This window comes from Solanum pennellii, chromosome 3, assembly GCF_001406875.1.
Source record: "Solanum pennellii chromosome 3, SPENNV200".
Lineage (NCBI taxonomy): Eukaryota > Viridiplantae > Streptophyta > Magnoliopsida > Solanales > Solanaceae > Solanum > Solanum pennellii.
Genome location: NC_028639.1, coordinates 980,476 through 1,051,092, shown reverse-complemented (window position 1 = coordinate 1,051,092; position 70,617 = coordinate 980,476). Strand labels below are relative to the sequence as shown.

The following is a 70,617-nucleotide window of genomic DNA, read 5'->3' as shown; positions in this document are numbered from 1 at the left end:
ATATATATATATATATATATATATATATATATATATATATATTCAAACTTGATTTTTCCTCCAAATTATCAATTATTTTACTGCAAATTGAACAAAAAAATCGTGGAAAGTACATTTTAAAAACAAAATTAGGACACATGATAAAAATAATAAATCCATTTGACTTTTAAAGAAAACATCATTTAAATATGAAAAAAGTTGAGAAATTGGCTGAATCATTTAACTTTTAATAATTTGTTTAACAATAGGGGACAAATGTAGGTTTAGACGAGAGAGTCATTGTTTTGGACTTTTTTTCGCGTGTTTAATTAAAATTTTGATTATAAAAGTGAAAAATTAATATTAATATCATATCTTGACATTTGATAATAAAATTGATTTCGTTCCAACTTGAAATTAAACTTAAATTTGATATTATAAGTCCAAATTTTATTATTTTATTTCCATCTCTAGAGGCGTTAACTTCCAAACTTATCATCATTATATTTTATATATATATAGAAAAATTAATAAAATCTTCTTAATTTCTTTTAATAAAAATAATCGGTGCTTAGGTAACAAATTACAGTTTACCCATTTATTAAAGTTGATTTCATGTTGTCATGTTTTAATTTTTATGCTTAACAAAGAGGGAAAATTCATTTGAATAAGTCGAGAGCAAATCTATGTAAATAAAATTTGAATCATAAATTAGGAATGTAAGATCCACCAAATAAATAATAATATATTTCAACCTTAAAAAATTAAATGAGAAGTAGACACATGATAGAATATTAAATATGAACTCATAAAGTTTTCACATTCTAATATATATATTCAAATATGAACTCATAAAGTTTTCACATTCTCTATATATATTATATTACTTTTATTGCTAATTTGATTTCAATTTTTGTGCAATTTTATTTAGTTTAATGTATAATAGTATTATTGACTCATTAAGTTTGAATCTAAATCACATAAGATCCATTATAAGAGGAATCGTAATCTCTCCTTAAAAAAAATCTATTTTAAACACTCAAATTTTTTTAGAAAAAATAAAAATTGATCTCATCTATTCATTTTATACGATTTGTATTTAGCCTAAAATCAATATATATTGCTAAAAAATAATAATAAAATTTTTATAAAGAAATAATACAAAGTACATAATAATCATATGAATATTTTTTATTTTTTATTTGATTTCTGATAATTTTATAGAGCAAGATCAATTTAAACTTCGTATCAATATTTTTTTCATACGGTGAATTTAATACCAAAATCTTCCGTTACAAAAAAAACATAATTCAAAGTACCATATCCATCGACTTAATATTCCTTATCCGTACTAATTAATCATACTTTTAATCACATTTATTTCTACATAAAAACAAAGTTAAAAATAAAATAAAAAAATATCTCAATCTTCCTTAAAATCATACGTAATTTAATAATTCTCAGATTGTGACAGCAATATGCTTCCCACCTAATTTTTTTTTTCCTTTTTTTCAACTTTTTTTGTCTTTTCTTCAACTTATTCACAGGATTCTTGGAAAAAATTGTTGATCAATAAAATATTTAAAATTCGTTTCAACTTTTTGAATAATCTTTTCACAAAAATCCAGAAAGGATATAATGCCGTAGTTTTGACGTTGTCTTTTTTTTTAAATTTTTTTTTATTAAAGATATACAATAGTCATTTAATTGTTGATTAAGACTATACAATATTAATTAGTATTAATTAATATATGAACAATTCTTTTTTAACTAGTAATAACCAGATGATGCATAAGTGATGAGTATCTAATGGTAAATTCCGAATTTTTTATTAAAACATTCCAAATATATATATAAAAAAACATATAAATTAATGAAATTTAACATCGTTATATCTATAAAAAAAATTATTTTAATTTTACACTTACAACATAATTTTTCGATAATAGAGTTTGGATAAATTCCACAAACTCTATCCTTTTTTTAAAAGAAAAACTATATGTAGCATTGTTTAATTACACACATAATGAATAAAAGAAGAAATTAAACTTCTAAATTCATAATATATCTTTCTTTTTTGGATAAATTTAAACGTAAAGTCTATCAATAGATTAAGACAAAACGGCATAATTCAAGGTAACTAATATGTATCTTTATTTTTATTTTATCTTTTAATCCTAATGAATTAACTTCATTTAACTAATTACGATTATGATTGACTAATAAATATTTCATTATTTATAATTAAAGCTCGAATTTAAATTTCTTTGATACGAAGTCATTTTTATTAAAAATCATTTTACCTTTTAATACAAGACTTTTCAATGTAAATTTTAATTTAATCAAACTTTAATATATATCGATACTCCCACCTCTCTCCTTCAGTCATGCAGCAAAACCGGGTCCATATCGAAAACTTCAAAGGTACTGAAACGTACTTTTTTGTTTTTTAATTTATTTATGTGTGAAAACAAAGACTATTAGAATATGGAATTTTAGTCATAAATGGATTTTGATTTGAATTATTCTCCTCTCTCATTAAATTATCTCAATGACTCAAAGAATATTACATATCATTAAAGAGAGGAGAATTAGAATTCATATCAAAAATGGATTCATTATAACAAATTCCTTTTTTATATTGTGAAAGATTTGTTCTTTTGATTCTTGAATCTCATTTTGCGAAAAGGGTATGCTTATTTTTTCAATTTAAGATAATAGTTGTCTTTTTATATTTTTGAATTTATGATTATGATTTTATATCTGGGGTTTAATGGGGTTTGTTAATATTGATATTTCTTTGTTTTAATTGCCAAGTGAATGTGCTTTTCATCCCCATTTTGTTTGTTAGTTAAGATTGTTTAGCTTTCTTAGTTTAATAAAAATGGAATCTTTATAGAAAATCCTTTTTTTTAATGTGAAAGATTTTTCATTTTGGTACTTGAATGTAATTCTGTAAAAAGGGTATGTTTGTTTTTTCAATTTAAGATAATGGTTGTCTTTTTATTTGGATTTATGATTGTGATTTTGTATTTGGGGTTTAATGGGGTTTGTAAAGATTGATTTTTTTTTGTTGGTTTGATAGCTAAATTAGTGTGCTTTTATCCCTTTGTTGTTTGTTTTATTGTTTATCAAAGGTGGAATCTTTATAGAAAATCCTTTTTATGTTGTTATAACATTTTATCATTTTGGTACTTGAATTTGATTTTGCAAAAAGTGTGTGTTTAGGTTTTTTGATTTGAGATAATGTGTGTTTCTCTTTTTTGTTTGGGTTTATGATTATGTTTTGTGTTGGGGGGTTTAATGGGGTTGGTTAATATTGATGTTTTTTTGTTTTAATAGCTAAATTAGTGTGCTTTTCATCCTTTTGTTGTTTCTCAAGATTGTTTAGCTTTCTTAGTTTAACAAAAATGGAGTCTTTATAGAAAATCCTCTTTTTTTTTATATATATATTGTGAAAGTTTTGCCCTTTTCGTAGTTAGAATCTGATTTTGCGGAAAGGGTATGTTCATTATTTCGATTCAAGATAATGTGTGTGTCTCTTTTTGTTTGGATTCATGATTGTGATTTGTGTTGGGGGTTTAATGGGATTTGTTAATATTGATATTCAGATTAGCATGTTTTCACCCTTCATTGTTTGTTATTGTTTAGGTTTCTTGTATTATTAACCTTTTGCTTCTTTTTTGTTGATTTTTTGTTTTGGGATTTTCTAGGACTTGAAGGAAGGTTGTTTGATTTTTTAGCTGAAGAGGGTTTCTTCTGCTGTTTAAGGTAATAGTCGTTTTCTATCTAATTTGAATGAGTGTTGTGAAAAGGTGATAAAGATTTGGTTTTTCCTATACCTGCTTACTTTTTTTGAAGAAGAAAGAAAAAGAAAAAGATATATTTCGTTTAATTCGTGGTTTAACTTGTTCTTGAAGGAGGCATTTTTGAAGGGTGTCTATTGTGGCTGTCATTGATCGTTTATGTTGTGTGTTTGCACATAAGATTGAAGGTTGAGTTGATTCTTGATTGATGGGTATGAACAAATCGTTTTTTGAAAACATAGCGAAACTGATAGGACAATTTGAGTGGATTGTCGAATTGGAACCTCCTCCTGAACTGAAGAAGGAAAAGGAGAAGAAATTTGGTACTAGTTACCAGGTTTCTTAGCCTGATTGCGGAAAAACAATGGACGAGGAAGCTAATTCTTGGATTAGGAGAACGAAATTTTCTCATACCATTTGTCATAGGTTGGATGCAGCTAGATTGTCCAGTACCCCTGTCAGTTTTCAGCCTAGAAGTATTACAGGTGCCAAAACTAGACCTGGAACGACTTCTCTCAATTCAAGACCTGATCCAACTGTTAAGCAAATTCAGCAAAACCTGAGTACAAAGAAGCAGAGGGCTTTATCCCCTCTTCCAAAAACCAAACTTCCCGATACCTTTAAGGAAGCTCGATCTAATCAGAGGAGATTTTCGACTCCACATCCTCAAAGGAAGGGACATGAGAAGGGTATTGTGGGTAAGTTGTTCCTCAAAGATTCTCATGAAAAGAAAATAGCTAGTTCTGGTTCTGCTATTTCAAAGTCAGCAGCGAAGTTCAATGACAAATCAAAGAGCCGGAACCGGAAAGATTCTGCGTGGACAAAGTACTTCGATCAAAATGGGCGCAGGGTTACGGCTGTAGAAACAACTGATGAATATACTGTTGATCTTTCCAAGCTATTTCTTGGGCTTCGATTTGCTCATGGTGCGCATAGTCAGCTTTACCATGGAATATACAGAGATGAACCTGTTGCTGTGAAAATGATAAAACTACCTGATGATGACGAAAATGGAGCTTTAGCAACTCGGTTGGAGAATCAGTTTACCAGAGAAGTTACTCTCTTGTCTCAACTCCACCATCAAAATGTCGTAAAGGTTGTTAATGATGATCAATTTTTTTGTTTGATGCATTCAGTTTGAGCATATTGCGTTCTGCATATACATTCCTTACTGTATTTGATGGTCTTGCTAAGAATTTTTAAATGGAAGTTCTTCCATGGCCTCATTTGGTTTTTGTTTTTCCTAAGTTTGTTTTCCTTTTTCTTTTATTATCTCGGCAGCTCGCATTTTTTATGTTTTAAATTGGTAAAACACAACTTTGGCAACTTATTTTTGTTTTCAAAATCATCTCTGATCTAGTTTTTGATGACCTCTCAATGCAGTTTGTAGGAGCATGCAGAAAGACACCAGTTTTTTGTGTTGTCACTGAGTATCTATCTGAGGGTTCTTTGAGAGCATACCTTCACAAGCTTGAGGACAAGTCCCTAACCTTGCAAAAACTGATTGCACTGGCCTTGGATATTGCTCATGGGATGCAATATATTCACTCACAAGGCATTATTCATAGGGATCTCAAACCGGAAAATATACTTATCGATGAGAACTTCCACCTTAAAATTGCAGATTTTGGAATTGCTTGTGAGGAAGCATATTGTGATCTTTTGGCTGATGATCCAGGTACTTACCGATGGATGGCACCTGAGATGATTAAACGAAAATCATATGGACGGAAGGTGGATGTGTATAGTTTTGGACTCATTTTATGGGAAATGGTGGCTGGAACCGTTCCTTATGAAGACATGACACCAGTACAGGCTGCTTTTGCTGTTGTGAACAAGGTATTGAATTTTTTTTCTTATTCATCTAGTCTAGGTATTGAAGTTAACGTATCATGAACTTTATGTTTAGTTGTCATAGTGCACAAAAGTATCATTGGTTCATCTGTTATCTTTTTTCCAAATAATTTGTGACCGCTGATGCATCTGAAAGAATGTCTCTGGAACCTTTCAGAATATGAGACCACCTATTCCTGGGGACTGCCCTCTTGCCATGAGAACGTTGATCGAACAGTGTTGGTCTTTGCAACCAGAAAAGAGGCCTGAGTTTTGGCAGATCGTGAAGGTACTGGAGCAGTTTGAATCTTCAGTTGCGCATGATGGGACTCTGAATCTAGTACAAAATTCAATGTTTCATCACAAGAAGGGGTTCCTTCATTGGATCCAAAAACTTGGATCCGCACATCAAAATGCTTCATCAAAGTCCAAGTCTTTCTCATGAGTTCCTCGATCATCTAGCTTTGATAGCTTTACCAAGTCCCGCTATAATTAAAGAGGTTTATGTTCCGTTCTGCTATGTTTTTTCTGCCTCACCATTATACTAATGCGCGATTAGGTTGTAGATGTGCGCTGAGGTGAATGCTTCGCTAATTTTACATGATAGATAACATGGAACATGATTTCCAGATTTTTGTGTGTGACTGAAAATTGCCTCTCTATGTCAAGGAGTAACATGACTGAAATAAAGCTCTCTTCACCCTTTACTAATATTGTATTTGATGTCTTATTTCAATGATTTCTTTTCTTTGAGAAATTAGCTTTTGAATTCTGTTGTGATCAGCTAATTAGTGTAACTTGTGAAGCATACTTTTCCTTGCCAATGAGCTACAACGCGCTAAACAGTTGATATATGTCTTTATCGTAATCTTTTTTTCAATTTCTTCGTTAACATGTTTGCATTCATGCTTATAATTATTAGTGTTGGACTAAATATATATAATTGCATTTTTCTCTCTCTTTGCATCGCTTTTCATTACCACCCTCAATTTATTTGTGCTTAAATCTCCAAGGACCTTAGCTTTTTTGTGCCTTTTGCTTTTGATAAAAACGTGTTTGTATTCGATTTCGAAATACATGGGCATATCTGCATCTAATTACTGGATGTCTTTCTTATTTGGCCTGAAACATGTTAGGGTTTTGCCCTAATTTTCTTTTCTTATTTGAAGCTTGTCTAATATATTTTGACAGTCTTGGAGAAGATGATTATCAGAATTGCTAGTATAAAGTTTGGTATTGGTAAATATTGTAGTGACTTAAAGGATTTTAAGATGTATACATGGGATTCATACAGTCGATTTTAACTAGTTTTGTATATTTTAGCTTCGTTGATTGATTGCAATAAAGAATTCTGATATAGCTGTTATTGAGCGTTGGAATTAAAGTTTTTTCGAGTCTTCCGCTTTATTGTATCCTCAAATGTATTAGACGATTTTGAAATAACTATCTGAAAATTCAGATGCTTTATGTAAGCGTTTTCACTAAGTGTCAGTTTTAAATTTATATAATTTAAATTCATTATAATAAGTATCGATAATGTTGTTTTCACTCTTGCTTTTTTTTTAAAAAAAAAAGAAAAAGATTCACATTGTTATCTTTTATCAATCAGTACACTTACATTTTAAAAAAAAAAAAAAATTGATCTTTTTAAAAAAAGAACTATTTGAATTTTACTGACTAATTCATAAGATGAAGAGCAAGTTCACTGAGATTCTAGTTATATCAAGAATACTTATTTTTCTAATTTTTAATATATTAAATCTTAATGTTTACAAAAAAAAAACAGTTTGTTTATGAGGATTTTATAATTTCAATCTGAAAGATATCTTGGTGATGCTAGTATAAAATAGGTGCAAAAAATAAATGGTGCAATTTATCAGTATTATTTAAAAATGTTAAGGATTTGTACAAATTAATTTGTTAATATCTGTAGAATTGATTGTATATATTTTATTGGTTTAAGTGAGGTCATTTAATGAATATTTCTTCTTTTCTTTTGGTGCAAAAATATATTTTTTCTTTTGTCAACTAAATTTATACTCATTTATTGCAATATTCCTCTTTAATTGTACGAATTTACTGTTCTTTTATTTAATTTTGTCTACAAAATAAATCTATATTGCATCAAGTCAAGCAATTGTTACGTTGAAAAAAAAAAATTAACAAGTTTTGTCACTAATTTTTGTTAGATAGTAACATATAGCTTATGTGATTATTACTAATTCGTCATTAAATAAGATCAATAATGAATATTTGTTGTTCAAAAAATATGTATTGTTAATTCCGGTAAAATTTGTATAGTCTCTTTACAATATTTTAAATTTCATAATTTCTTTTACTTATAAATTCTTCGTATTTCCTAAACGATCATCTATGTCTAAGTAGATTAAAATACTCTCAATAAACTACGAGTAAATGTATTGATATAATTAAACTTCAGTCACCTTTTTATCAATCGAATTCTATTTATTTTTAAATTTTCATAAATTTAGATAAGTTATTGGTCTTTCAATTTGACTATATTTTATGTTTTACAATTCACCTTATTTGTACTGACATTTTCAAATTATCAATATTTTTTGAATTCACCATTTAAATAATTAATTCTCCCTTATCTAAGTCAAGAAAATTATAAAAGATCTAGAAATAAAATTGAAGTATCTCACTAGCAAAATTCTATAATTGTTTTGAAATCCTCAAATGTCTTTAGGAATTAGAGGCATAAAAATAATATAAATTATTTCCACATTGTACAAAAAGTATAAAATGAAAATTCTTAAAGAGAGAAAAAAAAAGGTGTAATTTGAATTAGTTGATTAATAAATGAAGTTCTTTAATTTTAAAGAAAATTTAGTAGTAATTTTGACTTTTTTTTTAATCACTATTTTCAAGTCAACTTCATTTTTTTTGTGTGTGTTTTCACACCCATTTGAGTTTTACATGTTATTAACCTCTTCACAAATTATTTTCACTTTTTATATTTCCTCTTTTTTCATTGTTATTTCATTTTAATCTCTTCTTCTTCTCTATGCTCTAAAAAAACTTCCTTTAGTCTTTAAGGATCATGGAGTCATGGAATCCCCAAATAATGTGAGTTTCTAAATAAAAAGTTGTTTTCTAATTAGTTTTTTTAATGTTGTTTTCTCTTTTAGCATTTTGAATGATTTATCTAATCAAAGAAATTTATGTAAAAAAAATATTTAGTCTTGAATAATAATTTTTATGGAATTTTTGAATTGTGTTCTGATAATTTTTTAATGTTGTAAAAATAGGAGAAGAAATACAAGTCTTTATTGAAAACGAGTGATATAGAATAAACGTAGAACAAAATAAAATGATTTTCACTAGGAGTTTTAAGAATTTTTTTTGACTACATTTGAACGGATTGAATCAGATCGAATTAATAACTGGACTGGATCAAAACATGTCCAATTTTTGCGGATGAATTGATTTTTAAGGTCATTTACATTTTTATTTTTTAAAATTTGATGTTCTTTTTACGCTTAAAAGGTTTTAAAGATCATTTTATTTTATTTTATTTTATTTAGTGATCAAGTAATTTCAATTTCTTAATTTTTGGCTAGGCGCAAATAATATGTCATAAATTAAGCGATCGAACTCATAATTATTATTCACCTCTTTATTTGTTAGTTTATTTCGTTTATTATGAAATTGAAGTATTTAATACTTTTTTATTCATTTATCATGACAAATCAAATTAATGTGTGTTTTTATTAAAAAAAAAAAGTAGAGATACCTTTTTATAAGTTAGTTTGGCTTACAAACATAATTCAATTCTAGACAAATTAGATGAATTTTTATATTAATAAAGTGTGAAAAAAAAATCATTTTCCCTTATATAATCCTCAAAACTTTTCCTCTAATTAAAAATTCAATTTAATCCAATTTCAGGTATTATTAAAATTAATTTACTTTATTTGAGACAATGATTTATTAAAATTAATTCTCTCACTTTACAACATAGAGATACATATTACAGATCTACTCATAAAATTATATTGAATATTAAATTTTAGTAAAAAAATTTAAAAGAGTAAATATAAGTACCTCTTTTTTCTCAAATAATTTTAACACTTAAAACACCATTTATTCACACAAAAACTCAATTAATAATTGGAGTAAATAAGACACAATTCATTAATTCTAAAACCTTGAATAAACACAAAAGTCTAATTAAGGTTACAATTAACCAATTTAAATAGCAGAGAGGCAAATTCGTCTTTTCATATTCAGGTCGAAATTTCAAAAATTTAAATTATATATTTTAAATTGTGTTACATATATAAATTGTGTTTTATGACTCAATTTTGGAAAAAAATTCAGGCTGGACAAATACCTCTACAACTACTTGGTTAAAAAGGGGCTGCATGTGACTGCTGAAATATTCGCCATTGAAGCTAATGTTGTGAATCCCGATACCGTTGGTAAGTTTTTCTCTTAAATTTATGGTTAATTTGAACTGATTATTTGCTTTAATTACGATTATTATTGTTAAAAGTTGTTTTCATATGATTTATAATTCATGGGCGGTCATGAAATTAGTTACCCGTGCTTATTGATGTTTGGGTTAGGGTAGATTGTCTATGTCAGTTCGTGTGAATGCAGGATGCTTCTTCACTTGGGTAAAAGAATTTGTCTATCACCTTTTTGGGGTTTTATACCCTAACTATGCATCGTTTTCTTTTTCTATCTGAACTATTATCATGGTTTAAATGGGAAAAGGAAATAGTTGAATTTTTTGGGTGATTCAGTGGTTTGAGTTTGAGGCTTTTATGTTTGGATGTTTTTGAAACCCTTTGCCGGTGAAAGCAAGGGTTTGCCTTCTGGGTCGAGCTCGTTGCCTAGTGCGGGTTATCTCTCCTATGTTGTTTGTGAGCTATTGCATAGGAGCGGGGTTTTTACCTGCACGCATCCAAAAGATAGCGACTGTGGGTTTTGCTTGTCATTAAAAAAAAGAAAAGGAATAGTTGATATGTGTTTAAATTTATAAATGATGATAATTTTTAGATAGAAAAAAGAATAACGGATAGTTAGGGCATGAAGCTCGTGCAAAAGATGTAGTTTAAGTGTTTTTTTTTTGTCATTTAGCTCTTTTAATTGTTATATGCTGTTTGATTGACTGGACATATATATAGAATTTTGTTAATTTTTTTTTAAAACGGTTTATAAAGAGAAAGACTTGTTAATTTTGATCATTTTATATTTGTGGTGATGTGCTTATGTAGTATTATTTAATTTATGTGATTTATTTTAGCTATTGAATCCCCGGAGGGATTGCTAATGGAATGGTGGGATGTGTTCTATGAGAAGTTCAGCTCTAATCAGGCCAAGCGTGCCCAAGAGCCATATTCTGAGGTATTCTGTGAACTTTTCTAAATTAAATTCGTCGTTTTTTTTGTGAGAAGGTAACATTTGTGTATATTGACAAATCAGTAGTTGAGTTGCACTGAAATCATATTTAAAAGCGGACTCGCAGTCCTAACAATATCATATGATGTATTTAATCGAGTCGGTATCCTCTAAGTATATTTGTTTGCACTAGAAACAAAAAGTCTAATGCAATTTAGTTTCATCATATGTAGATCATGGTTTTTGCTCTCAAAACATTTTGAATTCCTTTTCTTCCATCTTATCCACCAAATGCAAGTTGAGACAATTCTCCATTTGTCTCTGTTGCAGCTTCTACTCCTGCTTCCTCACAACTATATAACAAGTGAGTTATTTTGTTAGGCATGACACTAACTAATGCTCCTAAGGCTAACAAAAATCCTCCACAACTGTTTAGTTATCCTGCATTGCAAAATAGATGACCAACTATCTCAACCTTTTCACCACAAAGGTAACATCTGGGACATAAAGAGAATTTTCTCTTCTTGAGGTTCTCTTGTGTCAAAACAGCCTCTCTTGCTAATAACCAAGTAAAACAGACAACTTTGAAGGGAATTTTGGTCTTCCATTTATGCTTCCATGACCAATGTTGTGTCTGTTGGTTTCCTCAGTTCAATAACTTGTAAGCAGAGTTCACCTTGAATATGCCATTGCTATCTAATTTCTGCCAAAGTCTGCTTCTTCACTTGTAGCTCTAAACTCCTCCAACATTCTGAAGAACTCAATGACAGAATCCCAGTCATTGAAGTTCTTCCTGAATTCATTGTCCCATCCTTGTTGTGTCCACATGTCAGGTACACTCACATTCTGTTGTACTGCAATACCAGCTAATTCAGGGAACAAACCCTTTAAACTATGTGACCTATCCTCCCAAAAGGAGATCTTGCAACCATTTCCTACTTTAATATTGGTGTGGTTCTTCATAAAAGGCCAGAGTACTTTAATTGATTTTCACACAGTTAACCCCATATGGAGTAATTACTTCCGTTGTCATCCTTCTATCCCCCTCACCGTATTTGATTTTGATAACCTTACTCTAGCACGCATGAGGTTCTTGTGTAAATATCAGAGTCATTTCAATATGAGATTAAATTTATCTTTTTTTTGAGACTATTATAATCTAAATGCATGATACTTTTTTAATTCTCAGGCTGCACAGGCTATTGACAATGTGGAGTATCCTATCCCATTTGCTTCGCCAACATCTTTTCCTCATTCTGCTAGACCAGTTAGCTCTCGTAACATGCAGCCGTTTCAATTTAATTTTATAGATTACAATATCTCCTTAGTGATGTCACTTTTTTTACTAACTATAGGCGCACAATATATCTCCTCTGGTTCCGGCCTTCCACCTGAGGGCACCTGAGGACGAAGCACTGTTTGATTTAAGGTTTCCTGAGATGGATCATCCGAGTCCGAGTCAAAGTCAGAGGGTTCCAATTGTAACTGATTCTAGGTAACATGTTACATTTATTGCTATTGCGGACCAATATTTCTGCGCTTGATGTATTTTATAGTGTTCCCCTTGTTCGCTTAACTTCATGTTATACCAATGCTGCTTTGTTCTTGAACAAAAACACGTTTCCATTGGGTTTTGTGCAATGCAATTGAATTTATCCAATTCTCTGTGTTATCTTTCTGGATAATTAGTTATTGCTTAGATATTGCATAGCGAAAGCATCAATTTGGTTGTTGAAAGTCGTGAATCAGAACATTGTTAACTTTTTTGGATGTTCATGTGTCATACAGCCACCTGATGGAGTAGATTTCAAATAACGCCTCAACAGTGGGAGGCCAAAGTAAGTTTGTATTTCCGAATAATAACTTTTTTTTTTTTGAAGTTGTGACATAACTTACACAAGGTTTTATTCCTTCCAGGATGAGGGAGAGGGAAAGTAAAAGAGGAAGAGGATCAGTGAGTTGATAAAGGGGAAAACGAATGTTAAATGTCAGTTCAATTACTTTTGAATTCCGTAAGATTTGTGTTGTTAATTATTGGAAATTGACCCATCACATTTCCTCATTGGAGAAGACCAAAAGTTCTTTCTCGCAAAGAGAAAATGATGAACTCCACTTAAAGAGGAGAACTTTGGTTGTTTTCTAGCTCCATGCGCTTTGAGCATGAAGCCTTCCATATGAAAACACAGCTTGATTGGCTCACTTTCATAATTGTTGATGTAGTGATCAAATTGTTAGGCAAACCTATACCATGATGCTCCAATACTTTGAAAGACGAAAAACACAACAAGATCTATGAGCTTGAAGCAAAAAGCGAGAATGGAAGTGCACCTTTATTTGAAGTAAAGCCCATAAAAAGCAATAAGAATTATGGGCTTGAAGCAAAAAGCGAGAACTGAAGTGCATGCTTCTTTAAAGTAAAGCGCACAAGTTATGGAAATAAAAAAATACCAAACATGTTTGAATTTAATGCCATAATAAAGCTAATATTAGTCCAACTCCTCATAGTTAAGCCAAAAATTGTCCGCTTATCATTAGGATTATTTTTGTGTCATCATTTGAAGCACGCACGTCTCTGAAGCTTCCTCGCGTTGCTTGAAGTGATAACTCCTTGCTTGGCTTGCTCTATTGCTTTAAGCGACAAAAACAATGGCCCTTAAAAATACTATGAAGTTGAACTTATCGTGCCATCATAACATGTCTGAAAGTCTGTCTTTCCTTACTTTGATTGCCTCTACAAGTAACTTGCTATAAAGAAAACATATTTTAAACTACTCTTGTCTTTGCAAGTAGTCTAAAACCTTTTGTCTAGGTCATTCCAGTTTCAGGAAGCTGTTACTAGTGCGGTCCGACCTGGTATAAGAAGTGTAGGAGAATGTTATAAACTAAATATAAATAGTCCATTTGTGACTTCCTTTCTCTTTCCCTAATAATTGTTATAAGATAGAACACTATAGTACATGATGAAGTAAATCATGGAAAATTTTAAAATATAAATCATGTATGAATTTAATGCTAATTAAGTCGGTACAAATCCAACTCTTCCTAGTTGAAGCAAGAAGCGTCCTCTTATGGTTGGGATAACTTTGTGCTTCATCATTTGAAGCACATGGTTTCGCTTATAAAAAAGTAACTCTTCTCTAGGATTGCTTTCACTTTTTGTGGTGAAAACAATGACTTCTAATAACACACATAGCAAATCTTTCCATCATAACATGTCTAAAAGTCTTTTTCTCTTTACCTTGATCGACTTCTATATTCTTCAAGTAGCTGCCTATAAAGTGAATATAGTTTAAATTACTCTGTCTTTGAAAGTAGTCTCAAACTCTTTTACCTAGGTCATTACAATTTTATCAAGTTATTACTAGAGGGGTTTGACTTGGTAGAAGTTGTTATAAACTTCCATGGCTTCCTTTTTCTTTCCCTAATAATTGTAATAAGATAGAGCATAGAATTAAAGAATTAAATATGTAATGACATAGAATCCTTTTTCCATTTTTCAATTCCACAAGTCGTCATAAATGCATAACCAATTAAGTCTCAAATCTCATTCTATTTTCTAATGAATGGGTGGTTGTTAAGTATGATTGCTTGAAGACTTGGTGTTAATAGCAAGTGTGACTCCCCATAGGAGGCGGATGTAGTGTTTCAATGCTAGGTTCATCTGCTTCTAGTACTTTCGATGCTCAATATGAATCTATGCCTAAAAAATTACTGGAACTTCATAATTGACTAGTATTTCTGGATCCGTAATTCTAAAAATACAATGGGTTCAATATGACGAACCTTAAAGGTTGAACGTATAGGGTATACATTCTGGATTCTTTTATACTTTTCATTAACGTCTTTTAGTTTCCTATCATGCCTTTTTCATTGTTTTTTTATAAAATCCTATAAGAAATAGTATACATTTAAGCATAACATTATATTAATTTACAATAGAAGAAAAGAAGGTATTCAAATGACGTTGGTTGGAACTATTTTTTGGTAAGGATGGTAGTTTTGATTACTGCATTTGTGACCACAATGGTAGAAATTTGGGACTAAGAGAATTCATTTTTAACAGTCAAGTGATCTTGCTCTTGCTGAGCATGTCTATTGATAATTCGTGATATCTAAAAGAAATAAAGCAATGTTACACTTCCACAAGGGTAAAGAGCATGAAGTTTTTAGTTACTACATTATAATATTTTCAAGAAAAAAGGATATTACATAGTCCAATTTGGATCTATGGTATGAATTTAAGCAATGTCAAACTTGCATAATTTCTGCACCCAAGGGTGTAGGCCAGCAATCAATAAAATGGGTGAAAATCATATACTAGGATTCAAGTTCAAGTAGAGACAAAAAATGCTAGGTAATTTCTTCCTATTTGATCGAGTATTAGTAAACAAATTTACCTAGTAGGCTAGTACCTATGTTGGTGGGAGGTAGTAGGTACATGCCAAAACAATTGAGGTGTGCTTAAGCTTTATGCGAACATTGGTGCGAAAAAAAGATAAAAATCTTATAGTCGTTATTAGAGTAGTTAGTGAAAAGATAAAAATCTCATAATCGTTATTAGAATAGTTAGTGAAAAGCACAGAAAAGCCCCAAACGGGTGTTGTCGAAAATTAGAGGCAACCTCCCTGGTGAATTTTTTTCAAAAAATTGGCCGAGAACTACTGCACACGCTGGCGTGTGTTGTGACGCAAATCTTGATCTTCCGTTGGCGCGTGAGGGCGCGTGATACGTAAAAAATCATAGGAGGTCACTAAGGTTTTCTCTCCCAAGTGTTCAGCACCTTGTGGTGGTGTTTGTTTTCACATAACACTTACCAAACAAAAAGCAACACAAACTAGCCTTTGACAGTCATCGAATTCTGACCTGTTTTTCAATTTTTTTGGGTAAGTTTCTCACCAATGCTCTATTACTATGTGAGAAACATGAGAGAAAAATATTGTTCATTGTGTCGACATTATTACACAAAGAATCCTCTTTATAGACACTATCAGACAATCCTTCATCAAGTTGGATACTATATACTATTTCTATTTCTATTCGAAGTAAGTTTTTGTAGACCTATTCTTATTTCTAACGAACACTAATAGGTATATGAAGTGTTATGTTGTAGTTTTTTCTGATAAGCTGAATGGTTAGTATTACAATAGGAATAGGAACAAGAAAAGTATATAAAATCCTACTTAGAATACGAATATAATTAGAAGTAGAATTAATATATGTAATCCTACTTTGAAAAGGATTGTAATGTAGTGTCTATAAATAGAGTTTCAATGTAGTATAACATAGAAACACAATTCAATACTTCCTCTGTCCCAATTTATGTGACACATTTGAGATTTTGAGATTCAAACAAGCCTATCTTTGACCATATATTTTTTAAATATTTTGAATTGTCAATTATTGTGACTTATAGTATATTGGCCGAACTCATAAAACTTGTCGGATTTTTTCCTTCAAGTACCTCAACTACGCCATTTTCCTATTGAATAATTAATTTACCCATAATTTGTTCCTTTTAAACACTGTTGGCTGATTTTGATCGGCTTTTCTATTGTCGTATTGTAATGATTTTCTAATGTGTTCAAATGACTTGAAGTAAAACACAATTATTCTCAAACAGAGTGACTATCAAGTAGACTAATGAGTTCTGGAACAATAATGTATCCTCTATCAACACCCCTCGCAAAATCTGGTTCCATCAGCCAACGGTGTTTAAAAGGAACAAATTATGGGTAGTTCAATATTTCAATAGGAAAAATAACATAGTTGAGGTACCTGATAGGAAAAACACAACAAGTTTAGGAATCTGTTTATGTATTTTTTACATAGTTTACAAATATATAAATTTTATTTTTTAAAAAATGAAGATTTCATGAGCAAGTTCTCGATCAAAATTAAACTGTTTAACTCTCTAAAAACAGAATATATCACATAAATTAGGACAAAGGGAGTAATATTTTTCTCGTATATATTTCACACGGTATCAGAGTTTCTACTATTCTGGTAAAGAAACGAAGAGCTTCCGCTACCGGGGGATGGCTATGACCCATATATGCCACCCGTCTAGCTAATGGTTATGTAACAAAAGTAGGACTAATAATATATGCATGAAAATCATATCCAGGGGAAGAAAACTCAGTCAGACATGTGATCGTGCATCAGTTTCAGATGACATTCTAGGACTGTTTTGTGTCAACCCCATATCACTTAGCCCCGTGCTATCTTTCTGGTGTCTACCTTTTCATTTCCAATTCGCACAATACGGTGTTCCGGTGACTACTTTCTCATATCTTATTTGTATAGATTGAGGCATGATTTGCAGAGGCAAAAGCCTCCTTTTCTTATTGCTGCCAATCTTAACAGAATAATACCTGTCTTCGTCCTGCAAAATTGAATGTTAATGGAAAGAGTCGGTGTTGTGCATTTTAAAAAGTAAATAGATGCTGCTTAGTGGTTGCTTTTCCATCCTACATTACTAAGATGCAAAGTTTCAATACTCACCAATGATCTTCTCTTCTTTATCTTCCTCTCCTTTGCTATTTAACGAAGATTACTTTCCTTGAAATAGCCTTTAGGATAAACATGATATAAAGGAAACATACACGGAAAGAAGTAGGGAAGTAGCACACAATGTTCTTTGTTCTTTGGGTATGATGAGTGCTTCGCTCTTCAAATGTTTTTTCCCCAAGAGTTTCCAAGAATATTTATTGCATTGACCATATGGATACAAAATTTCTTAAAACTTAGATTGTACAAATGATGAATTTGAGCTAAGCGGTACAGTAGATTCATGCTAATTTATCAAGTATTGCTGGTTGTATCATCTGTTCTTTAAGGTTTCAAATTCTTTTCGTACTGTGCTTTTGATTGATTTTTTCCTTTTATTGTACCTCCAGAGGAGAATAAGGCTCGCCAACAAGTATGTAATCAAGGATGGAGCTTATCTGTCAGAGCCTGAATTTTTTAGTAGAGCTGAAAAGTCAACTTAATCTGCACGTTGATTATAGTATTCAGTTCAGGTTCATCTTTAAGTTCGTTTATTCTGTTTTTTGTTCTCAGGGAGTTGGCATTGCGGCCCCTTCCATTGACTATCAATTGTCAAGTCCCAGTTTATGAGTATCAAATCAAAAGAAACAATTTTCTAAACTTCATCCTGTCCTCAGCATGATGTTTTACCTAAAGTGGCCTGGCAGCTCAACCTTTTGAGCGCACATTTTCTGCCCTTGCAAATTTTAATGATTTCAACAGTGATATGCTTATGCATGCTGACTTAAGTGAAGAACATGCCAGAATAAGTTGAATACTCATAAGTGATCCCGTGATCTTAACACTTAGCAGTTGTTTTGATTACAATATCAAGTTGTGAATTTGTTTCCAGAACATTTTTGGTCATTGAGATATCTTTCGGCAACTTCCTGCATGATCTTATCAGTATTCAAGGAAGAAATTCAACTTAAAATTCTAATGTGAAATGTGAGAGCCTTATGTAGGATTATGGAAAAAGTGGAACTCTTCATGGTGAAGATTTACATAAGTTTTCAGCATAAACAAAAACTTTGGTGATAGGCAGGCGAAAGGAGAAATTAAGGATTTTTTCTTTTCTCATACTAGATAGTGGGCACAACGGGGTTCATCTCAACTCTCTTTGCTGGAAAATATACTTTTTTTAATGTTTATATTGATATTGAATTCCTTTGCTTCTTTGTGTCCTTACTTCTTGATATTTTAAAATCTTTTATTGAAAATCCTGGCTCTACCACCGTCTTGTAGTTGTTCAGAAAATGAGGCAATGCATGGAAGATTCTAAAGAACTAAGAACAATGTTAAGAATGAAGTCTTTTGGATGTAATGTCTATTCTCCAAGGCTGTCTCTCGTGTTTGCTTCTCTTCCTCCCCCACTTATTTCGAGGTACCTTTCAACTTCCCCCCTGTTTATTGTTTTTGGTAGATGATTATGATACTTTTTCCAATTTAATTTATATGACATAGTATGATTAGTTACGAAATTTATATGAGATAGGTAGTACTAAGCATGGCATAATATTTGTCTGTTTAAATCTAGTTAGACTTAAACCTTGTATATGTATGTATGTATTTAAAAACACGGGCTTATATGTGTTAAAATAGGGGGGAAGTTACAAGCCTCTGTACTAGTTTGGTGGGATCACTGAACCAAGTAGCTTTAGCCTGGGATGCATCCTGTATTTGCGTTTTAAAATTCACTTAAAATTTATTATTTATTGAATTTTGCTAAGTTTGTCTTCTCCAGAATTCTGAATTTGTAAGCTCAAAATTTATACTAGCTCCGTCTATGTGTTAAAAGATGGTAAATTAAATGAATTGTGGTAGAGTTTTGTGCTTGAATCTATAGAATTCAAATTTTAGATCTTCTTCCATTTGTGTATAAACTTTTGAAATGTGTAATTTTGAATAAGTCATTAACATTTATTTAGTTAGAAAAACTTAAGAAAATTGAATTCTCTAAATCTAAAGAGGTTTTATTTTTCTTTTTGAAGCAAATTAATAAGAAAATAGTATCAGAAAGAGTATAGTATAGTTTTTGCAGATAATGGAAGCTTTTTCTGACTTTTTTTTGTTGTTAATGTTTATGGTGTAGGGGTATCATGCATCGGACAAATATAAAAGAAAATCGGACTATGATAAAGGTTTCAACAACGATTGGACTGTGACAGATGCAGGGGATAGGATCGTCGAGATGACCGAGAAATCTAAAATACGCATGGAAGATCCATGACAAAAACTGCAAAGAAAATTGAAGAAGAAATCAGAGACTAGTACTGCAGATAAAGTACAAAAAGAAAGCCCATGATGTGAAGACAATGACTAAAGACATGATGGATTCTACAAAGGTTAGGTTATATCGTTCCCTCTGTTCTGATTTATGTGGGCATGAGCTTTAAAAAAAGGAAGAATCGACTATTAGGTGAATTTCTTAAGTGAACAAGTAAAAACAAAAAGTTTATTTTTATAAATTGAATAGTAAAAGGGGGATGAAGTAAGTGAAAATAATTTTCTTTTTTTGTGAGGATTTATACTTGTAGTAAAAAAGATTAAAGAAGTGATCATGACTAGTTGATGATCCTAGCATGGAATCAAGTGCAAAATATAAATGATGAAATTTATATAAATCCTGACAAAAAAGAAACCTCTCTTAGTGTTAGAAATTCTCCGCATTTTCTAAATGATCATATAGTTTCTGACTAGAACAAAAGACTAATACTGGGTAGTGGACCTAACTTAACTGTATCATCATTGTTAAATCTTTAGTCACAGCTAATTGGTATCGCTTGCTAGTTTATTTTTCTTATTGCATCTTATTTTTTGTTAAGTGTACGTGTTTTTAAAGAGATCGTATGTATTTGAAAACAACTTCCTTTCATATGATTTTATGCTTACCTCATTCTTTGAACACATACAAATTGGGTTTTCTTCTTCTTTTCACTATTTCATGATCCTCTTTTAAAAAATATTAATTCTCCACTCCGGAGATAATAAACAAAGGAAATTTATAGGAACAAATTTTGAAGTGTCTAACCATACAAGGTCCTAAGATTATCTTCATAAACTTCTTTAAAAGTTTTCACCGAAAACACTTTTAGAAATGTTCTCAAATAGTTAAAAATTTAAATTCAGATACTTATTAAAATTTGGCAAACAAATCAAATTCTTAAATATATAATTACCCTAAACCTTAAAGTTTTTTCTATTAAAATTCTCTCAATATTCTTTTCAGGAAAACTTCTAAAAATTATCCGACTTTAGGAGTCAAATGCATAAGAAACAAATAAATTATTTCTGCCTGGTACAAAAGGTATAAAAGGAAAATTCTTAAAGGAAAATAAAGTGTAATATGAATTAATTGATTGAAAAAGAAAAAGCTCTAAATCTTAAAGAATATTTTAGTTGTGGAGATGAAACAAGAATACTTTTTATTGCTATGAATTCTTTTGTGCATATTGTTTTTATTTTATTTATCAGCCAAATTATCACTTATCCTTCAATTTATTGAATTGTTTACCTCCATACTTTTTTTCTATACTCACTTTATAATGAATTTTTTTCCATTTTAACAATGAAATGTAGATTTCTTTCTCTATTTCTTTTCTTTCTCAATCTCAGTAAGTCAATACAATTGTAGGTATGTACATTATCATTCGGTTGATTGCATATTTTACATGCATATTATTTATTATACATACTTTATGATGAATTTGTTTCAATTTTAACGATGAAATTGTAAATTTTCTTTTTGCATCCTTTTCTCGTCTCTTTTATTTCTCACACTCTTCAAGTCAACATAATTTTTGTTTTACAAATTATCACCCACCGTTTATTTGATTTACATATTTTTTTTACACACTTTATATTAAATAATTTCCCATTTTAATAGTGAAAATATAGATGTCATTTTTCCCTTTTTTGCCTTTATTTGACACCCATTTTCTTGTCTCTTTTATCACTCAGTATTTTTAAGTCAATAATATATGTTGTTTGTTTGTATCTTTTCTTCCGTTAAGTTTTCTGCAGACAAATCTTGTTAGCATCTATCTTCACTCTCATTTTCTCCTCTTTCTCCATTTTCTTTTGGATCATGGACTCGGGGAATTCTGAAAGGATGTGAGTACAAGTTTACAACTTTTTATGATATATGTTCTTTTCTCCTTTTATGTCCTCTTAATTTTATGCTTGAATGTTTTTCTCAATCATAGTAATTGATGTAAAACGTGGTCTATCTTGGGAAATAATTTTTTGGAGAAATTTTTCAATAGGGTTTTGATTACATTTTTAAGTTTTAGAAGTTGAAAGGGAAGGCATGATTAGTTGTTGAAGCAAGTGATACGAGACAAGTGTAAGATATAAGAAAATAATTTTCACTAGGCGGAAGGGGAGCCTAGTAACTGGTAAAGTTGTTACACTGCTACCAGAAGGTTATGGGTTCAAGCCGTGGGAACAATCTCTTCCAAAAATGCTTTATAAGACAACGTACATTAGACCTTTGTGGTCTGGTCCAATCTCTTGAAAAAATGTTGGGTAAGATTGTATACAATAGACCGACCGTTGTAGTCCGGTCCTTCCCTGAATTCCGTGCATAACGGGAACTTTAGTGCACCGGCTGTCCTTCAGGCTTGAATTTTAGATAGTATAGGGTCAAATTTAATTTTTTCCTTTTAAATTAATGTTGGAAGGCGTATTCATCGAGAAAATGTTTTAGGGGAAAACAATTCACATCAAATTAATGAGATTCTATCGGCAATTCTTCAGGCTTGAAAAGTGCATCTATGATTACTTGGTTAAGAAGGGGATGCGTGAGTCTGCAGAGGCATTCGCGAGTGAAGTTGATCTTGAAATTCCCACAGATGATGGTAAGTCTTTCTTTAAATTTATGGCAGATTTGAACTCATTGCTGTGCTTTATCTTCATTAAAAATTGTCTTCGCATGATGTATAATTCAGGGTAGACTGCCTAGTCACATCCCTTGGGCTGCGGGCCTTTTTTCGGACATTGGGTGAATGCAGGATGGATTGTGCATTGGGCTACCCTTTTATTGATGATCATGTTAACTATTTTATTGCTTTGATTTCATTTTAATTTTTATATGGCGTTTGACTAGACACATATTTTAAGAAAAAAAGGAAGTCTTGTGGCACAACTTCAATTTTTTTTTTGTTAAGGTAACAGTCTTGTATTATATTCCAGAAAATCAAACCTGCCATAACTTGTTACAAGTTTACTAATTACAAATAAAAGGAGAGTATCACGAAGATCTTAAATCCTAAATAACAAAAATTACAAGGTGCCTAAAGCATTCATTACTGATTCTAGAAAAAAAGAAATAAAACCAAGCCATTCATCTTCATCTTCTGGATGCTGTTACTTTTGTTCTGGAAGCATCTGAGGTTCCTCTCTTTCCACACAGACCATCAGATACAGGTGGGGATGATCTTGCATCCTTCTTTATGACCAGAAATGTAGGCAAAGATACTCCATATCTTCAGGGCCTGGACAATATTTCTTGGCATCACCCAAAGTAGGCCCTTCGAATTGATGAAAATGCTCCACAAAATATAGTGATCCTACAGTGAAGAAAGAGGTGATTGACTGTTTCAGCCTCTTCTCCACACAGGAAACATCTAGGACTCAGTTGGATACCCCTTTTCATGAGGTTTTCCTAGGATAAAACAGCCTGCTTTGCTAGTAGCCAAGTGAAGCAGGACACTTTTGGAGGTATTTTAACTTTCCAGATAAGTTTCCATGGCCAGCCAGTAACCTGATAGATGAAAGAGTTGAACTTTTTGTAAGCTTCCTTCACACTGAAATTTCCATTGCAGTTATGATTCCAAAACAATCCATCTTGGGAGGTAGAGGTTCCTTTGAATTGCTCAAGGATTCCAAAGAAATCTACTAGTCTTTGGATCTCCCAATCATATAGGGGCCTTCTAAAGCTCAGATTCCATCCCGATTCGACCAAACTTCTGCCACAGTGTCTTTTTGTTGTTGTTTCAGAATGTAGATATCTGGGAAGAGGGGTTTTAAGGAGCCTTGTTCTAACCAACTGTCCTCCCAGAAGGAGACCTTCATGCCATTTCCTATTCTAATGCTGTAATCTTCTCTTAGTTTTGCCAAAGGTTCTGATGGCCCTCCAGATCTCTATATTCGAATTTATGTGTCATCGGGCTACAAAAATTATGAAAGACCTTTGATACATGTGGTCTAAAATAAGCTTTAAACATGTGACTATAAATCATCACAGTAACATGAAAATTTAAAGTATTTTTAATTCTGGGGATAAATGAAAAAGTAAAGTATGTCATATAAATTGGGTTAAAGAGAGTGTAACATACCAAAAGTATTCATACAAATAGAATGAAGGGAATGATAGATAATGCCATTCTTTGAATGTTGTGGTTCACTTGTTCTAGGGTCAATTTTTTCTTGAAAATGCTTTCTGTAAAATTTATTAGTTGCTCTTCTTTATTTTGGAGGGATGTGCACAACATAGTGACTGATCATTTTATTTGTGGTGATGTTCTAATGTTCAATTATTTAAATCTGCGATTTGTTTCAGCTCCAAAATCTCCGGGGTCATTTCTCGCGGACTGGTGGAATGTGTTCTTTGATATTCTCATCTCTAATCAGTCCGCCCAAGATCCTTATGCTGAGGTATTCTCTAAACTTTTCTAAGTTAATTTAGTGAAAATGGTCAAATGCTCCCTTAACGTATATTTGGATTCTCAACTACACACTAATTTATAAAGGTCCTATCACCCCATGTACTGTTTAAAACTGAAATTATTACCTCCCTAAATGCTTAGCTAACATAGTGAGTGTATTTCACTCTCTTTGGTAGAGTGAGCATAAAAAACTATTGTTAAAACTTTATTTTCAATATCTTCTTTCAATAAATATATGCGTTTTAATTTTTTTTTCTTATTTGTTTTCTTTCATCTCCAGCAATATAAACAAATCTCCCATCTTTCACCACCTCTAAGTCATGCTGCCACCATCTTCACCGGATTCACTACTGTTGAATCCAAACAATTTTTCAAACTCATGTACAACTCTTGCAAAATCAATCAACCTAAATCAATTTTAGATAAGTTAACATATATTTATATCACCCCAAAGTACTTTGGATCTGATTTGAGAAAAATCAGTATGGGTTTGTTTACTTCAAATCCAATTGAACCCACCAAAAAAATTATTTTTTTACTAATGGATCCTTTAATTATTAATTCAAATCTCAACCAATCAACTATGCCTATTAATCTCAAATCTCAACCAATCAACTATGTCTCAATTTCTTTTGCTAGTAATCTCGTTAATTCATCAGCCGTCATAGAATCAATCTCTTCCTCTTGGAATTGTCATCGCCATCGATGATGATGTGGAAGACATCATAGGCTCATCCTCATCTTCGTTGAGAGGATTGCTTATCTTCGGTGACCACCACTAATGACAATATTCTGCCATGTTCATCCTCTCTGCCTCCTTCACTTTTTCTTTTATAATTTGATTTTTAGGTTTCAGAAGTGCAAAGCCCCAATATCTCTAGGCGAGCTTTCAAATAATTATTCACCTTTCTTCCTTAAAGACCCAGTTTCGATTGACTTATGGTGTTCTTATGGTGGTGAAAGTACTTTGGGTGTTTGAAGGGATGGGTAAGACTATAGAAGAAAAGGGTAAATAAATATAAAAAATCGAAAAAAAAATATTTGATGAAGTGTCTTCTTTTATCCTCTTTTTGAGACACTATTATAATCTAAATGAATTTTTTTTTCTTCAAATTATCAGGCTGCACGTACTATGGACAATGTGGTACCTCAAGTCCCTTATGCTGTGCCAGCATCTTCTTCTCATTCTTTTACACCAGTTAGCTCTCCTACAATGCATCGTTTGGTCTTAATTATATAGATTATAATGTCTCCCTTGTGATGTCACTCTTTTGTCCGAACTATAGGCACATAATATATCTCTTGTGGTGCCGGCATTTACTCCTGAGGGATCACAAGAGCCATACCATCTGAGGATGCCTGAGGACGAAGTGATACCTAAGTTAAGATTTCTTGATGTGGATCGTCCGAGTCAGGGGGCGGCGTTTGTAACTGATTCTAGGTAATAACTTGTTATGTTTATTGCAAATCCAAACCAACGTTCCTGCACTTGATGTATTTTTTTTAGTGTTTGTCTTGTTCATGTAACTTCATGTTATATCTGTGCTGCTTTGTTCTTGACAAAATCACGTGTCCATTTGGTCTTGCGCAATGTAATTATGACCGTAAAATTGAATTTATCTAATTCTGTGTGTTAATCTTCCTAGATGACTACTTATTGCTATGATGTTGCATAGTGAAAGCATCAATTTGGTTGTTGAAGTTGGTGAATCAGAAGATTTTTAACTCTTTTAGATTTTCTTGTGTCATGCAGCCGCCTGATGGAGCAAATTCCAAATATGCCTCAACTGTGGGAGGCCAAAGTATGTTTACATTTCTGATACAACAACATTTTTTTTTTGTTGTGACATAACTGTCAAGGTTTTATTCCTTCCAGGATGAGGGAGAGGGACAAGGCATTTACTTTGACCAAACTATGCAGATGGAACCAAATGCCGATACTCCTGAAAAGGTTATGCTTCAGGTGCCAGATCCTTCTGAAGCAGGTTCGTTTGTATTGTTTTCAAATACCTTGCATTTATGTTTCAGAATCTCTTGATTTTGGTCTTGATAATACATGTGAGCTCACCTAAGTAGTTCCACTCTTATATGTTGACTTAACATGCATTAAGGTTCTAACTAAAATCTGCAAGAAAAGCTCCTTCATTGGAGGAGTCAGTTGCATACTTATTCAAAATTCTTAGTGCCTTGAGCAGAACATGCTCATTGTTGTATGTGTGTTGCATTTACCAACACAAAATTAGTAGTGGTTTAACTTTGTATGTCCGATCATGAACATCAAGTATTTATGGATTAGGTTACAGCCTCATTCATGTCCAGCTTTAAGGATATGAAAGATTTCCCCTAAGATGAGGTTTTATTTGGTGTATACAAGATCTCTTGATATGTGACTGAACGTATCTATAGCCTTAATTAAGATGAGGTTCTTGAGAAAATCATATTTCCCCATAAGGCTGCAGCCTCGTTCATGTCCGGAAGAGATTAATTATTTGGTAATTGTAGAAGCAAATAACTTTGTATGTCTGATCAGAGGTTTTATTTGATGTATACAACATCAAGTATTATCATGGGTTATTTGGTAATTGCAGAACTGTTTAATTGTAAGCTTATGTAGAGAATGCCTTTTGACCTAAAATAAGACCACCAATTTTTGCTGGTGTATGAAAATGTTGGTTTGTTATTAGTTCTTCAAGGACAATTAAACAGTTCTCTATTTTAGTAGAAACTCTCATCTGATTCTGTGCTACTCTTCCTATCAGGCTCTTCTACTGGCTCCTGCTCTGGGATGCAGCAAACTCCCTAATCAAATCAAAATCTCTTGATTTCCTGATCTTCCTCTTGGCATGGAATTAAGAAGGTGATAACTTGAGAAAGCTTACAATTCATTAGCTATATTATAATACAGTACATGTAGACTATAGCCATGAGGAAAGACAAGATGCATTTTGTTACTTCTTGATTGTTTTAAGTTTTTTTTTTTTTTGTAATCCAAGCTTCATAATGAGTACTTGATTATGATTTATGAATGGAATAACATTCGATGTTGTTGCTTTCTCCCAATTGTAAAATGGCTGTTGTATCATTATAGTTCACAAGTTAAAGTGCAGTGCACAACAACAACAACATACCCAATGTAACCCCACAGGTGAGATCTGGGTAGGTGATGTGTATGCAGCCTTAGTGCAGTGTCTTGATGTGAATGTAAAACTGCTAATAACATTTAAATGTGGCATAGAAAGTTTAGGTATTAACAGCGAGAAAACAGAATGGGTTGATGGCTTCAGGCATGAGCGATTTAGGTTAAGGTCACAGGCAACATTTGGTATTTATATAAGTGGGCTTGATCAATGATGCTTGAAGAAGCATTATAGTGATGGTAGTTAAGCTTTTGCGAATTAGACTCTAAATAGTATTGAAATATTGCTCATCGATGTTTGCAGAAACATTATGTTGATGGTACTTGTATTCAAGTTCATTATTAGGCTTATATATAAGATATCGTTCTTCCTTGGTTGTGAATAAGCTGTTCTTATATTAGTTAGGAGTCTAGTCAATCAAATCTACAGATTGTGTCAAAATGATAAGGGCATCCTGGTGCATGAATTAGACTCTAAATAGTATTGAAATATTGCTCATCGATGTTTGCAGAAACATTATGTTGATGGTACTTGTATTCAAGTCCATTCTTAGGCTTATATATAAGATATCGTTCTTCCTTGGTTGTGAATAAGCTGTTCTTATATTAGTTAGGAGTCTAGTCAATCAAATCTACAGATTGTGTCAAAATGATAAGGGCATCCTGGTGCATGAATTAGACTCTAAATAGTATTGAAATATTGCTCATCGATGTTTGCAGAAACATTATGTTGATGGTACTTGTATTCAAGTCCATTCTTAGGCTTATATATAAGATATCGTTCTTCCTTGGTTGTGAATAAGCTGTTCTTATATTAGTTAGGAGTCTAGTCAATCAAATCTACAGATTGTGTCAAAATGATAAGGGCATCCTGGTGCATGAATATCTCGTGTTTATGATGGATCTGGGCAAGGGCCATACTCGATCAATGTAGTTAGGCAGCCTATCTTGATGCAAACATCATTGGCTGATTCCATGGAAACAACTTTACAGTTGCTCCAAGACTCCCTTTCTTACCGTCAAAATGATAAAAAAAACAGAAAGGGACTGTGCCTGCTTTGCTGCAGTTATTTTCTCTAACAAGTCATTTGTGGCTGTGGTCTCTTGAGGTAGAGACTACCTCAAGAGTAGAGTGCATATTGAGGAATGCCTTGCAATATAATATTTAGTCACATAATGATATAATGAATGGGGACATCCTTTCTGTGCACTATTTGGTGGATAATATAGGAAGGAGAGTAAAAGAAGAAGGGGAACACTGATTGGTAAATGGGAAAAGAGTGTTAGCTCAATTACCTTTGAGTTCTCCCTATTTAAACTTGCAAAACAATGACTAACACATAAGATTTGTGTTGTTAAGTATTAGGAATTTGCCTCACTGCCTTTCTGTATCGAAGAAGACTAGGAGTTCTTTCTCGCAAGGGTAAAAGGTTGAACTCTACTGAAAGAGGAGAACCTTGATTGTTACCTGGCCCATTGAACTTTGAGCACGATGCCTTCCATATGAAAACATTAGTCTTATTGACCCACTTTGATCATTGTTGATGTAGTGATCACACCATCAAGCAAGATTAGACAATGAGGTTACAATATTTTCAAAAGCAAGAAATACGAAGATCATCTATGGGCTTGAAGCAAGAGAGAACTGAATTTCCTTGAGGTAAAGTTCCCCAAGTACAAAAAGCAACAAGCTCTTTGGGCTTGTAGTACACGAGAACTGAAGCTCACATTTAGTTTATATGTAGCGCACAAGTTAATGAAAAAAATACCAAACATGTATGAATGTAATGTTATAATAAAAGTTGATATTAAACCAACTACTCATAGTTTAGCTTAAAATTGACCGCTTATTCTTGGGATTATTTTGTGTGTCATTATTTTAAGCGCATGCTTCGTTTATGAAGTGATAACTCCTCGTTTGTCTTGTTTTTTCATTAGAGGAAAAACAATGACCCATTATGACACTATGAGACTCTACGGATCTTGTCATTACAACATGTCTGAAAGTTGTATTTTTTTTACTCTGTTTCCTTCGACGTTCTTCTAGTAGCTTCCGATAATGCCAAAATATTTCTATCTACCCTTTGTCTTTGCAAGTGGTCTAAAACCCTTTTATCTAGGTCATTCCAATTTTAACAAGTTATTACTACATGCGCTCGACACGGTAAAGAAGTTTCAGAGGATGTTTTATAAACATAACAGAAATATTCCATTGTGGCTTCCTTTCATTTTCTCTAATATTCATTCTAAAATAGAACATAAAATTAAAGAGATACACAATAAAGTAAAGTGTAAATTATGGAAAACTAATAATACCAAACATGTATGATTTAATGCTATAATAAAGTTCATAATGTTAAGATATGGCATCTAGGCCTAGATATCATTTTTCTTTTTTCGCCTTTATTTGGCATCCATTTTCTTGTCTCTTTTATCACTAAGGGGTCGTTTGGTACAAAGATTAATAATGCAGGGAATAGTAATGGTGGAATTAATAGTGCAGGGATTAGTAATGTAGGGATTATTTTTACCAAGTGTTTGGTTCATTGTTTCGCACCTCATCTTGTGTTTGATTAGAACTTTATAAAAAAATTTCTTTCCAATTATACCCTTGAATTATTATGCAATTGGATAAGTTAAATAATTGTCGGACAATTTTTTTTATGACCAAACTAGTTATGAAAAGAACAATTTTATTGTCATGTTTGTCTTTTTTACTTTAAATTATTTGAGGATAAATAATTGTCATCTTAGTAAATTGATCACTTACAAATGTCAATTTTCAATTTAAAAGAAGGAAAATGCACAAGTACCACCTCAAACTATGCCTGAAATCTGAGAGACACATTTATACTATATTAAGGTCCTATTATCCCCGAACTTATTTATAAATAATTTTCTTCCCCTTTTCATCCTACGTGGCACTATTTTGTGGGCCCAATGCGTGTTGATGTTTTTTTCCAAGCTTGTGTCGCGTAGGCCGAAAAGGAGTAGAAAATTATTTATAAAATAAGTTCAGGGGTAATAGGATCTTAGTTTAGTATAAGTGTGTCTCTGAGATTTCGGGCATAAGTTGGGGGTACTTATGCATTTTCCCTTTAAAAAAAGATAAACTATCAACTTTTAAAATTGAAAAGAAGGTAAACAATAGTAAAATTGAATAAATCATCTAAATATACGCATAAAATTGCAAGTTGTAATTTTAATTTGTATTAAATTTTATAAATTGTTCAAAATATTAGATAACCGCACTATTTTTAATTATTTGATTTATTTTCTTGATTTTATGTTTTATGGTTGTGCTAATAAATTATTTGCTCTCTCTAAATAATTTGTAAGCTACTTTATTTAAATAAATTTACTAGCACAACCATAAAACATAAAATCAAGAAAATAAACAAAATAATTAAAATGTTTTGAGGGATATTTTTGTCTTTAGTGGACTTATCCCCATGGTATTATATCCCATGTATTGCTAATACCTCCAAGTTGAAGGTATTAGTAATACATCATATAATACCATGTAGGAGGTATAACTAATCAATGAATTAGTTATACATAGACCCAATTTCCTACCAAACATAGTACTAAATAATACCATCTATAATAAATGGACTATTTGTTTTAATGCGGCCTACCGAACGACTCCTACGTATTTTCAAGTCAATAGTATATATTGTTTGTTTGTATCTTATCTTCCATTTAGTTTTCAGCAGACAAGTCTTCACTCTCATTTTCTCCTTTTTCTCCATCTTCTTTTGGATCATGGACTCAGGGAATTCTGAAAAGTTGTAAGTACAAGTTTATAACTTTTTATGATATATGTTCTTCTCTCCTTCAGACTTGAATTTTAGACAGTATATGGTCAAATTTGACTTTTTGTCCCTTTTAATTAATGTTGGAAGGCGTCTTCATCGAGAAAATGTTTTAGGGGAAAACAATTTACATCAAATTAATGAGATTCTTTTGGCAATTCTTCAGGCTAAACAAGTGCATCTATGATTACCTTGTTAAGAGGGGGATGCGTGAGACTGCCGATATATTCGCGCGTGAAGTCGGTGATGGAAATCCCATAGATGTTGGTAAGTCTTTCTTTAAATATATGGCAGATCTGAACTCATTACTGTGCTTTAATCGTGATAATCTTCTTTAAAAGTTGTCTGGGCATGAACTATAATTCAGGGTAGACTTCCTAGGTCACATCCCCTTGGGCTGCTGGGATTTTCCATACGTTAGGTGAATGCATGATTCTTTGTGCATCGGGCTACCCATTTATTAATGATCATGTTATTTTTAAGAACTATGTTATTCCTTTGATTTCATTTTAATTTTTATATGGTGTTTGACTAGACACATAGTTTAAGAAAAAAAAGAAGTCTTGTGGAACAAATTAAATTTATTCTCTCTATATTCGAATTTATGTGCCATCGGGCAACAAAGATTATGAAATACCTTTGATACATTGGGTCTAAAATAAGCTTTAAACATGTCTGACTATAAATCATCATAGTACCATGAGAATTTTACAGCATTTTTAAATCAATGAAGGTGACATTTTTGGAGACAAATGAAAAAGTACAGTATGCCATGTAAATTGGGTTTAGGAGAGTGTAACATACCAAAAGTATTCATACGAATAGAATGAAGGGAATGATAGATAATGCCATTCTTTGAATGTTCTGGTGCAGTTATCTAGTGTAAATTTTTCTCGAAAATGCTTTCTGTGTTTATAAAATTGTATTAATTGCTCTTTTTTATTTTGGAGGGATGTCCACAACATAGTGACTGATAATTTTATTTGTGGTGATGTGCTAATGTACTATTATTTAATTCTGCGATTTGTTTCTGCAATAAAATCTTCAGGTGCGTTTCTCACGAAGTGGTGGAATTTGTTATATGATAAGGTCATCTCTAATCAGTTCTCCCAAGATCCTTTTGCTGAGGTATTTCCTAAACTTTTCTAAGTTAAATTTATCTTCCTTTTGAAACTATGATAATCTAAATGAATGTTTTTTCTAAATTATCAGGTTGCACGTACTATGTACAATTTGGTACATCAAGTCCCTGATGCTGTGCCAGCACTTTCTTCTGATTCTGTTACACCAGTTAGCTCTCCTACGATGACAGAATCTTCTGAAGCAGGTTCATTTATGTTTCAGAATCTCTTGATTTTGGGTTTGATAATACATGTGAGCTCACCTAAGTAGTTTCCACTCTTATATGTTGACTGAACATGCATTAAGATCGTAACTAAAATCTGCAAGAAAAGCTCCTTCATTTAAGGAATCTAAGTAGTTTCCACTCTTATATGTTGACTGAACATGCATTAAGATCGTAACTAAAATCTGCAAGAAAAGCTCCTTCATTTAAGGAATTAGTTGCATACTTTTTCAGAATTATCAGTGCCTTGTGCAGAACATGCTCATTGTTGTATTTGAATTGCAATTACCAACACAAAATTAATATTGGTTTAACTTTGCATGTCCGATCATGAAAATCAAGTATTTTTATGGATTAGCTTACAGCCTCGTTCATCTTCAGCTTTAAGGATATGAAATATTTCCCCTAAGATGAGGTTTTATTTGGTGCATACAAGATCTCTCGATATGTGACTGAATGTACCTATAGCCTAAATTATTTGGTAATTGCAGAAGTGTATAAAAGAATTGCTTGTGTGAGAATGCTTTTTGACCTAAAATAAGGATCCCAATTTTTGTTAGTGTATGAAAATGTTGGTCTGTTTTTAGTTATTCAAGGACAATCAAACTGTTCTCTATTATAACGGAAACTCATATCAGATTCTCTGCTAATCTTCCTATCAGGCTCTTCCACCGGCTCCTGCTCTGGAATGCAGCCGACTCCCTAATCAAATCAAGATCTTTCTCTTGGCATGGAATCAAGAAGGTGATAACTTGAGAAAGCTTACAATTCATTAGCTATTATACAGTACATGTAGTCTATAGCCATGAGGAAAGACAAGTGCATTTTGTTACTTCTTGATTGTTTTAAGCATATAATTTTTTCATAATCCAAGCTTTATCATGAGTACTTGATTATGAATGGAATAACATTTGATGTTGTTGCTTTCTCCCAATTGTAAATTGGCTGTTGCATATTTTTTAATCAACTTGGAGATTTGGGAGTAATGGTTCTTCAAGAAGCATCAACTTTTCCTACAAGTGGGAAGAACGCCAGTAGCATTATAGTGCACAAGTTAAAGTGCAGTTGCACAACAACAACAACTTACCCAGGGTAACCCCATAAATGTGATCTAGGTAGGGTGATGTGTATGCAGCCTTAATGTGCAGTCTCTTCATGTAAATGTTAAACTGCTAATACATTTAAATGAGGAGTAACTATTATGCATCTACTTGATGCCTGCAATAGAACTAATTACTTCATAAAAAAAAAAAACATTTAAATGAGGCATAGAGGGTTTAGGTAGTGAGAAAACATAACGGCTTCAGGCATGAGCGATTTAGGTTAAGGTCACAGGCAACATTTGGTATTTATATAAGTGGGCTTGATCAAGGATGCTTGAAGTTTCATTATACTGATAGTAGTTAAGCTTTTGCGAATTAGACTTCAAATAGTATTAAAGATATTGATCATCGATGTTTGAAGAAACATTATGTTGATGGTACTTCTATTCAAGTCCGTTATTAGACTTATATAAAAAATAGCATTCTTCCTTGGTTGTGAATAAGCTGTTCTTGTATTAGCGAGGAGTCTAGTCAATCGAATATACAGATTTAATGTCAAAATGATAAAGGCATCCTGGTGCATGAAGCATCTTGTGTTTACGCTAGATCTGGGCAAGTGCCATACTGCGTCAATGTAGGTAGGCAGCCTATTTTGATGCAAACATCAACGGCTGATTCCATGGAGATAACTTTTCAGTTGCTCCAAGACTTCCATTCTTACCGTCAAGATGATAAAAAACAAAACGGGACTATGCCTGCTTTGCGATATAATATTTAATTCCCATAATGACATAATGAATGGGGACATCCTCACTGTGCATCATTTGGTGGATAGGATAGGAGGGAGAGTAAAGAAGAAGGGGAATGCTGATTGGTATAGGGGAAAAGAATGTTAGCTCAATTACCTTTGAGTTCCTTAACACCTACCAGCCCATCCCTATTTAAACTAGGAAACAAACACCAACACATAAGATCTGTGTTGTTAAGTATTACAAATTTGCCTCACCGCGTTTTCTTACAGGAGAAGACCAAGAATTCTTTTCGCAAAGAGAAAATGATAAACTCTACTTAAAGAGGGAAACCTTGATTGGTACCTAGCTCCATACGCTTTGAGCACAAAGCCTTCCATATGAAAACATTAGTCTTATTGGCACACACTTTAATCATTGTTGATGTAGTGATCACATCATCAAACAAGATTAGACCATGAGGTTACAATGTTTTCAAAAGCATGAAATACAAAAAAGAACAAGATCTATGGGCTTGAAGCAAAAGGCGAGAACTGCATTTCCTTGAGGTAAAGTGCACTAAGTACAAAAAAGCAACAAGATCTTTGGGCTTGCAGCAAAAAGTGAGAATGGAAGCTCACATTTATTTGAATAGCGCACAAGTTATGGAAAAAAAAAAAATCCAAACATGTACTAATGTAATGCTATAATATAAGTTGATATTAATCCAACTCCTCATAGTTTAGCCAAAAATTGACCGGTTATCGTTGGGACTATTTTGCGTGTCATTATTTGAAGCGTATGGTTTCGCTTATGAAGCGATAACTCCTCGTTTGTCTTGCTTTATCATCTTAAAAGGCAAAACAATGACCCTTAATGACACTAGGAGACTAACTGGATCTTTTCATCATATTGTCATCGTAACATGTCTGAAAGTTGTTTTTCTTTACTTTGATCCGTTCTATATTCTTCTAGTAGCTTCCAATAATGCCAAAATATTTCAAACTACCGTTTGTCTTTGTAAGTAGTCTAAAACCCTTTTATCTAGTTCATTTCAATTTCACATAATTATTACTAGAGGGCCCTGACCTGGTACAAGAAGTGTGAGAGAATGTTATAAACTTAATAGAAATATTCCATTTGTGGCTTCCATTCATTTTCTCTAATAATCATCATGAAATAAAACGTAAAATCAAAGAGATAAGTGGTGAAATGCAAATTATGGAAAACTAAATATACCAAACGTGTATGATTTAATGTTATAATAAAGTTGGTATTAATCCAACTCCTCATAGTTGAGCTAAATATTGTCCGCTTAAGGTTATGATTATTTTGCACGTCATCATTCAAAACACATGGTTTCCTCATTAGTAATAAGTCGTCGCTTGGGTTGTTTTTATCACTTCAAGCGGCGAAGCAATAACTTTTAATAATACTATGAGACTGGATTTCTCCATCATAACATGTGTGGAAGTTGTTTCTCTTTACCTTGATAGACTTGTATATTCTTCGAGTAGCTTTTGATAAATTCAACATAATTTAAACCACTCTTTGTCTTTGCAAGTAGTCTAACCCTTCTACCGAAGGTCATTCCAAATTCAACAAGTTAATTATAAGGGGTCGAACTTGGTACAAGTAGTGTTAGAGGATGTTATAAACTAAGTAGAAATATACCATTTGTGACTTCCTTTATCTTCTCCTAATAATCATCATAAGGTAGAACATAAAAGTAAAGAGATAAGTAAAGTGCACAAGTTGTAGAACACTAAGATATACCAAAAACGTATGATTTACGGTTGGTGTTTGGATAAAGTTTTTTGAGTGATTTAAAAGTCAAAAGCCAAAATTAGGTAGCTACCTACTTTTAACTTTTGGGTCTTTTTTTTGTACATTTTAAGCCTAGTGTCTTTGCCAAACACCTCTAAAAATAAAAAAGTGTTTTAAAGTCAAAAATACCTTAAAATAAGTCAATTCAAACTCCCTCTTAATGTTATAATAAAGTTGTTATTGATCAAAAGCTTCATAATTGAGCCAAAAATTGTCCACTTAAGGTTTGGGTTATTTTGCGCGTCATCATTTTAAGGGCGTGGTCTCCTCCCTTGGATTGCTTTAACACTTTAACCAGTGAAGCAATGCCTTCTAATAACACCATGACCGGATTTTGGCATCATAGCATGTGTTGAAGTCATTTCTCTTTACCATGATTGACTTCTATATTCTTCAAAGTAGGTTCCTATTAAGTGCACATACTTTAAAGTTTAAACTACTTTGTTTTTGGAAGTAGTCTAAAACCCTTCTACCTAAGGTCATTCTAATGTCAACAAGTCAAAAGGCTATGTTGCTCATACTCTTAAAAAATATCGACAGGTGTGTGTTGGATCCTCCAAAAGTAGTTTGTTCTTGGAGGATCCAACACGTGTTCGAACATTTTTGAAGATTTTGAGCAACATAGCGAGAGGGGCCAACCTGGTACAAGAAGTGGCATAGGATGTTATAAACTAGACAGAAATATTCCATTTGTGGCTTCCTTTCACTTTCTCTAATAGTCATCATACATAAAATAGAATATAAAAGTAGATTTACATAATAAAGTAAAGCACAAATTATGGAACACTAAAAAGACCAAACATATGATTTAATGCTATAATAAAGTTGGTCTTACTCCCAAAATGCTAAGTTGCTCAGATTCTCCAAAAATGATGTCGCACCCATGTCGGATCCTTCAAACATACACTAATTTGGTGGATTCAACACGCAATCGTCAACAATTTTGGAAGAGTCCTAGCAACATAGATTTGAAGTGCCTCGCTTGGATTGCTTTATCGCTTTAAGCGCAAAGCAATGACTTTTAATAACACCATAAGACTGGATTTTGCGATCATAACATGTGCGGAATTCGTTTCTCTTTACCTTGATAGTTCAAGTAGCTCCTTATAAAGCAGACATATTTTAAACTACTCTGTCTTTGCAAGTAGTCTATGAGGTCATTCCAGTTTCAACAAGTTATTACTAGAGTGGCCCGATTTGGTACAACTAGTGTTATAAGACGTTATTTTACGATTGGGTGTAAAAGTAAAGAGATATATATTGAAGTAGAAACCTTTTCTCATTTCTCAATTCCAAGAGTTATAAATGCTTGACCAACAAAAGGTTCAAATCTCATTCTATTTTCTAATGAATGAGATGTTGTTGCACAAGGTTGTTTTAAGATTTAAGTGTTAATAGCAAGTTTGGCTTTCCATAAGAGGCACATACAATGTTGGGGCTCCGGTTTCATCTGCACTCAGTACTTCCGACACAAAATATAAATTTATGGGTAAAAATCTAGTAAAATTGGAATGAATAGTATGTCTGAATCTGTAATTTAAAAAATAGAATGGGCTCGATACTACCAACCTTAAACATTGAACTGGTAGATTTTTTTTTTTTGTGAAAGGGGTAACATAACTCTATAGGTATCCACAGGTATAAGTGTAGTTCCCCTTTAGAATGTTACGATCTATCAAAAGCTCAAGTCTATTTTTGTTGCCTATAAAAGGATCTAGAACATCAAAGATGTCTTCAGTTTGAGCTAGTAAACTATGTTTACACCAAAAGTAAAATAGAGCTAAACACTTCATTTTGACATAGTGTAGACTGTTCTGCCCATTTCCACAGCTCCTATTGTTTCTCTCTTTCCAGATTGACCACCAAATGTATGCTGGATAATCTTCCATCTCTCTTTCTAATGCAACTTGGTTTCACCCATCTGATCCCCTCACACTAGTGAAACATTCTCCACAGTTGTTCTGTCCATTTACAATGTAAAAAAAGATGGTTGACTGTCTCAGCTTGCTCTTCATACATATAACACCTAGAAGCCAACTGATGACCTTTCTTGTCAGGTTCTCATGTGTTAGAACAACTTCTTTTGGCAAAAGCCAAGTGAAACAATTCACTTTTTAAGGCAGCTTAGGTTTTCATATCATCTTCCATGTCCACTCTTTCTCCTGTCCCCTTGTAATGTAACTGTAGATTTTGAATTTTGGATTTGCCAAGGCTTTGTCTTCATAGTTGCCTAATCATGCTTTATTGATTATTTTTTACAGCATCCTATAAGAAATAATACACATTTAAACATTACTATTAGTATTAGTCTGGAGTAAAAGAAAAGAAAGGTATTTAGATGACTTTAGTTGTGATTAGGTTTTGATAAGGACGGTTGTTGTGATTAGTGCGATTGAGACCACAATGGTAGAAATTTGGGAATACAAAGTGCTCTTACTACGTGTGTCTATTGATATTTTATGACATCTAAAATAAATAAAGCTACTACTGCTTCTCAAGGGACTGAGTTACTAAATTATAATATTTGCATGAAGAAAGAATATTTATCAATAGTCGAGCTTAGATCTATAATATGAAAATCAAGCAATGATGTGCTTTCATAATTTCTACACCCTAGGGTGTTGCCTTAGTGGCCAATGAAGTGGGTGAAAAAAAGTAGAGACAAAAAATGCTAAGGTAATTTCTTCCCATTTGGCTGAGTTTTGGTAAACAGATTTGGTGGCAGGTAGTAGGTGCATAGTGAAATAGTCGGGGTGTGAATGAATCTTTACATGATCATCAATGTGAAAAAGGATAATAATTTCATAGTAGTTAATGAAAACCGCAATGAAGCCCCAAATCCTATTGTAGCTTTAAACGCAAAGAAAAACTAAAGCATTGGACTTAGCAAAGAAAAACGCCAAGAGAATGTAATTACAAAGACAAACTATAAATCGGTGGACAAAAGAATGGAAAGAGTATAATTAAGCTATACATATGACGTTGTGCCCCTTTAAGGCAGAGTCTATTACTGAATGATCAGACACCTTAACACCTTGATGCCTACACTAAAGCACCAATCAAGCGAGGTGAAATGCACGAGCTGGGCTTCGCTGAGCTTCATGGCTTATGAGCGCTTTAAGTGAGCCTTTAACAACCCTATAGTTATTTGAAAATTTATGTTGTAGTGTTGTCTAATAAGGTGGTTAGTCATTTCACTATGATAAATGTGTAAATGTATGGTAAAAACTTATTCATTCGCCAAAGACCTGCCTAGGTTGCTACTTGCATTTGTTAAACAGTCGTCAACATATTTGGGAGAGACTCATATAATCAACCCGAACTAGTTCGGAATTGATACTATTGGTTTTTTCTATATCTACTTATGATTCTTTATGATAAAGAAATTCTGTAAAAAAACTGATGCCGACATATCCTCTCTTTTGATATTGGACTGTCCTGTTCTTTGTTTAGCGTCTCATTTTTCTTGCACCTGTATAATCACTTCGAACAAAGTATGGAATAGCAGTGCTGCAACTTATTCTTAAAATCTTCAGATTGGGAAAGATGCTGACTTGCAGAAAGCTACAATAGATGATACTGAAAAGAAAAAGGAAAGGAAAGCTACATATCTCAAAGAGATGATATCTAGTAAGTGAAAGCAATTCGTATGGTGCTTTGAAGCATAGATGATATCTAATAAGGAGTATGCTTATAGAGGAATTAGAGCTTGTAGATCTGTTAGGCTCTCTGTAAGTAGTTTCTCCCTTTCTCTTTTTTTTTTTTTTTTGTACTGTTCCCCCTTTTGAAGGTCTCCAGCTTATCCTTAATGCTGAGGAATTCAACATTACCAGTTTCAGAAAAAAAAACCATACTTGGTCACACTCGTAAAATTAGAATTTGATGCAAGTATAGTGTAGTACAATGTGATTATAGCCTTTTTGTACAGTGTCTCATAATACAAGAGCTTTGTTACTGACTGTAAAAGAATCATGAAAAGTTAGCAAAAAGGAGCGCATGTTCTATCTTTTTTAAAACCATTGACTAAGTACCACATTGTGCTTTGTTAAGAAATAGATGCAGATAGTAAGTTTCTAAGTTCATGTATGATACTCCATCATATATTTTGCTTAATATCACAATAGTTGATGCTTCAATTCTGATATTTTGCAGACGTCTCTTTGATTTCCTGTCCTCATTCTACTAGAAGCAAGATAATGTGTTTCCACTTTTATCACTAGGAAATGTTGGTTGATATTGGGCAAGTGTTGTTTGATGGCACTATGGCAGTATGTGAGTCAACTTATTCATTTCAAAGGGTTGTTGATCTGATGTCATTTCAGCCTCAGGTATCATAAGTTGGCATTTCTCAAGAGCATTCTCTCGGCCAAAAAAATTGATTCAGGTTTCCCCTATATCACATGAACACTTGATCTAATAGGAAACTAAATAAACATGGTTTGATTCATCTCATAGCTTTGACGTAGATATTTTGTTGGATGTTAATCCCTATTGACACAAAGTCAAGACTAGAGGACGGCATCAAATGGAATACAGAACAAAAATGTGGCATCATATGATATTTGTTTATCTTGCAAAATCAAGAGCAAAGGATTGCATTACAAAAGGGATATAAGGTACCGCATTTTCCCTGGTTTGTGTAGCTTGAGAAATTAAAGAATCTGCCTTCAAATTACAATTGCCTTGCAAAAGTGATTTTAACTAGAAAAGTTTAGGTAACAACTCATCATAGGATTCTTGGGTTTGTTGGTGAAGCAGTTTGAAAAAAGAAACCTGCAAAAAATCAGCCCCCTTGGAGCAGCTGAAGCATCTGTCTTAAAATAAGGCAAGTCCAAGTTCAGACAAGCTATTGCAAGTAAATTGTTCTAATTGGACATATTTAGTTTGATTTTCTTCCATGCAGTATAAAGATTGAAAGTCGATGAACATTTTCCTGAAGCATGTCGTTCGTATAAGAGTGACACAAATAGAGACTTCATTAGGTTCTCTTGTAACTGTGCTGTCTGGGAGCTCTTCTGCTTTCTTGAAGTTGTTGTTTTTTGTTACATTTAACATCTTTTATATTTTATGTTAAAATTATATTATATTATTCATGCTCTAATAGATATACACTCATGCTTAGTAAATGTTAAGTTATCCTACATTAATCAAGAAATATAAATTTGTACCAATTTAGTGTATATATATATATATAAAAGTGGATAACATAACATATTTCTAACATCAAATAAAAGTTAATTATATGAATTTGAGTCTGAATATATATATATATATATATATATAGAGAGAGAGAGAGAGAGAGATATTAGTAGATCGGAAGCTTAAATAATTAGTTATATTCCTTGACATTTTAAATATATCAATGAATGATGAATATGTGTAGAATTCTTTAAAAATAATTTATCTTTTAAAGAATTTAATAAGAGTATAATAACATTTTTGTAAAAATCTGAACAATATGACTTATTACTATAAATCTAAATTATTCCAATAACTAACTTTTTTTTTAAGAAATAAGTCCTACATTAATAAGTAATGTACATGTAATATTCTTTCTGCAATAAAATTAAATTAGGTGATGTTCAAGAGAATGTTTACTAAAATACAATTAAGTGATGTTCAAGAGAATGTTTATAAATAGTTCCTTCTTGTAATCATTTTACTGATTTGCTTATTGAATTATCCACAAGATACCAAAAAATATGACTAAGATGGATAATTTTAACAAGTGGTGTTATATGTTTAAATTATTGTTAGTGAAGAATATTTAGATAGATTCTAAAACAAAACAAAAAATAGAATTCATAATAATGTTTAATTTTCTGTTGTTAAACCAATGACAATGATTTTCTCCTTTCTTGTACGATTTTAGTTTGTTATTAATATATTTTATTACTTGCCCGTGATATATATATATATATAGGGATTCGGGAATTATAAGATAAATGGATACATTTTAAATATTCTTTATATTTGACATTCGATATATATAAAATAATATTGAAATATCATGTATCATATAAGTCACTTCCATATATTACTTACTTTATTTGATTTATGTAGCACTTTTTGTTTTACGAGAGTAAATAACTTTTGTTTGACTTGTAATTTATGTATGGAATTTTTAAATTTTTTGAAAAAATGAAATTTTTATATTTTCCAACTTATTTTTGGCCGAAATTTTTCATGAACATCCGATATGATCTTATTACTAGCATGAGTTGGTCCCAAGGGGCAACAGACACATTTTTAACTTCAAACAAGTCTACTGCGGGAAAAAGCCAAATTAACCAATTTTCATGTGCTATAGTTCATGGATTTTGCTGATACGTGATCCTGATATGTTTTTGGTCAAAAATTTTCATGGACGTCTGTTACGACCTTATTAGTGGCGCACCAATGTGCAAACAAATGTATTTTCAAGTTAAAATGAGCCCTAATGCGATAAAAATAAAATTTACTAATTTTCGTGTGCTATAATTCATGAATTTTTTGTGATACTGACCCAGACTTGTTTTTGGATGAATTTTTTCATGGACTTCCGTTACGACCTTATTAATGATGTGAGTTGGTTTTGAATGGTAAGCAGACGTATTTTCAAGTTCAAACAAACTCCAATAGGAGAAAAAATTACCTATTTTCATTTGCTATAATTCATGAATTTTGGCGATACATGATCTCCATTTGTTTTTTGCCAAAAAAATTTATGGACGTCCCTAACGACCTTATTGGTGGTGTGAGTTGGTTCTGAGAGGCAAACAAACGTATTTTCAAGTTCAAACAATTCCTAATGCGAGAAAAATTAAATTTGCCAGTTTTTATATGTTATAGTCCATGAATTTTTGGTGGTACGTGATCTCAACATGTTTTTGTCTGAAATTTTTCATTGATATCTGTTACGACCTTGTTAATGGCGTGATTTTTTCCTCAAGAGAAACAAAGACATTTTCAAGTTCATACGAGCCCCAGTAAGGGAAAATCAAATTTACCGATTTTCGTGTGTTATTGTCCATGAATTTTTTATGATACGTGATCTCGACTATTTTGATCGAAATTATTCATGGACGTAAGTTACAACCTTATTAATGGTGTTTGTTTTTCATTTTTAAGGTCAAACGAGCCTCGAAGCGCGCATACCCCCCTGTTTCGACGATTTTCATGTGCTATAGTAAACCATTTTTTGGGTGATTTGGATTGCGACGTCAAAAATGCCAAAATTTTTTGTGGACATCCTTCAAGGCCTTTTCAATGCATCCGGTTGTCTCTTACGGCCATTCCGACCCATTTTCAAGGTAAAACGAGCCTCGAAGCGCGCATACCCCCCATTTCGACGATCTTCGTGTCCTATAGCAAACCATTTTTTGGGTGATCCGGATTTCGACGTCAAAAATGCCAAAACTTTTTGTGGACGTCCGTCATGACCTTGTCTATGCATCCGGCTGGACATCACGGTCATTTCGACCCATTTTCAAGGTCAAACGAGCCCCTAAGCTCGCATACCCCCCATTTCGACGATTTTTGTGTGCTATAGCAAACCATTTTTTGGGTGATCAGGATTGCGACGTCAAAAATGCAAAAAAAATTTGTGGACGTCCTTCAAGACCTTGGCTATGCATCCGGTTGGCCCTCACGGCCATTCCGACCCATTTTCAAGGTCAAACGAGCCTCGAAGCGTACCCCCCATTTCGAAGATTATCGTGTGCTATAGCAAACCATTTTTTGGGTGATCAGGATTGCGACGTCAAAAATGCAAAAAAAATTTGTGGACGTCCTTCAAGGCCTTGGCTATGCATCCGGTTGGCCCTCACGGTCATTCCGACCCATTTTCAAGGTCAAACGAGCCTCGAAGCGTACCCCCCATTTCGAAGATTATCGTGTGCTATAGCAAACCATTTTTTGGGTGATCAGGATTGCGACGTCAAAAATGCAAAAAAAATTTGTGGACGTCCTTCAAGGCCTTGGCTATGCATCCGGTTGGCCCTCACGGTCATTCCGACCCATTTTCAAGGTCAAACGAGCCTCGAAGCGTACCCCCCATTTCGAAGATTATCGTGTGCTATAGCAAACCATTTTTTGGGTGATCAGGATTGCGACGTCAAAAATGCAAAAAAAATTTGTGGACGTCCTTCAAGGCCTTGGCTATGCATCCGGTTGGCCCTCACGGTCATTCCGACCCATTTTCAAGGTCAAACGAGCCTCGAAGCGTACCCCCCATTTCGAAGATTATCGTGTGCTATAGCAAACCATTTTTTGGGTGATCAGGATTGCGACGTCAAAAATGCAAAAAAAATTTGTGGACGTCCTTCAAGGCCTTGGCTATGCATCCGGTTGGCCCTCACGGTCATTCCGACCCATTTTCAAGGTCAAACGAGCCTCGAAGCGTACCCCCCATTTCGAAGATTATCGTGTGCTATAGCAAACCATTTTTTGGGTGATCAGGATTGCGACGTCAAAAATGCAAAAAAAATTTGTGGACGTCCTTCAAGGCCTTGGCTATGCATCCGGTTGGCCCTCACGGTCATTCCGACCCATTTTCAAGGTCAAACGAGCCTCGAAGCGTACCCCCCATTTCGAAGATTATCGTGTGCTATAGCAAACCATTTTTTGGGTGATCAGGATTGCGACGTCAAAAATGCAAAAAAAATTTGTGGACGTCCTTCAAGGCCTTGGCTATGCATCCGGTTGGCCCTCACGGTCATTCCGACCCATTTTCAAGGTCAAACGAGCCTCGAAGCGTACCCCCCATTTCGAAGATTATCGTGTGCTATAGCAAACCATTTTTTGGGTGATCAGGATTGCGACGTCAAAAATGCAAAAAAAATTTGTGGACGTCCTTCAAGGCCTTGGCTATGCATCCGGTTGGCCCTCACGGTCATTCCGACCCATTTTCAAGGTCAAACGAGCCTCGAAGCGTACCCCCCATTTCGAAGATTATCGTGTGCTATAGCAAACCATTTTTTGGGTGATCAGGATTGCGACGTCAAAAATGCAAAAAAAATTTGTGGACGTCCTTCAAGGCCTTGGCTATGCATCCGGTTGGCCCTCACGGTCATTCCGACCCATTTTCAAGGTCAAACGAGCCTCGAAGCGTACCCCCCATTTCGAAGATTATCGTGTGCTATAGCAAACCATTTTTTGGGTGATCAGGATTGCGACGTCAAAAATGCAAAAAAAATTTGTGGACGTCCTTCAAGGCCTTGGCTATGCATCCGGTTGGCCCTCACGGTCATTCCGACCCATTTTCAAGGTCAAACGAGCCTCGAAGCGTACCCCCCATTTCGAAGATTATCGTGTGCTATAGCAAACCATTTTTTGGGTGATCAGGATTGCGACGTCAAAAATGCAAAAAAAATTTGTGGACGTCCTTCAAGGCCTTGGCTATGCATCCGGTTGGCCCTCACGGTCATTCCGACCCATTTTCAAGGTCAAACGAGCCTCGAAGCGTACCCCCCATTTCGAAGATTATCGTGTGCTATAGCAAACCATTTTTTGGGTGATCAGGATTGCGACGTCAAAAATGCAAAAAAAATTTGTGGACGTCCTTCAAGGCCTTGGCTATGCATCCGGTTGGCCCTCACGGCCATTCCGACCCATTTTCAAGGTCAAACGAGCCTCGAAGCGTACCCCCCATTTCGAAGATTATCGTGTGCTATAGCAAACCATTTTTTGGGTGATCTGGTTTCCAACTTCAAAAATGCCAAAATATTTTGTGGACTTCGATAAAGACGTTGGTTATGATTCCGGTTGGCCCTCACGGCAATTGCGACCCATTTTCAAGGTCAAACGAGCTCCCCAAAGCGCACATACTCCCGATTTCGATGATTTTCGTGTCCTATAGCAAACCACTTTTTGGATGATCCTGATTCCGACGTCAAAAATGGAAAAAAATTTTTGTGGACGTCTGTCAAGACCTTGACTATGATTCCGATTGGCCCTAATGGCAATTGCGACCCATTTTTAATGTCAAACGAGCCCCGAAGCACGCATAACCATTTATTGGGTGATCCGGATTGCGATGTCAAAAATGGAAAAACTTTTTGTGCACGTGTGTCAAGACCTTGTGTATGATTCTGGTTGGCCCTCACGGCAATTGCGACCCGTTTTCAAGGTCAAACGAGCCCCGAAGCGCGCATACCCTCCATTTCGATGATTTTCGTGTGCTATAGCAACCCATTTTTTGGGTGATCCCGATTGCGATGTCAAAAATGGAAAAACCCTTTGTGGACGTCCGTCAAAACCTTGGCTATGATTCCGGTTGTCCCTCACAACAATTGCGACCCATTTTCAAGGTCAAACGAGCCCCGAAGCGCGTATACCCCCTATTTCGATGATTTTCGTGTGCTATAGCAAACCATTTTTTGGGTGATTCGAATTCCAATGTAAAAAATACCAACAATTTTTTTGGACGTCCGTCAAGACCTTGGCTATGCATCCGGTTAACCCTAACGACCATTCCGACCTATTTTCAAGGTCAAACGAGCTCCAAAGCGCGCATACCCCCCATTTCGACGTTTTTCGTGTGCAATAGCAAATCATTTTTTGAGTGATCTAGATTCTAACGTCAAAAAAGCCAAAATTTTGTGGACATTGTTCAGGTCCTTGTCTATTCATCCGGTTGCCCCTCACGGACATTCCAACCCATTTTTAAGGTCAAAAGAGCCCTGAAGCGCACATACCCCCATTTCGACGATTTTCGTGTGCTATAGCAAACAATTTTTGGGTGATTCCGATTCCGACGTAAAAATGCAAAAATATTTTATGAACGTCCGTCAAGACCTTGATTATAGATAAAGTGAGCCTTCACGACCATTCCAACCCATTTTCAAGGTCAAACGAGTCCCAAAGCGCGCATATCCTAAATTTTGATGATTTTCGTGTGCTATAGCAAACCATTTTTTGGGTGATCTCGATTCCGATGTCAAAAATGCCAAAAGTTTTTGTGGACATCCATCAAGACCTTGCCTACGCATCCAGTTGTCCCTCACGGCCATTCCAATCCATTTTCAAGGTCAAATGAGCTCCGAAGCGCGCATACCCCCCATTTCGACGATTTTCCGTGCTATAGCAAACCTTTTTTTGGGTGATCCGGATTCCGATGTAAAAAATGCCAAAATATTCTGTTGAAGTCCTTCAAGACCTTGGCTATGCATCCGGTTGTCTCTCATGGGAATTCCGACCCATTTTCAAGGTCAAACGAGCCCCGAAGCTCGCATATCCCTATTTCGACGATTTTCGTGTGCCATAGCAAACCATTTTTTGGGTGATCCAGATTCCGACGTCAAAAATGCCAAATTTTTTCGTAGACTTCCTTCAAGACCTTGTCTATGAATCTGGTTGGCCCTCACGGCCATTCCGATCCATTTTTAAGGTCAAACAATCCCCGAAGCGCGCATAGCCCCATTTCAACGATTTTCGTGTGCTATAGAAAACCATTTTTTGGGTGATCCGGATTCCAGTTTCAAAAATGCCAAAAAAAAAATTTTGGACGTCCTTCAAGACCTTGACTATGCATAAGGTTGTCCCTCACGGCCATTCCAGTCAATTTTAAAGGTTAAACGAGCCCCGAAGCGCGCATACCCCTCTATTTCGTTGATTTCCTTCAAGACCTTGGCTATGCATCCGGTTGGACCTCACAGCCATTCTGACCCATTTTGAAGGTCAAACAAGACCCGAAGCGCGCATACCCCCAATTTCGATCATTTACGTGTGCTATAGCGAACATATTTTTAGGTGATCCAGATTCCAACGTCAAAAATGCCAAAATATTTTGTGGAAGTCCTTCAAGACATTGGCTATGCATTCGGTTGGCCCTCATGTGAATTCAAACCCATTTTCAAGGTCAAACGAGCCTCGAATCGCGCATACCCCCATTTAAAAGATTTTCGTGTGCTATCGCAAACTATTTTTTGGGTGATCCGAATTCCAACTTCAAAATTGCCAAAAAATTTTGTGGACGTCCGTCATGACCTTGTCTATGAATCTGGTTGACCCTCAATGCCATAACGACCCATTTTAAAGGTCAAACAAGCGCTGAAGCGCGCATACCCCCATTTTGATAATTTTCATGTGCTATAGCTAACCATTTTTTGGGTAATCCGTATTGCGACATCAAAAATGCCAAAAAATTTTATAGACGTCCGTCAAGACCTTGGCTAAGCATCCGGTTGGACCTCACGGCCATCCCAACCCATTTTCAAGGTCAAATGAGCCCGAAGCACGCATACCCCCATTTCGACGATTTTTGTGTGCTATAGCAAATCAATTTTTGGGTGATCCGGATTGCGACGTCAAAATGCCAAAAATAATTCTGGACGTCAGTCAAGACCTTGGTTATCCATCAAGTTGTCCCTCACAGCCATTCCTACACATTTTAAAGGTCAAACAATCCCCGTAGCGCGCATACCCCCCATTTCGACAATTTTTCTGTGCTAATAGCAAACCATTTTTTGGTGATTTGGATTCCAACGTCAAAAATGCCAAAAAAAACTTTGGACGTCCGTAAAGACCTTGACTATGCATCCGATTGGCCCTCACGGCCATTCCGAACCATTTTCAAGGTCAAACAAGCCTTGAATCGCGCATTACCCCCCATTTCGATAATTTTCGTGTGCTATAGCGAACTATTTTTTGGGTGATCTAGATTCGGACGTAAAAAATGCCAAAATATTTTGTGGACGTCCGTCAAGAACTTGTCTATGCATCCGGTTGGCCCTCACGGCAATTCCAACCCATTTTCAAGGTCAAACGGCCCCGAAGCACCCATACCCCCTCCCATTTCGACGAGTTTTCGTGCAATAGCAATCCCTTTTTTGGGTGATCCGTATTCCGACGTCAAAAATGCCAAAAAATTTTGTGAACGTCCATCCTGACCTTGGCTATGCATGTGGTTGACCCTCACAGACATTATGACCCATTTTCAAGGTCAAACAAGCCCCAAAGTGTGCATACCACCCATTTCGATAATTTTCGTGTGCTATAGCATACCATTTTTGGGTGATTTAGATTCAGACGTAAAAAATGCCAAAATATTTTGTAGACGTCCGTCAAGACCTTGGCTATGCATCCGGTTGTCCCTCACGACAATTCCAACCCATTTTCTAGGTCAAACAAGCCACGAAGCGCGCATACCCCCTATTTCGATGATTTACGTGTGCTACAGCAAAACATTTTTTGGGTGATCCGGATTCCGACATCAAAATGCCAAAAAAAATTCTGGACGTCAGTCAAGACCTTGGCTATCTATCCAGTTGTCCCTCACGGACATTCCGACCCATTTTAAAGGTCAAACAAGCATCGAAGCGCGCACACCCCCCATATCGACAATTTTCGTATGCTATAGTAAAGCATTTTTTGGGTGATCCAGATTCCGACGTCAAAAATGCCAAAAAATTTTGTGGACGTCCGTCAAGACCTTGGCAATGCGTCCGATTGGCCCTCACGGCCATTCCGACCCATTTTCAAGGTCAAACAAGCCCCAAAGTGCGCATACCACCCATTTCGATAATTTTCGTGTGCTATAGCAAACCATTTTTTGGAGCATCCAGATTCACACGTAAAAAATGCCAAAATATTTTGTGGATGTCCGTCAAGACCTTGGCTATGCATCCGGTTGGCCCTCACGTCAATTCTGACCCATTTTCTAGGTCAAACAAGCCACGAAGCGCGCATACCTCCTATTTCGATGCTTTACATGTGCTATAGCAAACCATTTTTTGGGTGATCTGGATTCTGACGTCAAAATATTTTGTGGAAGTCCTTCAAGACCTTGGCTATGCATCCGGTTGGCCCTCATGGGAATTTCGACATATTTTAAAGGTAAAACGAGCCCCGAAGCGCGCATACCCCTATGTCCACAATTTTCGTGTGCTATAGCAAACCATTTTTTGGGTGATCCGGATGCCGATGTCAAAAATGCCAAAAGAATTTGTGGATGTCCTTCAAGACCTTGTCTATGCATTTGGTTGGCCCTCACGGACATTCCGATCCATTTTTAAGGTGAAACAATCCCCGAAGTGTGCATAGCCCCATTTAAACGATTTTCGTGTGCTATAGCAAACCATTTTTTGGATGATCCGGACTCCAATGTCAAAAATGCCAAAAAAGATTTTGGACATCCGTAAAGACCTTAGATATGCATCCGGTTGGCCCTCACAGCAATTACAATCCATTTTCAAGGTCAAACGAGCCCCGAATCACGCATACCCCCATTTCGACGATTTTCGTGTGCTATAATTAACCACTTTTTGGGTGATCCGGATTGCAACGTCAAAAATGTGAAACATTTTTGTGTATGTCCTTCGTGGCCTTTGCTATGCATCCGATTGATCCTCACGGCCATTTCGACCCATTTCAAGGTCAAACGAGCCCCGAAGCGCGCATACCCCCCATTTGGACGATTTTCGTGTGCTATAACAAACCATTTTTTGGGTGATCCGGATTGCGACGTCAAAAATGCCAAAAAAATTTTGTGGACGTTCTTCAAGACCTTATCTATCCATCCGGTTAGCCCTCACGTCCATTTCGACCCATTTTAAAGGTCAAACAAGCCTCAAAGCGCGCATCCCCATTTCAACAATTTCGTTTGCTATAGCAAACCATTTTTTGGGCGATCCAGATTACGAAGTCAAAAATGCCAAAATAATTTACGGACATCCGTCAAGACCTTGGCTATGCATCCGGTTGACTCAAACGGCAATTCCGACCCATTTTCAAGGTCAAACGAGCCCCGAAGCGTGCATACCCCCATTTCGATAATTTTCATGTGTTGTAGCAAACCATTTTTTGGGTGATCCAAATTCCGACGTCAAAAATGTCAAAAATTTTTGTGAACGTCCGTCATGACCTTAGCTATGCATCCGGTTGGCCCTCAAGGACATTCTGATCCATTTTCAAGGTCTAACGATCCCCAAAGCGCGCATATCCCCCCTCCCCCATTTCGACGATTTTCGTGTGCTATACCTAAATATTTTTTGGGTGATCCGGATTGCGACGTCGAAAATGCCAAAAAAAATTGTGGACGTCCGTCATGACCTTGTCTATGTATCCGATTGACCCTCAAGTCCATAACTACCCATTTCAAAGGTCAAACAAGCTCTGAAGCGCGCATACCCCCCCCATTTCGATAATTTTCGTGTGCTGTAGCTAACCATTTTTTGGGTAATCCGTATTGCAACCTCAAAAATGCCAAAAAAAATTGTAGACGTCCGTAAAGACCTTGGCTAAGAATCCGGTTGGACTTCATGGCCATTCCAACCCATTTTCAAGGTCAAATGAGCCCGAAGCATGCATACCCCTATTTCGACGATTTTCGTGTGCTATAGCAAATCATTTTTTGGGTGATCCGGATTGCGACGTCAAAATGCCAAAAAAAATTCTGGACGTCAGTCAAGACCTTGGCTATCCATCTGGTAGTCCCTCACGGACATTCCGACCCATTTTAAAGGTCAAACAAGTGTCGAAGCGCGCATACCCCCCATTTTGACAATTTTCGTGTGCTATAGTAAAGCATTTTTTGGGTGATCCGGATTCCAACGTAAAAAATGCCAAAAAATTTTGTGAACGTCCGTCAAGACCTTGGCTATGCATCCTATTGTCCCTCACAGCCATTCCGACCCATTTTCAAGGTCAAACAAGCCCCAAAGTGCGCATACCCCCTATTTCGATAATTTTCGTGTGCTATAGCAAATCATTTTTTGGGTGATCCAGATTCAGACGTAAAAAATGCCAAAATATTTTGTAGACGTCCGTCAAGACCTTGGCTATGCATCCGGTTTGCCCTCATGACAATTCTGACCCATTTTCTAGGTCAAACAAGCCACGAAGCGCGCATACCCCCTATTTTGATGATTTACGTGTGCTATAGCAAACCATTTTTTGGGTGATCCGGATTCCGACATCAAAAATGTCAAAATATTTTGTGGAATTCCTTCAAAACCTTGGCTATGCATCCAGTTGTCCCTCATGGGAATTTCGACCCATTTTCAAGGTGAAACGAGCCCCGAAGCGCGCATACCCCTATTTCCACGATTTTCGTGTGCTATAGCAAACCATTTTTTGGGTGATCCGAATGCCGATGTCAAAAATGCCAAAATTTTATGTGGACATCCTTCAAGATCTTTTCTATGCATCTGGTTGGCCCTCACGGCCATTCCAGCCCATTTTCAAGGTCAAACAATCTCCGAAGCACGCATAGCCCCATTTCAATCATTTTCGTGTGCTATAGCAAACCATTTTTTGGGTGATCCGTATTTCAATGTCAAAAATGCCAAAAAAAAAAATTGGACATCCGTAAAGACCTTGGCTATGCATTAGGTAGTCCCTAACGGCCATTCCAATCCATTTTCAAGGTCAAACAAGCCCCAAAGCGCATACCCCATTTCGACGATTTCCGTGTGCTATAGTTACCCTTTTTTTGGGTGATCCGGATTCCGACGTCAAAAATGCCAAAAATTTTAGTGAACGTCCGTCATGACCTTGGCTATGCATCCGGTTTGTCCTCACGGACATCCTGATCCATTTTCAGGGTCTAACGAGCCCCCACGCGCGTATACCGCCCCCCCCCCATTTCGACGATTTTCGTGTGCTATAGCTAAATATTTTTTGGGTGATCCGGATTGCGACGTCAAAAATGCCAAAAAAAATTGTGGAAGTCTGTCATGACCTTGTCTATGCATCTGGTTGACCCTCAAGGCCATAACGACCCATTTTAAAGGTCAAACAAGCTCCGAAGCGTGCATACCCCTCATTTCGATAATTTTCGTGTGCTATAGCTAACCATTTTTTGGGTAATCCGTATTGCAACGTCAAAAATGCCAAAAAATTTTGTAGACGTCCGTCAAGACCTTGGCTAAGCATCCGGTTGGACTTAACGGCCATTCCAACCCATTTTCAAGGTCAAATGAGCCCGAAGTACGCATACCCCCATTACGACGATTTTCGTGTGCTATAGCAAACTATTTTTTGGGTGATCCGAATTGCGACGTCAAAATGCCAAAAATAATTCTAGACGTCATTTAAGACCTTGGCTACCCATCCGGTTGTCCCTCACGGACATTTCGACCTATTTCAAAGGTCAAACAAGCGTCGAAGCGCGCATACCCCCATTTCAACAATTTTCGTGTGCTATAGTAAATCATTTTTTGGGTGATCCGGATTTCGACGTCAAAAATGCCAAAAAATTTTGTGGACGTCCGTCAAGACGTTGGCTATGCATCCGATTGGCCCTCACGGCCACTCCGACCCATTTTCAAGGTCAAACAAGTCCCAAAGTGCGCATACCACCCATTTCGATAATTTTCGTGTGCTATAGCAAACCATTTTTTGGGTGATCCAGATTCAGACGTAAAAAATGCCAAAATATTTTGTGGACGTCCGTCAAGACCTTGGCTATGCATACGATTTTCCCTCAAGACAATTCTGACCTATTTTCTAGGTCAAACAAGCCACGAAGTGCGCATACCCCCTATTTCGATGATTTACGTGTGCTATAGCAAACCATTTTTTGGGTGATCCGAATTTCGACATCAAAAATTTCAAAATATTTTCTGGAAATCCTTCAAATCCTTGGCTATGCATCCGGTTGGCCCTCATGGGAATTTCGACCCATTTTCAAGGTCAAATGAGCCCCGAAGCGTGCATACCCATATTTCCACGATTTTCGTGTGCTACAGCAAACCATTTTTTGGGTGATCCGGATTCCAATGTCAAAAATGCCAAAAAAAAAATTGGACATCCTTAAAGACCTTGGCTATGCATTCGGTAGGCCCTCACGGTCATTCCAATCTATTTTCAAGGTCAAACGAGCCCCGAAGCGCGCATACCCCCATTTTGATGATTTTCGTGTGCTATAGTTAACCAATTTTCGGGTGATCCGGATTGCGACGTCAAAAATGCGAAACGTTTTTGTGTACGTCCTTCATGACCTTTGCTATGCATCCGATTGGCACTCACGGCCATTTTGACCTATTTTCAAGGTCAAACGAGCCCCAAAGCGCGCATACCCCCCATTTCGATGATTTTCGTGTGATATAAAAAACTATTTTTTGGGTGATCCGGATCGCGACGTCAAAAATGCCAAAAAATTTTGTGGACGTTCGTCAAGATCTTGTCTTTCCATCCGGTTATCCCTCACGTCCATTCCGACCCATTTTAAAGGTCAAACAAGCCTCAAAGCGTGCATACCCCCCATTTCAACAATTTTCGTTTGGTATATCAAACCATTTTTTGGGCGATCCGGATTACGAAGTCAAAAATGCCAAAAAAAATTTATGGACATCTGTCAAGACCTTGGCTATGCATCCGGTTGGCTCAAACGGCAATTTCAACCCATTTTCACGGTCAAACGAGCCACGAAGCGTGCATACCCCCATTTCGATAATTTTCGTGTGTTATAGCAAACCATTTTTTGGGTTATCCGAATTTCGATGTCAAAAAGCCAAAAAAAATTTTGGACGTCCGTAAAGACCTTGGCTATGCATCCGATTGGCCCTCACGGCCATTCCGACCATTTTCAAGGTCAAACAAGCCCTGAATCGCGCATTACCCCCATTTCGATAATTTTCGTGTGCTATAGCAAACCATTTTTTGGGTGATCCGGATTCTGACGTCAAAAATGCAAAAATATTTTGTGGCCATCCGTAAAAACCTTGGCTATGCATCCGATTGGCCCTCACGGCCATTCCGACCATTTTCAAGGGCAAACAAGCCCTGAATCGCGCATTACCCCCATTTCGATAATTTTCGTGTGCTATAGCAAACCATTTTTTGGGTTATCCGAATTTCGATGTCAAAAAGCCAAAAAAATTTTGGACGTCCGTAAAGACCTTGGCTATGCATCCGATTGGCCCTCACGGCCATTCCGACCATTTTCAAGGGCAAACAAGCCCTGAATCGCGCATTACCCCCATTTCGATAATTTTCGTGTGCTATAGCAAACCATTTTTTGGGTTATCCGAATTTCGATGTCAAAAAGCCAAAAAAATTTTGGACGTCCGTAAAGACCTTGGCTATGCATCCGATTGGCCCTCACGGCCATTCCGACCATTTTCAAGGGCAAACAAGCCCTGAATCGCGCATTACCCCCATTTCGATAATTTTCGTGTGCTATAGCAAACCATTTTTTGGGTTATCCGAATTTCGATGTCAAAAAGCCAAAAAAATTTTGGACGTCCGTAAAGACCTTGGCTATGCATCCGATTGGCCCTCACGGCCATTCCGACCATTTTCAAGGGCAAACAAGCCCTGAATCGCGCATTACCCCCATTTCGATAATTTTCGTGTGCTATAGCAAACCATTTTTTGGGTTATCCGAATTTCGATGTCAAAAAGCCAAAAAAATTTTGGACGTCCGTAAAGACCTTGGCTATGCATCCGATTGGCCCTCACGGCCATTCCGACCATTTTCAAGGGCAAACAAGCCCTGAATCGCGCATTACCCCCATTTCGATAATTTTCGTGTGCTATAGCAAACCATTTTTTGGGTTATCCGAATTTCGATGTCAAAAAGCCAAAAAAATTTTGGACGTCCGTAAAGACCTTGGCTATGCATCCGATTGGCCCTCACGGCCATTCCGACCATTTTCAAGGGCAAACAAGCCCTGAATCGCGCATTACCCCCATTTCGATAATTTTCGTGTGCTATAGCAAACCATTTTTTGGGTTATCCGAATTTCGATGTCAAAAAGCCAAAAAAATTTTGGACGTCCGTAAAGACCTTGGCTATGCATCCGATTGGCCCTCACGGCCATTCCGACCATTTTCAAGGGCAAACAAGCCCTGAATCGCGCATTACCCCCATTTCGATAATTTTCGTGTGCTATAGCAAACCATTTTTTGGGTTATCCGAATTTCGATGTCAAAAAGCCAAAAAAATTTTGGACGTCCGTAAAGACCTTGGCTATGCATCCGATTGGCCCTCACGGCCATTCCGACCATTTTCAAGGGCAAACAAGCCCTGAATCGCGCATTACCCCCATTTCGATAATTTTCGTGTGCTATAGCAAACCATTTTTTGGGTTATCCGAATTTCGATGTCAAAAAGCCAAAAAAATTTTGGACGTCCGTAAAGACCTTGGCTATGCATCCGATTGGCCCTCACGGCCATTCCGACCATTTTCAAGGGCAAACAAGCCCTGAATCGCGCATTACCCCCATTTCGATAATTTTCGTGTGCTATAGCAAACCATTTTTTGGGTTATCCGAATTTCGATGTCAAAAAGCCAAAAAAATTTTGGACGTCCGTAAAGACCTTGGCTATGCATCCGATTGGCCCTCACGGCCATTCCGACCATTTTCAAGGGCAAACAAGCCCTGAATCGCGCATTACCCCCATTTCGATAATTTTCGTGTGCTATAGCAAACCATTTTTTGGGTTATCCGAATTTCGATGTCAAAAAGCCAAAAAAATTTTGGACGTCCGTAAAGACCTTGGCTATGCATCCGATTGGCCCTCACGGCCATTCCGACCATTTTCAAGGGCAAACAAGCCCTGAATCGCGCATTACCCCCATTTCGATAATTTTCGTGTGCTATAGCAAACCATTTTTTGGGTGATCCGGATTCTGACGTCAAAAATGCAAAAATATTTTGTGGACATCCGTAAAAACCTTGGCTATGCATCCGGTTGTCCCTCACGACAATTCTGACCCATTTTGCAGGTCAAACAAGCCACGAAGCGCGCATACCCCCTATTTCGATGATTTACGTGTGCTATAGTAAATCATTTTTTGGGTGATCCGGATTCCGACATCAAAAATGTCAAAATATTTTGTGGAAGTCATTCAAGACCTTGTCTATGCATCCGATTGGCCCTCATGGGAATTTTGACCCATTTTCAAGGATAAACGAGCCCTAAAGCGTGCATACCCCTATTTCCACGATTTTCGTGTGCTATAGCAAACCATTTTTTGGGTTATCCGGATGCCGATGTCAAAAATGTCAAAAAAATTTGTGGACGTCCTTAAAGACCTTGTCTATGCATCTGGTTGGCCCTCACGGCCATTCCGATCAATTTTAAGGTCAAACAATCCCCGAAGCGCGCATAGCCCCATTTCAACGATTTTCGTGTGTTATAGCATACCATTTTTTGGTTATCCGGATTCCAATGTAAAAAATGCCAAAAACAAATTTAGACATCCGTAAAGACCTTGGCTATGCATTCGGTTGGCCCTCATGGCAATTCCGGTCCATTTTTAAGGTCGAACGAGCCTCGAAGCGCGCATACCCCCATTTCGACGATTTTCGTGTGCTATAGTTAACCACTTTTTGGGTGATCCGGATTGCGACGTCAAAAATGCGAAACTTTTTTGTGTACATCCTTCATGACCTTTGTTATGCATCCGATTGGCCCTCACGGCCATTTCGACACATTTTAAAGGTCAAACGAGCCCCGAAGCGCGCATACCCCCTATTTCGATGATTTTCGTGTGCTATAACAAATCATTTTTGGAGTGATCCGGATTGCGACGTCAAAAATGCCAAAAAATTTTGTGGACGTTCGTCAAGACCTTGTCTATCCATTCGGTTAGCCCTCACGTCCATTCCGACCCATTTTAAAAGTCAAACGAGCCTCAAAGCACGCATACCCCCCATTTCAACAATTTTCGTTTGCTATAGCAAACCATTTTTTGGGAGATCCGGATTATGAAGTCAACAATGCCAAAAAAAATTATGGACATCCGTCAAGACCTTGGCTATGCATCCGGTTGGCTCAAACGGCAATTCTGACCCATTTTCAAGGTCAAACGAGCCCCGAAGCGTGCATACCCCCCATTTCGATAATTTTTGTGTGTTATAGCAAATCATTTTTTGGGTGATCCAGATTCCAACGTCAAAAATGCCAAAAAATTTTGTGAACGTCCGTCATGACCTTAGCTATGCATCCGGTTGGCCCTCACGGACATTCTGATCCATTTTCAAGGTCTAACGAGCCCCGAAGCGCGCATACCCCCACCCCCATTTCGACGATTTTCGTGTGCTATAGCTAAATATTTTTTGGGTGATCCGGATTGCGACGTCAAAAATGCCAAAAAATTTTGTGGACGTCAAATAATATTATAAGTTTGTTTAACTGCATTTCTCCCATGTATTTAATAGAGATGTACCCAGATATTATTTTCCTTATACGGTGTCTCCATTGTAAGGGATAGATAATGCACAATCTGTGTTGAATTAAGGTTTAGTTATTAAGTCTAAAAACTATGTATTATGACTAGAAAAAGAATTACATCTTCAATGAAATTAATTGATTTTTGTAAACTTAAAGGCTCAAATTTATGTGGAATTTTATATTAGAGGGATCACAATAAAACTACTAGCAAACTTGTTTAAAAAATAATATAGACAACAAAGCAATCAACTCATTAGCTATTGAATTCGAATATAAACAGAAATAGATAACCATTTGACCATAAAAAATATAATACACATCAAACTTGTTATTATAATTTAAAATACATAGTAAAACAACATTATATTCTTTTTTTAAAAAAAATTATTATAGTACTACTTATTATAATAATAGTAGCAGCAGTAGCTAGAAAGCCACTGAATATACTCAAGTTATCTTTCATCAAAACCTAATTACACATATATTAGTACTAGTTAATTAATACTTATAATATTCATTAGCAGAAAACATTGTATTAACATCCACTAATTAATCTCCATATTTTTGTAGCATAGCAACTCATACATTAAAAAGGAAAATACGTTATTTACATATAACATTATTCAGATATCGCTCTGACACGATCCAAATCTTTTATTCTTTCATTTCACTAATACTTAGAATTGGATATCCCCACTATAGAGCCTGCCATTAAATTAAGAAGACAAACTTTAAAGTTAATTCAAAAATATACTTTAGAACCTATCACCTAAAGCAATATTTGAATTCAAAAGTGTAACAATACACGAGAAAATAATAATTATAAATTTTCTCTATTTAAGTTACATGGTATACTTTCTTAATAAAGGGATTTAATTAAAATTACTAATTCCCCTACTAATAGATTATGAGTTTGTTTAGTAATACCTCTTTATGTTTTTTTTTTTTTGGTTAAGAAATTTAAATTGTATAGTAGTTTATTATTACTCTATTTTTAAAGTTATCAAATCAATCACAAGAAATTACCTATGGCTAAAAATCAACTTGACATTATCATCTAAAAATTAATTTTCATTACAGAGAGCATAAATTTATCTTGTTTATTATTCTTAAAGTATTTTTTTTATATAATTTTTTCCTGAAAAAACTTTACTATCACAAACTAAAAATATTTGTGTGAGACCTCTTTTTATTTCACAAATAGATAGAACCCAAAGTATGTGAACCTTTTGTAAGATTTGAATTTCAACCACTTGTGAAATTAAAAGAATTAAACTTTATTTGACTTATCGTTACGGATTATTGATAATTATTTTTTTTTTCTTTTCGACTTACAGTTACAGAAAGAAACGTATTTCAATATATTTTATCTATATTTAATTTAAAATTACAAAATTTATTTTTTAAATATTCATGTCAAATTAAAATTAACCAAGAAACTAAAACGAATGGAGTTGAAAATAATGGAGAAAAAAAAGTCAGCAACAAAAAACAGTATGATAAACGAAGTTAAGAAAAAAACAGGTAGTAATAAAATCAAAGAACACGAGGAAAACTTTCTCAATTACCTATTACTAGCTTTCTACCCTAATTATCGACTTTATCATATTATTTCATCTATAATCATGTCTTCAATAAATTATACGAATATCGTATCGATCTACTTATACCTCATATAAATTATATCATATACCAAGACTTGAGCATGCGAAATAGAAGAAACACATTTATTACATAGAAATCGCGTTTTATTTGATATAAGGGTAATTTTGGTATTTATGTATACTTACGTCCCTACTGCATTGCCTTTAAGTGCCACTTGCAATACAAATTTTGCATTTTATTTTAATTTTCATCACAAATTGTTATCTTGTATTTTCATAAATGAAATGTATTCATTTTTTTATTTTGGTGAACAATATCTCAATTGTTTTATAGGTATTTCTAGTTCTAATTTATGTAATATAGCTGATATGTTGAGATTTAATCAATTTTTTTATTGGTACATTTTTTTTATGCTTTTTAAATAATGTAATCTCTTAATTATTATGTTTTATAATGATTTTATATCATTTTTAAGTAAATAAATTATATTTGAAAAAATTACGCGACGTGATGAATATTTATACTATATTTATAATAAATAACATATATTAATATATACGAAACAAAATTTAAATTTTATGAGCTCAGAAATGTCAAAAGTAAATTATAATTACTTACAATTTACAATAACCATTAAATAGATTATGTTAATTAAAATTCACGATGACCATTAGTTACTTATAAACCCATTAAATTTAATACCCATCAAAATTAGTCATTAAGTACAAAAAATCAATTCATATACTAATACATACGAAAAATACCAAACTTATCAATTCATTTTTCATGACATCAAAATCAACAAAGCATCATTACATATCGAATTCGAATATAAACAGAAATAAATAATCACTTGACCATAAAAAAATACACATCAAACTTATTATTATTATTATTTCAAAATACATAACAAAACAACATTATAGTATTTTTAAAATTATTATGGTACTACTAATCCACTACTAATTTATATAATAGTAGTAGCAGTAGCTAGAAAGCCACTGAATATACTCAAGTTAGCTTTCATCAAACCTAATTACACATATATTAGTACTAGTTAATTAATACATAATGAAAACATAGGATTAACATCCACTAATTAATCTCCATGTTTCTGTAGCATAGCAACTCATACATTAAAAGAAAAATACTTTATTTACATATAACATTATTCAGATATCGCTCTGTCACGATCCAAAATCTTTTAGCCTTTCATTTCACTGATGCTTGGATCGGGTATCCCCACTGTAGAGCCTGCCATTAAATTAATAAAAGAGATTAATTGAAATTATTAAGTTCTTTTGCTAGTTGATACCACTAGATAATATAACGCTGTTTAATGATATCTCTTTATGATAAAAAAAAATTTTAATTATATAGTTAATTATTACTCGATTTTTCAAATTATCATATCAAACTCGTCACAAGGAATTACCTATTGTCAAAATCACCTTCACATTTCATTTTAGAAAAGAATTGTCATTACATCAAGCATAAATTCATCTTGTTATTATTCGCATGTATTTTTTTATGATTTATCAAAAATACTTTACTACATGCAGAGGCGGAGTCAGGATTTTCAATAAGAGGGGTTTAAAATTTGTAAAAATACATGAAATAGTTGAAGGGGGTTCATATAGATATATATATATATATATAGATATATATATATATATAGATTATTTTAACTATGTTTAGATGATATAATTTTCCGCCGAAGAAAGTTCGAGTGAACCCCTACTTACAAAGTGACTCCGCCCTTGACGACATGTGTCACAAACTAACAATATTTGTCAAAACCTCTTTTTTATCTCACAAGTGGACAGGACACAAAGTATGTGGACCTTTTGTAAGATTTGAGTTTCAACTACTTGTGAAACAAAAAGAGACCTCATTCAATTGACAGTTACGGATTGATAATTAATTTTTTAATGGAGGGAGGGGGGGATTGTGTTTAAGAGGGCATACCAATCATAAACAGTGGGTGCATTGGGGTGAGAAGGTTTGTCAAAGACTTCAGCACCAATTCTCTTGGTTGCACTGTTGCTCCCTGGATTGAACACGCTCCTCCACACATTATCTTTACGCGCCGTTGGCGAGTAAGTGTTTGGGGTCCCCGGGCTTCCCGGTGTCCTTGGGCTCGATAAACTTGAGCCCGAGCCCGGCATAGATAAAGACCTTTGGTAACTCTTACTTGCTCCTTCTCCTCCTTCTCCACCTAAAATCATAACCCAATGAATATTGAAGAAAAAAAATAATTTGTGAATTTAACTAAATCTATATAATAGAATATTGCATAATTTATTGCATATACATTACCAAAAAATGATTATATTTTTATAAAAAGAATACCATAAATCTTATTCACGATCTATCGAAGATTTCTTAAAAATAATCTCTTGATCTATTTAATCCACCTATATACGATATAGTAATTAATAGTATTTCACAAACCCCATTATGAGTTAACATCAACATATTGTTTAATGCATAAACATAACAACAACAACCAAAAAAAAAATGATCATATATTAGATACGGGATAATACAGTGGCGGAATTAGAAGTTTCACAAAGATATTCAAAAATAGCACAACAAAAACTTTTTTTAAAAAATAGAACTAACGAGATTCGAACACACAAATGCTTCCTTATTTCAAAGGAAGTGAAACCACTGAGCTATAACAACTTGTCCAAGTTAAAAGATATTCAAAATATATTATTAAATCATTTGTATATTACTTTACTTGTATATAAAAAAAAATCAAACGAAAATTGTCCACTTGGAGATCCTATAGCATGAGTCTTGTTGATCTATCAAAAAAACAAATTTTTTACTTATATATATCTACTTATACAATAGAAATAAAATCTATATACACAAATCCTTCTCAGATTTCATACGTGAAATCACTATATATTCTTTTCATAAACAAGTGTGTTCTACTTTAGTGCATAAATATAACAACAAAATATCAATATATTATAAAAAGGTAGTATGAATCTTATTGATCTATAAAAAAAAAAAACTTTCTATCTTGTAAAATCTACGTATACGTCGTAGAAGTAAATTCATATACACATCATTTTTCTCATATTTCACTTGTAAAATAACATTGATATACCGTTATCGTAATTAAATAAGAGTGTTCTAATTTAGTTCATAAATATAGCAACAAAAAGAAATATCATATATTATAAAAAGTTTACCATGATTTTGGATTAGAGTAATGGACTTTCTAAGTTTGCCAAGTCCTTTATCAGGTTTAGGTCCAGCCATAACATCATCCCAAAGCTTTTCAATTAACACCATTTTTTATTTTATTTTTTTCTCTTCTCTTCAACTCTGTAATGTAAAAGTGGTTGTTTGCCTAGTACAAGTATATATAGAAAAGTATTGGTTTACTTTGGTGTATATGTGTAAAATTTCATCCTTTTTTGGGGGGGTAAATTATGTATAATATTATTTTATTTATTTTTAATTTTATAATATTTTAAATATTTAAAAATAATATGTATGACATATGTGATCTTTTAAGAGTACTAAATTTGTAAGTAGCCACGATAGATCTAAAATAACTAATTAAACTCAAATTTATTTTTGAGAAGCACATATATTGATCGATTAAGATGTGTATGCTTAGTCCTTCTTATATATTAATTAATAAAGGATATTTATCTTATAGTATATAAATTTTCCAGATTGATTTTTACTATCTCCAATATGGATAAGATAATTTGTGTAGCCTTTTAATTACGAATTTATTTGAATTCGATTAATTTAAATTCATATTGAAAGATTCATTTTTAAGTAACTTTATTGAAACATATGATTTCTAATCAGCAAAAACAAATATCACCTCACTACAATCTTTACTAATAACAAATCAAACTAAAAAATTAAGGTCTGTTAAAATATCATATTTTATTATCGAAAGTCTCATCTGATATTCAATATCTTCATCATAGTCCCTCAAAGCATACAAATTACTAAAAAATTATCAGAATTATTTTCATATCGAAACTCAAATCTAAAATTTTTGATTAAATAATCTTTTTTAAAAAAAATATATAAATAATCAAATTAAATACCAAGTGATTACCAGAAGTGTTGACAGATAGGCCCTTTAGAAATCTACTATTAGTAGGACGGGGTCCAGCCATAACATCATCCCAACCATCTAGAACCATCTTTTTTAACTCTTAATTTATTATTATTAAAAAAATAAAAAAATAAATAATGCCAAAACAATAAATGGAAAAAGAAAATTTGGTTAAATATATAGAACTTTTATGCTAAAATATCGCCTAATCTTTAGTTATTACATGATGATCTGAATTAATCCAATAAGTGGATAATAAATATCGTTTTTTTAGAGTATCACTTGACATAAAGTTTAAAAAGAATAACATTTTTAATCCCTTTATAATCAAAATAAAATTTTGTTCTATCTAATCTAATATATGACTTCAACTTTTAATTATTTAAAATATGTATTTCTTATGTTTTTGCGCAAGAAATATATTGTTTACCTTTAAATATAGAGACATGATAATCTAACCTAAAATATAATTGGTTAGAAGTATAATGCATAAAAGTATCGATTAATTATCGATTACGTATATATAAGTAAATACTTAAATTATACCTAAATTAAACAAATTAAGTCACTCATTAGCTACATATATGAAAATATTATAGGACTACCCATCCTATTTTTATCATAATTTTTAAAATTATCTACCATTTAAAAAAAGATATTAATTTTGGATAAAATAAATAAATTTGGATAAGGATGAATTTGGGACCCATCAAAGAGGATGAGTAAGGTATGGGTGGCTAAACAAGTGTCAGTTGTCAGATTAAAATATTGTCCTTTTCTTTAGCTTTATAATAATGGAACACTTGGCTTCGAATTTATTTGTATCACGTGTTTATATCAAATTAATAAAATATAATAATATAATTTAACGTAATTTCAAAAACAAAGTTGGAATAAGATAGGATATAATAAAATAACATAACATAATTGATAAAGTGAAGAGACTACTTTCAATATATTAACTAAAAGAATGTATTTTCAAAAGAAGTTTGAAAAAAAATAAAAGAACAAGATAATATAAATATTCTATATTCCTAGTTACTCGTTTATTTTGACAGATTATAAAAGAATAAAATTTTCTTACCTAATATATAATTTATCAATTTCATAATTAATAAGGATATAATAATAAATTCACTATATCGATCATTATTTTTTAAATAGACATGTCAATTCAAAAGTGAACAAATAATTACGAATAAAGAAATTATATTGTCATAGATAAATATTTAATTTTGAAACTAGAAATTTCATTTACTTCTTTTTTGTCAATTTGACAATATCAATCAATGTGCACTTTTTCATACTTTATTTAAAAACGACTTAAATAATGTCACATGAATTACAACCGAGCGAAAGATAGTAAATCACAGGAATAGAGCAACATCATCCTTCGATTTGAATCGATTGATATTTGATAAATTTGAAACTCTTCTGTAACATGACTAAGGGTTAAAAAATGTCCTTTTCTGGTTTGCTGGAAGATATGGATTAAACTACACCAAGAATCAATTTCTAGTTTTGTAAAATATTTAAAATGGAATCGAGTATTATACTTTTTCGAGGCACACATACATAATAGGAATTCCTTTCTTGTACAATACAAAATTGAATATGAAAAAATATTTTTCAGAAAATTTTTACTCATAGTCAATTGATTGGCGAGATAAGAGTAATAATCTCAGGATATTGCATAAAATTAGAGATATCTAACACAATGACCATACTCTACGAAATCTTACACGAATCCTTCACAAAATGTTGTCGAATTCAGATCCTCCAAAAAAAAGATGTTTTTTTGTGTGTCGAATTCACCAAAAATGATACTGGTTGGTTGTCAGATCCACAAAAGTTAGCAGTTTTGAAGGATCCGGCAAGGATGCAGCAGTATTTGAGGATCCGAACAACATAACTTAGTGATACCATCACGCCTCAAGTCCACAATCATGGAACTTGCTTTAATACTGTGCAGCTAATACCAGTAAAAGGATGTATAATAGCAAGAAAAGATATACAGCAAAATGATCAGATCTCCAAAGATAAATCAAGAAGCTACAACAACATACACGATGTAGTCTTAGAACGTAGGGTCTGGAAAGGGTAGAGTGTACGTAGACTTCATGCCTACCTCCGAGATAAAGAAGCGGTTCCCAATAGACAAATCAAGAAGTTTATCCACTTAAAATATAAGATAGCAACTTAAAGACAGTCGGAACCAACAGCACTATCTCCATGTCATTCAAATTGCTGCAAATAACAGAATCATTGAAGAACTAAAGAGAATGTAACATTTCTTAGGAACATGACATTCTGGTGTTGAGAAGGACCGTGGGGTTTGATCCAAGCATTCAATGTATGCAAAACGTAGTCATGGACTAAGTTTATAGCACCACGAGGATGAGCATATGGCACGAGTGTTTTTTCACAAGTCAAATCGGAGACCAACCTGCTGTATCAACTACATAAGAAGTACTCAAGATGAGAAAGATTAGCAAACAATGTGTGCTCTCGAGAGGAGCGCAGCAATCTGCTAGGATGAAATAGAAGTAGAGTCAGAACTATATGTATTATGAAGTAAACAAGTTTAACAATTTTAAACAAGAATTCTCCTAGATGAGTCCAGCATACTGCATTCCACATTAGTATCTGAAGGAGTTCCACAACTTATGATTTGGTGTGTCCAACACTATACCACCATTCAAAAACTCAAAATGAATCAGTTAACAACTCATAACATGACGTTAACAACTTAAAAACAGATTTCCTATTTAAAGTTGTGATACCAAATGGACCAAACACATATCTTAGCAAAGGGCATGCCATGATCAACTGAAAGAGAGAATTCATTTTATTCCTCAATGGAGTTATTGTGGTCTTGTTTCATGGATGTGTTGTTCCATGGTTGCAGCATTCCTGGATTGAGTCATTTGGTGTTTTTTCATGATGTGTTATTATTCCTGGATCGAGTCATTTGGTGTTGTTTCATGGATGTGTTGTTATACAATTGCATTTCTTGGATTTGAGTCATTCTGGTCTTCTCTATCAACTCTTCTGAAAAACACATTTTTCAGATTTGCCTGCTAAGAGCTATAGCATATAGTATTCGCTGACCCATGAAATGATAACCTCATCTACTATCCTGGTTTTAGTGCTAATATTCACATTCAAATAGTAACAGGAACAAAATTCAAGTGCACATACAACAAAAGCACTATGTTGCGAATAATAGAATAGCATGCACTAAGGACCTCCAAACCCATCGGCACATAATGATGTCAAACCCCACAAAGTAGTACCAACAGCAACATACCCAAAATCCAGGTGCACATACAACAAAAGCATTATGTTGCTAATAATAGCGTAACATGCACTAAGGACCTCAAACCCAACAGTATTACCAACAACAACATACCCAGTGTAGTCCCACAAAGTAGTATAAACACCAGAATCCGAAGTATACCACAATTTCACCATTTTTTGGGATACGTCATAAACTATAATTAGAGTTCAGACTTAATACACATAAATATTACTCACGTGTTATTTGCTGAGGTAACAGGCTAAGGATAATTGTAAACTATACAGATAATCTTCAAGGTAATGAGTTGGAAATCAGAAAGGATCTTTAAGACAAAATCATGATGCAAACTAATAAGTCATTGTCGCCTCGTGAACATGGAGGCTTAGACAGTCATATGTTCTTGCAACTCATCTGTAAAATTTACCATGAACTGTCACAGAACCCATCCTGAAGGGAATTCATGAATCTTTCTACATAAACAGCCTCACTCATTTGCACTTGAGGACCACTGTTTGGCTCAAGACCGCTTTCCTCTTTCTTTGATACGTTTTGCTTCAACTCCAGATTAGAAAAATGCAACTTGTTATTTTGCTTTGCTTTATTAAAACATTGAGAAGACGAAAAAGGTGGAGAAAAATACAATAACAGAGCTTTTCAGCTATGCCTTTTATAAGAGATTGAATTAAAACATATAAGAATACAACATTACCATTTTCAAAAAAAACTTGGGCGTAAACTATGTATTAAGCCTCTCTGAGAATAATGATTGCATGGCATTTTTTTTGCATGGCAATTTAGACCAGAGCAGAATAGGTGAGATGGTTTGGTATGTCAAGTTAAAGCATTGTGAGCTGGCCACGGATTGACTAGAAATCAGACAGTGACAGCTTCTAAGTTTCAGAATCACCAACTAGACAATAGATTCCAGCAAGTAAGTTCTATGTTTGGGCTTCCCAAGATTGTTGTAAATTAAAAATTGAGCATTTGAGCGTATAGAAGAGATGAGTAAAACAGATAAAGAAGCAGAAGATTCACGAGTCTAAAGAATAGAACATATGTGATGTGGAAACAGATAAAAGAGAAGAACACAGTGACATAAAAGAACAGCAGAATGAGGAATAGGAGCACCAAACCAGAAGACAGACTAAAGAAGCAGCATATACACTGAAAGCAGAAGCAGAGAATAGAACATATGTGATGTGGAAACAGATAAAAGAGAAGAACACGGTGACATAAAAAGAACAGCAGAATGAGGAATAGGAGCACCAAACCAGAAGACAGACTAAAGAAGCAGCATATACACTGAAATCAGAAGTAGACACAGTCCTAAGTGTGATACGCTGAGCACTTTGCAGGCAGCAGTGTTTCCAATTACCTCAACTAACACAAAGGGTACTCCTCATTTTCAATCTGCTAGTGAAACTGTAAAGAGAATACTCACTCAAGTTATTAACAGGAAATCGCTTCTTTTAGTTTCTAGTATAGAGCGTGAGGGGGTCACTTACAGTTAACTTGAATCTCCTTGTTACATAGTTAGCTTTAAACTTAAATACAAAGCACAGTTAAATCATGGTTTTTAACGAAGAAAAGTGCATAATAAATTAATTTTGAAATACATGAAGTGCAGGAAACGCATAATAGACACAAAAAATAGTTATATGACAAGACTTTATGAATAAGAGGAACTTAACATGATATCAGAAACTATGAATAAAAGATGTAGTTATAGGCGGATGGAGAAACAACGGTGAGGCTTACATTATCAAATGCTTACAGAATCCCATGATAGGTCTGAGGAGAGGTAGAGGTATACAGAAGAAACATTGGAGAAGGTGATTAGACAAGAAATGGCACCCGCAGCTTACCAAGGACATGACCTTACATAGGAGGATATGGAGGTTGGGAATAAGGGTAGAAGATTAGTAGGTAATCCAGTGTTGTCTAATTTGTTGTTGGCACATCGTTTTATTTATTATTGCCTCTGCCCTTTTATTAATTAATTTCATCATGACTTCTTTGTAATGTATTCCCTTTTCATATATGCTTTAGTTTGCTTCACTTGAGTCGAGGGTCTATCAGAAACAACCTCTCTACCTTCACATGGAGGGGTAAGATATGCCTACGGATGTACACACCACCTCCATTTGAGAGATTACACGGGGTTGCTATTTCATGCCAAAAGGAAACTATTTATTTTATCAAGTAATAAGATTTTATAAACAAAGGGCATAAAACACCTGTGTACAAGGAGTATACCCAATCTTGTATACATATAAAGACCTCATGGGTGTACCAAAGGAAAGCTATTCCTTAGATGTATGCCATCAAAAAATTTCCTATTCCTCTCTCCGCACAGTCCACACAATTGCTAGTGGAGCAACAACCCACGCCCGGTGTCTTCTCTTCCACCCTATGAAGGTCCATCTAAAAGTAAAAGGAGACTGTAGTACAAAACATCCAGGATTACAAGAGGAATTTATTGGACTTGGAATTAGACGGAATCTACAGGACTGGCAAGTTACTACATCATTTGGTTTCATATTTTCGACTTATAATCCTGCTCCACTCTTGAGTACTCATCAAGTGGTTGAATATCTCAGTCATACTACGTTGGTGATTGTTTAAACTAACTTGTTTCAATGAAGAATCGACTAAAATTCTTAGTCAGGTAATAAATTCTTTTATAAACAAAGGGCATTAAGTACCTACATACAAGAATTAGAATTGTAAGTAGTTTTTGGTGTAAAAAGATCGACATAGATGAATTAGAATTAGTAGATCTGTTAGGGTCATTGTAAGTAGTTCCCTTCCCTTTCTCCCTGTTTCTCTTTTAAAGGTTGCCAGCATTATATACTGAATACAACATTACCAATTTCAAAAAAAATACCTATATAACAAGAACTCAAGAAGTATACCAAAAGGCAAAAAATCTTACAAAAAATGACTTCCTAGGAGCAACACCTGATCTTCTAAACCTAACAAATGTAACCTCATGGGTGTACCAAAAATAATCAAGGATACAAAGCTATTCTTTAGGTATACATAGTCCTTCGCTATACTTTTTTTTGAAACTGGTAACTCACCTCAGCATTAAGGGCTATGATGGCCACTTCCAAAAAGTATTAACAGAGAAGAGAGAGAAAAAAAGAAGAAAAAAGAAACAGAGCTTACATTACAAAGAACCTATGAAATCCACTAATTGGATTTCCTCTTCTATATTTTATTCATTACACCAAAAACCCAAGGAAGAAATTACTTTCCACTGGCCTTGGAAGCTTATATGGAAGATCAAATTGCCTCCTAAGATTAGTTGCTTCAGCTGGTCTGCACTCCATGTAACTTGCCTGACCCAAGACAACCTGACCAGAAGGAAGTTTCAGATGGCTACCAGATGTTATATGTGCATGAAGGAAGCAGAAACACACAACC

The 70,617-nt window shown here is 34.4% G+C and overlaps 4 protein-coding genes across 14 annotated transcripts; 3 read left to right on the top strand and 1 right to left on the bottom strand.

Annotated features, from left to right (window-relative positions):
• Nucleotides 1–2,479: 2,479 nt before the first annotated feature.
• Nucleotides 2,480–6,375, top strand: LOC107012766 (serine/threonine-protein kinase HT1-like). Its single transcript, XM_015212688.2, has 5 exons — nucleotides 2,480–2,669; nucleotides 3,693–3,750; nucleotides 3,900–4,881; nucleotides 5,169–5,624; nucleotides 5,797–6,375. Exons 3-5 carry the CDS (start codon nucleotides 4,150–4,152, stop codon nucleotides 6,061–6,063), a joined length of 1,455 nt encoding a protein of 484 aa, XP_015068174.1. The 5' UTR covers nucleotides 2,480–2,669; nucleotides 3,693–3,750; nucleotides 3,900–4,149; the 3' UTR covers nucleotides 6,064–6,375.
• A 3,570-nt stretch (nucleotides 6,376–9,945) lies between these two features.
• On the top strand, nucleotides 9,946–31,400 carry LOC107014782. Of its 10 annotated transcripts, XM_015214852.2 has the most exons (16): nucleotides 9,946–10,063; nucleotides 10,894–10,994; nucleotides 12,178–12,255; nucleotides 12,344–12,483; nucleotides 12,777–12,826; nucleotides 12,906–12,975; nucleotides 17,885–18,897; nucleotides 19,606–19,858; nucleotides 22,272–22,372; nucleotides 24,076–24,170; nucleotides 25,302–25,379; nucleotides 25,468–25,622; nucleotides 25,935–25,983; nucleotides 26,058–26,166; nucleotides 26,941–27,038; nucleotides 31,299–31,399. In XM_015214852.2, the coding sequence occupies exons 9-15, from the start codon at nucleotides 22,312–22,314 to the stop codon at nucleotides 26,982–26,984; spliced, it is 591 nt and encodes a 196-aa protein (XP_015070338.1). In that variant the 5' UTR covers nucleotides 9,946–10,063; nucleotides 10,894–10,994; nucleotides 12,178–12,255; nucleotides 12,344–12,483; nucleotides 12,777–12,826; nucleotides 12,906–12,975; nucleotides 17,885–18,897; nucleotides 19,606–19,858; nucleotides 22,272–22,311; the 3' UTR covers nucleotides 26,985–27,038; nucleotides 31,299–31,399. The 10 variants fall into 10 exon arrangements, with proteins under 10 accessions (XP_015070338.1, XP_027771248.1, XP_027771245.1 ...); XM_027915447.1 differs by lacking the exons at nucleotides 9,946–10,063; nucleotides 10,894–10,994; nucleotides 12,178–12,255; nucleotides 12,344–12,483; nucleotides 12,777–12,826 and adding exons at nucleotides 21,527–21,626; nucleotides 28,868–28,977; nucleotides 31,093–31,108 and having other exon boundaries at nucleotides 12,900–12,975; nucleotides 17,885–18,007; nucleotides 18,759–18,897; nucleotides 31,299–31,400; XM_027915444.1 differs by lacking the exons at nucleotides 9,946–10,063; nucleotides 10,894–10,994; nucleotides 12,178–12,255; nucleotides 12,344–12,483; nucleotides 12,777–12,826 and adding exons at nucleotides 21,527–21,626; nucleotides 31,093–31,108 and having other exon boundaries at nucleotides 12,900–12,975; nucleotides 17,885–18,007; nucleotides 18,759–18,897; nucleotides 31,299–31,400.
• On the top strand, nucleotides 31,115–41,197 carry LOC107014784. Its single transcript, XM_027915452.1, has 7 exons — nucleotides 31,115–31,399; nucleotides 32,181–32,260; nucleotides 32,345–32,459; nucleotides 33,140–33,221; nucleotides 39,612–39,806; nucleotides 40,228–40,459; nucleotides 40,542–41,197. Exons 1-4 carry the CDS (start codon nucleotides 31,273–31,275, stop codon nucleotides 33,181–33,183), a joined length of 366 nt encoding a protein of 121 aa, XP_027771253.1. The 5' UTR covers nucleotides 31,115–31,272; the 3' UTR covers nucleotides 33,184–33,221; nucleotides 39,612–39,806; nucleotides 40,228–40,459; nucleotides 40,542–41,197.
• A 19,456-nt stretch (nucleotides 41,198–60,653) lies between these two features.
• Nucleotides 60,654–64,036, bottom strand: LOC107012831 (dormancy-associated protein 1-like). Of its 2 annotated transcripts, none has more exons than XM_015212769.2 (3): nucleotides 63,888–64,036; nucleotides 61,754–62,003; nucleotides 60,654–61,039 (listed from the first exon to the last, which is right to left on the bottom strand). In XM_015212769.2, exons 1-3 carry the CDS (start codon nucleotides 63,973–63,975, stop codon nucleotides 61,003–61,005), a joined length of 375 nt encoding a protein of 124 aa, XP_015068255.1. In that variant the 5' UTR covers nucleotides 63,976–64,036; the 3' UTR covers nucleotides 60,654–61,002. The 2 variants fall into 2 exon arrangements, with proteins under 2 accessions (XP_015068255.1, XP_015068254.1); XM_015212768.2 differs by lacking the exon at nucleotides 63,888–64,036 and adding an exon at nucleotides 62,995–63,150.
• Nucleotides 64,037–70,617: the final 6,581 nt, after the last annotated feature.

Bases quoted from the DNA above. Each gene is read 5' to 3' on its own strand.
- LOC107014784 (XM_027915452.1), top strand. From the start codon at position 31,273: ATGAGATTCTTTTGGCAATTCTTCAGGCTAAACAAGTGCATCTATGAT. The intron at 31,400-32,180 runs GTAAGTCTTTCT...TAAAATCTTCAG, and splicing joins TGGAAATCCCATAGATGTTG to GTGCGTTTCTCACGAAGTGG. The intron at 32,261-32,344 runs GTATTTCCTAAA...CTAAATTATCAG, and splicing joins CCCAAGATCCTTTTGCTGAG to GTTGCACGTACTATGTACAA.
- LOC107014782 (XM_027915444.1), top strand. From the start codon at position 21,601: ATGGACTCGGGGAATTCTGAAAGGAT. The intron at 21,627-22,271 runs GTGAGTACAAGT...GCAATTCTTCAG, and splicing joins TCGGGGAATTCTGAAAGGAT to GCTTGAAAAGTGCATCTATG. The intron at 24,171-25,301 runs GTATTCTCTAAA...TCAAATTATCAG, and splicing joins CCCAAGATCCTTATGCTGAG to GCTGCACGTACTATGGACAA.
- LOC107012766 (XM_015212688.2), top strand. From the start codon at position 4,150: ATGGACGAGGAAGCTAATTCTTGGATTAGGAGAACGAAATTTTCTCAT. The intron at 4,882-5,168 runs GTTGTTAATGAT...CTCTCAATGCAG, and splicing joins ACCATCAAAATGTCGTAAAG to TTTGTAGGAGCATGCAGAAA. The intron at 5,625-5,796 runs GTATTGAATTTT...GGAACCTTTCAG, and splicing joins CTTTTGCTGTTGTGAACAAG to AATATGAGACCACCTATTCC.
- LOC107012831 (XM_015212768.2), bottom strand. From the start codon at position 63,097: ATGGTGTTAATTGAAAAGCTTTGGGATGATGTTATGGCTGGACCTAAA. The intron at 62,004-62,994 runs GTAAACTTTTTA...TTATGATTTTAG, and splicing joins TACTCTAATCCAAAATCATG to GTGGAGAAGGAGGAGAAGGA. The intron at 61,040-61,753 runs GTATGCCCTCTT...ATTTAATGGCAG, and splicing joins GCACCCACTGTTTATGATTG to GCTCTACAGTGGGGATACCC.